Source organism: Triticum urartu, chromosome 7A (assembly GCF_056163025.1).
Source record: "Triticum urartu cultivar PI428250 chromosome 7A, HENAU_Tu73, whole genome shotgun sequence".
Classification (NCBI taxonomy): domain Eukaryota; kingdom Viridiplantae; phylum Streptophyta; class Magnoliopsida; order Poales; family Poaceae; genus Triticum; species Triticum urartu.
Genome location: NC_141879.1, coordinates 442606268 through 442678356, shown reverse-complemented (window position 1 = coordinate 442678356; position 72089 = coordinate 442606268). Strand labels below are relative to the sequence as shown.

At 43.1% G+C, this 72089-nt stretch overlaps 3 protein-coding genes across 3 annotated transcripts; 1 reads left to right on the top strand and 2 right to left on the bottom strand.

Annotated features, from left to right (window-relative positions):
• Nucleotides 1–46983: 46983 nt before the first annotated feature.
• LOC147959881 (uncharacterized) lies at nucleotides 46984–50691 on the bottom strand. The gene is made up of 4 exons (XM_087534389.1): nucleotides 50467–50691; nucleotides 47712–47810; nucleotides 47372–47492; nucleotides 46984–47096 (listed from the first exon to the last, which is right to left on the bottom strand). Exons 1-4 carry the CDS (start codon nucleotides 50539–50541, stop codon nucleotides 46984–46986), a joined length of 408 nt encoding a protein of 135 aa, XP_087390515.1. The 5' UTR covers nucleotides 50542–50691.
• A 5811-nt stretch (nucleotides 50692–56502) lies between these two features.
• Nucleotides 56503–61611, top strand: LOC125521009 (uncharacterized). Its single transcript, XM_048686055.2, has 5 exons — nucleotides 56503–56881; nucleotides 59335–59546; nucleotides 59632–59724; nucleotides 59804–59926; nucleotides 61181–61611. Exons 1-5 carry the CDS (start codon nucleotides 56518–56520, stop codon nucleotides 61484–61486), a joined length of 1098 nt encoding a protein of 365 aa, XP_048542012.1. The 5' UTR covers nucleotides 56503–56517; the 3' UTR covers nucleotides 61487–61611.
• Nucleotides 61612–68336: 6725 nt separating this feature from the next.
• Nucleotides 68337–70759, bottom strand: LOC125524987 (transcription factor MYB102). The gene is made up of 3 exons (XM_048690014.2): nucleotides 70361–70759; nucleotides 70056–70185; nucleotides 68337–69490 (listed from the first exon to the last, which is right to left on the bottom strand). Exons 1-3 carry the CDS (start codon nucleotides 70491–70493, stop codon nucleotides 68722–68724), a joined length of 1032 nt encoding a protein of 343 aa, XP_048545971.1. The 5' UTR covers nucleotides 70494–70759; the 3' UTR covers nucleotides 68337–68721.
• Between the last annotated feature and the right edge of the window lie 1330 nt (nucleotides 70760–72089).

The window sequence follows — 72089 nt, the reverse complement described above, 5'->3', positions numbered from 1 at the left end:
GAATGAGTTCATATCCGATCTAGGTGTAATACCTAGTGCATCGGGTCCAATGAAAATCTTTTGTGACAATATGGTGCAATTGCCTTGGCAAAGGAATCCAGATTTCACAAGAGAACCAAGCACATCAAGAGACGCTGCAATTCCATCCGCGATCAAGTCAAGGAGGGAGACATAGAGATTTGCAAGATACATATGGATCTGAATGTTGCAGACACGTTTACTAAGCCTCTCTCACGAACAAAACATGATCAGCACCAAGACTCCATGGGTGTTAGAATCATTACAATGTAATCCAGATTATTGACTCTAGTGCAAGTGGGAGACTGAAGGAAATATGCCCTAGAGGCGATAATAAAGTTGTTATTTATATTTCCTTATATCATGATAAATGTTTATTATTCATGCTAGAATTGTATTAACCGGAAACTTAGTACATGTGTGAATACATAGACAAACAGAGTGTCACTAGTATGCCTCTACCTGACTAGCTTGTTGAATCAATGATGGTTATGTTTCCTAACCATAGACATGAGTTGTCATTTGATTAACGGAATCACATCATTAGAGAATGATGTGATTGACTTGACCCATCCGTTAGCTTAGCACGATGATCGTTTAGTTTGTTGCTATTGCTTTCCCCATAACTTATACATGTTCCTATGACTATGAGATCATGCAACTCCTGAATACCGGAGGAACACTTAGTGTGCTATCAAACGTCACAACGTAACTGGGTGACTATAAAGATGCTCTACAGGTGTCTCCGATGGTGTTTGTTGAGTTGGCATAGATCGAGATTAGGATTTGTCACTACGAGTATCAGAGAGGTATCTCTAGGCCCTCTCGGTAATGCACATCACTATAAGCCTTGCAAGCAATGTGACTAATGAGTTAGTTACGGGATGATGCATTACAGAACGAGTAAAGAAACTTGCCGGTAACGAGATTGAACTAGGTATTGAGATACCAACGATAGAATCTCAGGCAAGTAACATACCGATGACAAAGGGAACAACGTATATCGTTATGCGGTTTGACCGATAAAGATCTTCGTAGAATATGTAGGAACCAATATGAGCATCCAGGTTCTGCTATTGGTTATTGACCGGAGATGAGTCTCGGTCATGTCTACATAGTTCTCGAACCCGTAGGGTCGCACGCTTAACGTTCGATGACGATCGATATTATGAGTTTATGTGTTTTGATGTACCGAAGGTAGTTCAGAGTCCCGTATATGATCACGGACATGACGAGGAGTCTCGAAATGGACGAGACATAAAGATTGATATATTGGACGGCTATATTCGGACACCAGAAGTGTTCCGGGTGATTTCGAAGAAAATCGGAGTGCCGGAGGGTTACCGGAACCCCCCGAGGGAACTAATGGGCCACATGGGCCTTAGTGGAAAGAGAGAGGACCGGCCGGGGTAGGCCACATGCCCTCTCCCCCTCTAGTCTGAATTGGACTAGGGAAGGGGGGCGGCACCCCCCTTTCCTTCTCCCTTCTCCTCCTTCCTTTCCCTACTCCTACTAGGACTAGGAAAGGGGAGTCCTACTCCTACTAGGAGGAGGACTCCTCTCCAGGCACGCCACACGGGCTGGCCGGCCTCCCCCTTGCTCCTTTATATACGGGGGCAGGGGGCACCCGAGAACACACAACTTGATCATTGATCCCTTAGCCGTGTGCGGTGCCCCGCTCCACCATAATCCACCTCGGTCATATCGTCATAGTGCTTAGGCGAAGCCCTGCACTGGTAGATTCATCATCATCATCATCACGCCATCGTGCTGACGAAGCTCTCCCTCGACACTCAGCTGGATCGAGAGTTCGTGGGACGTCACCGAGCCGAACGTGTGCAGATCGCGGAGGTGCCGTCTTTCGGTACTAGGATCGGTCGGATTGTGAAGACGTACGACTACATCAACCGTGTTGTCATAACGCTTCCACTTATGGTCTATGAGGGTATGTGGACAACACTCTTCCCCTCTCGTTGCTATGCATCACCATGATAGATCTTGCGTGTGCATAGGATTTTTTTTTGAAATTACCGCGTTCCCCAATAGTTGGGGCATTTTAATTAAGTCAAGTGTCAAGTTCTCTACAACCGGATACTAACAAATTCCCATCTGCCACATAACCGCGGGCACAGCTCTCGAAATTTTATACCCTGCAGGGGTGTCCCAACTTAGCCCATCACAAGCTCTCACGATCAACGAAGGATATTCCTTCTCCCGGAATAACCCGATCAGTCTCGGAATCCCGGTTACAAGACGTTTCGGCAATGGAAAAACAAGAGCAGCAAGACCGCCCAAATGTGCCAACAAATTCCGATAGGAGCTGCACATATCTCGTTCTCCAGGCACATCGGATGGGACAAGCTACTAGTAAAACCAACCCATGAGTTTCCCCGAGGTGGCCCCGCAGGCTGCCCGGTTTGGACCAACACTCAGAGGAGCACTGGCCCGGGGGGGGGTGATTAAGAAATCCTCGGGTTAATTACTCCCTAGGAAAATTTTAGTTGTTATTTGGCAAATGGTAAAACTAAGGTTGGGCCTTGCTGGATGAGTTTTATTCAAAGTGAACTGTCAAGGGGGTCCCATAACCCCAAGTATGTAAGGAACGCAAAATCAAGGAACATAACACCGGTATGACGGAAACTAGGGCGACAAGAGTGGAACAAAACACCGAGCAAAAGGCCAAGCCTTCCACCCTTTGCCAAGTATATATATGCATTAATTAAATAAGAGATATTGTGATATCCCAACATATCCATGTTCCAATGTGGAACAATCTGCACTGCACCCGCAACTAGCAACGCTATAAGAGGGGCTGAGCAAAAGCGGTAACATAGCCAAACAATGGTTTGCTAGGAAGGTGGGTTAGAGGCTTGACATGGCAATAAGGGAGGCTTGATAAACAAGTGGTAGGTAGCATGACATAGAGATAGAGCGAACAACTAGCAAGCAAAGATAGAAGTGATATCGGGGGTAATGATCATCTTGCCTGCAAAGTTCTCGGGGTTGTCGAAAGCTTGCTCATCGTAAACGTACTCGACAGGTTCCTCATTCACGAACTCATCTCCCGGCTCTACCCAAAGCAAGAACACAAGCAAGGGAACAACAATCAATCACGGTGCAATGCGCAAACAACATGATGCAAGACATGGCATGGAATGCGAGATATGATGTGCAATGCATATGGATACTCCAGAAGGGAAAAGATGATCATGGCATCAACTTGGCAAACCAAGCATGCCACTGGATAGGTTAGGAGATTTCGGTCAAAATCGATATGAAGATCACCGGAAACGGATGCACGGTTTGCTAATGATGAGCAAAACAAGAACAAGGTAAAACTGCGCTCAACAGCAACCTAGCACTTAAGATGCATCATGAAACTATGCTACATCACTCCAACATAGCAACAAAACACATGGCAGTGAAGTACAGGTGAAGCTCTACAAATCGTGAACACTGAGCTCCTGCTAGAACTCACTAGAACAAGTCTAAAACAACATGGTAAAAATGCAAATGACAAACAGTTTACAGACTTGGCAGTTTTTCACTGATCATGGCAGAAATAGCATCAGGTAGCAATGTTTAGAGCTAGTAAACTACAAGCTACAGGAACATATCATGGCAAACTTGAGCATGGCATGCTAGTACTAAAGGCAATGAACAAAACTCCCTTACTGAACTTGAGCCAAAGATGTACAGAAAAGATGGTAGCATCAATGCAAACATGGCAAGTGATATGAACAGATTCAGACTTTGTAGAAAAACATGGCATGACAGAAACAGATTCATGATAGCAACTTTCCAAGCTTGTGCAACTCACCACAAAGCATTTCATGGCATAACAAAGAAACCAACAGTAAGAAGACATATTTATGAAGCTAAACATGGCAAGATCATGGTCATAGGGTACATGGATCACTAGCAGAACACATGGAAGAATTGCACTTCCTGTTAACAGACTGCCATCAATAATATTTAGCAAAAGGAGAGCATGGTAATAACAAGCTACAGTACCCCATAATTACAACCAGAGGCATGAATGTAAAGATCATATCCCTTCATGAACTTCATCAAAATATGCAAGGATTTACTTGTGACAACAAGTCAACATAGCAACCTAATGTAACAGGAAAAGACTTGGCAGAAAAACTAAGTCACTGAAAACAACAACATCAAGTGGCCTACTTTGCATGCTTGTGCTAGTCACCACATGGCACATAAAAATACAAGGATTGCACCACTGTAAAGATGGCATGAAAATGGTCCTAAAACATGTAGACATGATGCTCAAAAGATGAACACACAAAATGCTATGAAAAAGACAAATCAACAAGTTATGATGGATTCCAGCAGACAACATCATTTAGCACTTTTGCAACGAAGATTAGGGCATCAATATGGACAGTAACATGCACGCAAATGACACTAGCATGTAGAGCATCATGAAGACGAACATTTCGGTATATCATATGCACAAAACGGAGCAATATGCATGGAGATATGACATGGCAAAGTAGCACACATGAGATTGCATAACTGGGGACTTAGAGAAAAATCACCACCTCAGATCTAGGTTTTGCATAGAAGTCAAGGCAGAGGGCGAAGTCAACGGTGACGAGGGAGAAGATGTCCGGTGAGGTCGATGGTGCGGGGCTCCGGCGAGGTTCGGTAGGGCAGATCCGGCTAGGGTTCGTCAAGGAGGCGGCGAATGGAGTCGGCGACGGCGGCGGTGCACAGATCTAGCGCGGCGCGGCGATCCAGGGCCCGATCCCGGCTCGGCGGGCCGGCGGCAGCGCAGACGGAGCGGGGGTGACGTGGCGGCTGCGGATTCGTCGAGGGCGGCGGCGCGGACGCGTCCGACCATCGGTGGACGTGTCCGGCGGCACGGAGGAGGGTGGATCTTCGGTTACGTCCGCAAATTTCGGAGAGAGATGCTGCTGCCTCTTGAGCACTGCGTTGGTTTTCCCTTGAAGAGGAAAGGGTGATGCAGCAAAGTAGCGTAAGTATTTCCCTCAGTTTTTGAGAACCAAGGTATCAATCCAGTAGGAGACCACGCGCGAGTCACCTCGTACCTACACAAACAAATAAGAACCTCGCAACCAACGCGATAAAGGGGTTGTCAATCCCTTCACGGCCACTTGCAAGAGTGAGATTTGATAGAGATAATAATAAGATAAATATTTTTGGTATTTTTATGATATAGATTGAAAGTAAAGATTACAAGATAAAATAGATTGGAAACTTGTATGATGGAAAATAGACCCGGGGGCCATAGGTTTGGACTAGTGGCTTCTCTCAAGATAGCATAAGTATTATGGTGGGTGAACAAATTACTGTCTAGCAATAGATAGAAAAGCGAATAATTATGAGAATATCTAGGTATGATCATGTATATAGGCATCACGTCCATGACAAGTAGACCGACTCCTGCCTGCATCTACTACTATTACTCCACACATCGATCGCTATCCAGCATGCATCTAGAGTATTAAGTTCTTAAGAACAGAGTAATGCCTTAAGCAAGATGACATGGTGTAGAGGGATAAACTCATGCAATATGATATAAACCCCATCTTTTTATCCTCGATGGCAACAATACAATACATGTTGTTTCCCTTTCTATCACTCGGATCGAGCACTATAAGATTGAACCCAAAGCTAAGCACTTCTCCCATTGCAAGAAAGATCAATCTAGTAGGCCAAACCAAACTGATAAGTCGAAGAGACTTGCAAATATAAACCAATCATACATAAAAGAATTCAGAGAAGATTCAAATGTTGTTCATAGATAATCTGGATCATAAACCCACAATTCATCGGATCTCGACAAACACACCGCAAAAGAAGATTACATCGAATAGATCTCCAAGAGAATCGAGGAGAACTTTGTATTGAGATCCAAAGAGAGAGAAGAAGCCATCTAGCTACTAGCTATGGACCCAAATGTCTGAGGTAAACTACTGACACATCATCGGAGGGGCCATGGAGTTGATGTAGAGGCCCTCCATGATCGATGCCCCCTCCGGCGGAGCTCCGTAAAAGGCTCCAAGATGGGATCTCTTGGGTACAGAAGGTTGCGGCGGTGGAAATAGGGTTTCATGGTGCTCCTGGATGTTTGCGGGGTATATGAATATATATAGGAGGAAGAAGTAGGTCGGTGGAGCAACGAGGGGCCCACGAGGGTGGAGGACGCGCCCAGGGGGGTGGCGCGCCCCCTGCCTCGTGGCCTCCTCGTTGATTGCTTGACGTCCGCTCCAAGTCCTCTGGATCACGTTTGTTCCAAAAATCACGCTCCCGAAGGTTTCATTCTGTTTGGACTCCGTTTGATATTCCTTTTCTACGAAACACTGAAATAGGCAAAAAAACAACAATTTGGGCTGGGCCTCCGGTTTATAGGTTAGTCCCAAAAATAATATAAAAGTGTAAAATAAAGCCCGTTATCATCCTAAACAGATAATATAATAGCATGGAACAATCAAAAATTATAGATACGTTGGAGACGTATCAAGCATCCCCAAGCTTAATTCCTCCCCGTCCTCGAGTAGGTAAATGATAAAAAACAGAATTTTTGATGTGGAATGCTTCTAACATATTTCTCAATGTAATTTTCTTTATTGTGGCATGAATGTTCAGATCCGAAAGATTCAAGATAAAAGTTTAATATTGACATAAAAATAATAATACTTCAAGCATACTAACTAAGCAATCATGTCTTCTCAAAATAACATGGCCAAAGAAAGTTCATCCCTACAAAATCATATAGTTTGGTCATGCTCCATTTTCGTCACACAAGAATGCTCTCATCATGCACAACCCCGATGACAAGCCAAGCAATTGTTTCATACTTTAGTAATCTCAAACGTATTTCAACTTTCACGCAATACATGAGCGTGAGCCATGGATATAGCACTATGGGTGGAATAGAATATAATGAATGGGGTTATGTGGAGAAGACAAAAAAAGAAGAAAGTCTCATATCGACGTGGCTAATCAATGGGCTAGGGAGATGCCCATCAATTGATGTCAATGCAAGGAGTAGGGATTGCCATGCAATGGATGCACTAGAGCTATAAATGTATGAAAGCTCAACAAAAGGAACTAAGTGGGTGTGCATCCAACTTGCTTGCTCACGAAGACCTAGGGCACTTGAGGAGGCCCATTGTTGGAATATACAAGCCAAGTTCTATAATGAAAAATTCCCACTGGTATATGAAAATGACAAAACAAGAGACTCTCTATCATAAAGATCAAGGTGCTACTTTGAAGCACAAGTGTGGAAAAAAGGATAGTAGCATTGCCCCCTTTTTTGGGCCTTTTTATTATTATTATTTGGCCTTTCTCTTTTTTATGGGACAATGCTCTATTACTGATGATCATCACACTTCTATTTATTTACAACTCAATGGTTACAACTCGATACTAGAACACGATAAGACTCTATATGAATGCCTCCGACGGTGTACCGGGATGTGCAATGACTCATGAGTGACATGTATGAAAGAATTATGAATGGTGGCTTTGCCACAAATATGATGTCAACTACATGATCATGCAAGGCAATATGACAATGATGATGCGTGTCATAATAAAAACGGTGGAAAGTTGCATGGCAATATATCTTAGAATGGCTATGGAAATGCCATAATAGGTAGGTATGATGACTGTTTTGAGGAAGATATAAGGAGGTTTATGTGTGATAGAGCATATCGTATCACAGGGTTTGGATGCACCGACGAAGTTTGCACCAACTCTCAAGGTGAGAAAGGGCAATGCACGGTACCGAAGAGGGTAGCAATGGTAGAAGGGTGAGAGTGCGTATAATCCATGGACTCAACATTAGTCATAAAGAACTCACATACTTATTGCAAAAATCTACAAGTCATCAAAAACCAAGTATTACGTGCATACTCCTAGGGGAATAGATTGGTAGGAAAACACCATCGCTCGTCCCCGACCGCCACTCATAAGGAAGACAATCAAATAACACCTCATGTTTCAAATTTGTTACACAACGTTTGTCATACGTGCATGCTACGGGACTTGCAAACTTCAACACAAGTATTCCTCAAATTCACAACTACTCAACTAGCACAACTTTGATATCACTATCTCCATATCTCAAAATAATCATCAAGTATCAAACTTCTCTCAGTATTCAATGCACTTATATAAAAGTTTTTATTATGACTAAAAGCAATTTGCCATGTTGTTCTAAAGGACTCTCAAAATAATATAAGTGAAGCATGATAGATAAATTATTTCTATAAAATAAAACCACCACCGTGCTCTAAAAGATATAAGTGAAGCACTAGAGGAAAAACTATATAGCTCAAGAGATATAAGTGAAGCACATAGAGTATTCTAACAAATTCCAATTCATGTGTGTCTCTCTCAAAACGTGTGTACAGCAAGGATGATTGTGGTAAAATAAAAAGCAAAGACTCAAATCATACAAGATGCTCCAAGCAAAACACATATCATGTGGCGACTAAACATATAGCTCCAAGTAAAGTTACCGATAGACGAAGACGAAAGAGGGGATGCCTTCCGGGACATCCCCAAGCTTAGGATTTTTGGTGTCCTTGGATTTTACCTTGGGGTGCCTTGGGCATCCCCAAACTTAGGCTCTTGCCACTCCTTGTTCCATAATCCATCAAATCCTTACCCAAAACTTGAAAACTTCACAACACAAAACTTAAAAGAAAATCTTTGTGAGCTCCGTTAGTAAAAGAAAACAAACCACCACTTCAAGGTACTGTAATGAAATCATTCTTTATTTATACTGGTGTTAAACCTACTGTATTCCAACTTCTCTATGGTTTATAAACTCTATTACTAGCCATAGGTTCATCAAAATAAGCAAACAACACACGAAAAATAGAATCTGTCAAAAACAGAACAATCTGTAGTAATCTGTAGGTTTCGAATACTTGTGGAACCCCAAAAATTCTAAAATAAATTGCTGGACGTGAGGAATTTATATATTAATCATCTGAAAAAATAATTAACTAAATATCGCTCTCCAGTAAAAAATGGCAGCAATTCTCGCAAGCGCTAAAGTTTCTGTTTTTACAGCAAGATCAAAAAGACTTTCCCCAAGTCTTCCAACAGTTCTACTTGGCACAAACACTAATTAAACACAAAAACACAATAAAAACAGAGGCTAGATAAATTATTTATTACTAAATAGGATAAAAAATCAAGGAATAAAAATAAAATTGGGTTGCCTCCCAACAAGAGCTATCGTTTAACGCCCTTAGCTGGGCATAACAGCAAGGATAGACCTAGGTATTGCCATCTTTGGTAGGCAATCCATAAGTCGCTCTCATAATAGATTCATATGGTAATTTAAATTTATTTCTATGGAAGTGTTCCATGCCTTTCCTTAATGGAAATTGGAATTTAATATTCCCTTCCTTCATATCAATAATTGCACCAATCGTTCTAAGGAAAGGTCTACCAAGAATAATAGGACATGAAGGATTGCAATCTATATCAAGAACAATGAAATCTACGGGCACATAATTCCTATTTGCAACAATAAGAACATCATTAATCTTTCCCATAGGTTTCTTAATAGTGGAATCCGCAAGGTGCGAGTTTAGAGAACAATCATCAAATTCATGGAAACCTAGCAAATCACACAAAGTTTTTGGGATTGTGGAAACACTAGCACCCAAATCACACAAAGCATAGCATTCATGATCTTTAATTTTAACTTTAATTGTAGGTTCCCACTCATCATAAAGTTTTCTAGGGATAGAAACTTCCAACTCAAGTTTTTCTTCATAAGACTGCATCAAAGCATCAACGATATGTTTAGTAAAAGCTTTATTTTGACTATAAGCATGAGGAGAATTTAGCACGGATGGCAACAAGTAAATACAATATATCAAAGAGCAATTATCATAATTAAATTCCTTGAAATCCAAGATATTGGGTTCGTTGCTATTTAAAGTTTTAACCTCTTCAATCCCACTTTTAACAATTTTTGCATCAAGATCTAAAAACTCCGAATTTTTGGGACGCCTTCTAACTAAATTTGACTCATCTCCAGTCCCATCATTAGCAAGATTCATATTGCAAAACAATGATTTAATAGGGGACACATCAATAACTTTTAGATCTTCATCTTTATTATCTAACTCTTCTGGTTTAGCGGCCAACTCATTAACTAAAGCGGCTTGCTTATCAGAAATTTGGGCAATTAATTTTTCAAGATGAGCAAACTGAGATTTCAAACCATGAAATTCCTTAGACATATCATCGAGCTCTTTATTCATGAAACCGATAAAACCTTTTGTTCTTTAAGCTCGTTTCTAAAGAAATTATTATGCTCAAACTGCAAGGGCGTAAAACTTCTGACGTTGTTTTCGATTTCTTCCAACCTTCTAAGGTGAGGATCAACACCTTTTGGTAAAGCCATAAGGGCAACAAGCAACAAGAGGCAAGCGAAAAAGAGGCGAACGGAAAAGAGGGGGCGCATAAAACGGCAAGGGTGAAGTGGGGGAGAGAAAAACGAGAGGCAAATGGAAAATAATATAATGCGAAGGATAAGAGTTGTGATGGGTACTTGGTATGTCTTGACTTGGCGTAGATCTCCCTGGCAATGGCGCCAGAAATCCTTCTCGCTACCTCTTTGAGTACTGCGTTGGTTTTCCCTTGAAGAGGAAAGGGTGATGCAAGAAACTAGCGTAAGTATTTCCCTCAGTTTTTGAGAACCAAGGTATCAATCTAGTAGGAGACCATGTGCGAGTCACCTCGTACCTACACAAACAAATAAGAACCTCGCAACCAACGCGATAAAGGGGTTGTCAATCCCTTCACGGCCACTTGCAAAAGTGAGATCTGATAGAGATAATAATAAAAAATAAATGTTTTTGGTATTTTTATGATATAGATTGAAAGTAAAGATTGCAAAATAAAATAGATTGGAAACTTGTATGATGGAAAATAGACCCGGGGGCCATAGGTTTCACTAGTGGCTTCTCTCAAGATAGCATAAGTATTATGGTGGGTGAACAAATTTCTGTCGAGCAATTGATAGAAAAGCGAATAATTATGAGAATCTCTAGGTATGATCATGTATATAGGCATCACGTCCGTGACAACTAGACCGACTCTTGCCTGCATCTACTACTATTACTCCACACATCGACCGCTATCCAGCATGCATCTAGAGTATTAAGTTCATAAGAACAGAGTAACGCCTTAAGCAAGATGACATGATGTAGAGGGATAAACTCATGCAATATGATATAAACCCCATCTTTTTATCCTCGATGGCAACAATACAATACGTGTCATTTCCCTTTCTGTCACTGGGATCGAGCACCGCAAGATTGAACCCAAAACTAAGCACTTCTCCCATTGCAAGAAAGATCAATCTAGTAGGCCAAACCAAACTGATAATTCGAAGAGACTTGCAAAGATAAACCAATCATACATAAAAGAATTCAGAGAAGATTCAAATGTTGTTCATAGATAATCTGGATCATAAACCCACAATTCATCGGATCTCGACAAACACACCGCAAAAGAAGATTACATCGAATAGATCTCCAAAAGAATCAAGGAGAACTTTGTATTGAGATCCAAAGAGAGAGAAGAAGCCATATAGCTACTAGCTATGGACCCAAAGGTCTGAGGTAAACTACTCACACATCATCGGAGGGGCCATGGAGTTGATGTAGAGGCCCTCCGTGACCGATGCCCCCTCCGGCAGAGCTCCGGAAAAGGCCCCAAGATGGGATCTGTTGGATACAGAAGGTTGCGGCGGTGGAAATAGAGTTTCATGGTGCTCCTGGATGTTTGCGGGGTATATGAATATATATAGGAGGAAGAAGTAGGTTGGTGGAGCAACGAGGGGCCCATGAGGGTGGAGGGCGCGCCCAGGGGGGGTAGGCGCACCCCCTGCCTCGTGGCCTCCTCGTTGATTGCTTGACGTCCACTCCAAGTCCTCTGGATTACGTTTGTTTCAAAAATCACGCTCCCGAAGGTTTCATTCTGTTTGGACTCCATTTGATATTCCTTTTCTGCGAAACACTGAAATAGGCAAAAAAAACATCAATTTGGGCTGGGCCTCCGGTTTATAGGTTAGTCCCAAAAATAATATAAAAGTGTAAAATAAAGCCCGTTATCATCCAAAACAGATAATATAATAGCATGGAACAATCAAAAATTATAGATACATTGAAGGTGTATCAAGCATCCCCAAGCTTAATTCCTGCTCGTCCTCGAGGAGGTAAATGATAAAAATAGAATTTTTGATGTGGAATGCTTCCTAACATATTTCCCAATGTAATTTTCTTTATTGTGGCATGAATATTCAGATCCGAAAGATTCAAGATAAAAGTTTAATATTGACATAAAAATAATAATACTTCAAGCATACTAACTAAGCAATCATGTCTTCTCAAAATAACATGGCCAAAGAAAGTTCATCCCTACAAAATCATATAGTTTGGTCATGCTCCATTTTCGTCACACAAGAATGCTCTCATCATGCACAACCCCGATGACAAGCCAAGCAATTGTTTCATACTTTAGTAATCTCAAATTTTTTTCAACTTTCACGCAATACATGAGCGTGAGCCATGGATATAGCACTATGGGTGGAATAGAATATAATGAAGGGGGTTATGTGGAGAAGACAAAAAAGGAGAAAGTCTCACATCGACGTGGCTAATCAATGGGCTAGGGAGATGCCCATCAATTGATGTCAATGCAAGGAGTAGGGATTGCCATGCAATGGATGCACTAGAGCTATAAATGTATGAAAGCTCAACAAAAGGAACTAAGTGGGTGTGCATCCAACTTGCTTGCTCACGAAGACCTAGGGCACTTGAGGAGGCCCATTGTTGGAATATACAAGCCAAGTTCTATAATGAAAAATTCCCACTGGTATATGAAAATGACAAAACAAGAGACTCTCTATCATAAAGATCAAGGTGCTACTTTGAAGCACAAGTGTGGAAAAAAGGATAGTAGCATTGCCCCCTTTTTTGGGCCTTATTATTCGTAACATCCCAAATTTTCAATTTGGAATGTTATACATTAGATGATCATTGCATATCATATTTTATTTGCTTTTGGCTTTGATCCTAGAAATTCTACGCAACTCAAGGACCCACGAAGAGAGTTGGGGATTTCGTTATTTTCATATTTGAGTTTTCTCAAATTTTGAGAATAGGATCATTTGATTTTAATTATTTTATCATCAATTATTTCTATTACAAAAATATGAGAGAGGGAATAAAATGACTTTCCCAAAATAAAGAAATATTGAGGATTTAATAATAAAATCAAATAAGTTTTTATTTCGGAGTTTTTCGTTATTTTATTTGAATTTAGGAAAAATGTGCGTTTTTCAAAATTGCATTTAGGCCCCAATTAAATGTTCACCTTGTGCGGCTTGATTTTAGAAGCCTGGGAAATTTCATTTCGGGATTTTTGGAGTCCGTTTAGTATTTCTTTTATCTGTTTTTCTGCGCGAAATAATTAAAAAAAAACGAAATCGACCTACGGGCCGTGTTAGGCCCGGACTCCTCTGGGGCCGGCCTTTAAAGCCGGGGCGCCCGACCCCGCAGCCCACCGAGCTGCCCCGCCGCCCCGAACCCTAGGGCCGCCCGCGCCGCCCCGCCGCCTCGCCGTCGCCCGCGCCGCGCCGCCTCGCCACCTCGCCGCCGGATTCCGCCGCCGCCGCCTCCCGCCAGCGCCGCGCCGCGCCGCCGCCGACCACCGTCGCCGGAGCCCCGCCGCCGCCGCTGGAACCTCGTCGGAATTGCCGGGTAGTTTTTTTTAGACGCCGGTTTTTTCCGAAAAACCATTTGGTTTTTCCGACGGTTTTGTTCGTTTTTTTAGTTTCGGTTTTTTAAAATAGAGCGGTTTTTCCAATTTATTTAAATAGCGAGCGAGCGTTCGTTCGTCCGTTCTAGCGAACGTTCGTCGTTTTTCTTTTCTTGGAATTAAATCCGTGATTTTTCTGATCGTGATTTTTGATCCAATTTTCATTAGTGTACAACTTTTCGTTCGTTTATGGGAATCTGGCGATTCAAGCGCCTGGAGTTTCTTCTCGAAACCCTCTATTCGTTTAACCAACTTAAACAAGTTTTTGCCACTGTAAAAATTGCCCTAGATCCAGAATAGTAAATGAAGCCTGTTTCTTTTGCCGTTTGACTTTCGTTGCTTCGTTTGATTTGATTCTTTTTGCAAACCGGAGTTCTTAAGTTGAACTTTCTGGTTAGATCTCTTATTTGAGTTTTACCTGTGCATTAGATGAATACTTATTTTATGCTTGTTTGTTTGTCTTCGATAGAATACCCGGAGTGTGCCGCCTGTTACTTCGAATCTCTAGGTTTCGCGGATCATCAGCAAGGCAAGTAACACTTTGATCATACCTCCTACTACCCAGTTTTATTGCATTAGATCAATCCTCAAACATTGCATGATTAGGATCTAATTAAATTGTGGGAAGGGAAGTAGTTGAGGTAGTACCTATTACCTGTTGTATTATCAAACCTTTGGGAGTTACTTCTACGTTTGCTTACTATTGCTATGCTATGCTAGTAGACGTGGATTGGGTGAGTGATATCCATGACAGATGTGAGTTTGTTAAATTAATGGTTTATCTAAGGTGGCAACTTAAACACACATCTGGGTGGATTGAGGTACCTGGGTATTCCAGGATTGCCTGTTTTTCTTTATGGACCGCCACCCAGGCCCAAAGGGATCATGAGATTTTTCATACTAGAAACTTACGTGCGCAGCCACAAGCTATTATGGGCTCTAGCATAGTTGATTAAGTCGTGCGAACTCTTACAGGGTAGACTAGCAAATGTAGGGGAAAGGAGGTGTAACGGTCTATCCATCGTAAGGTGCTAGCGCTTCTGAAAGACTATGTCTCGGTCATCCGTCTTCTCAAACACCATGTAGTGCGAGAAACCAAACGGAGGCGATCGAGTCTTGTGGGAAAAGTGCGCAAACCTCTGCAGAGTGTATAAACTAATCATGGTTAGCCGTGTCTCCAGTTATGGACAACTTGAGTATCTAGTACCTGGATTATCATGTGAATCTCAACATGTTACCCTAAGATTTAATTTTGTTGGGTTTTGTTTAATGATGATGCTTAATTGGGATTGAGGATGCTGTCAACCATTCTCAATGTTTAACAACTACCATGATAGTTAAATAAAATTTATTCCTTTGCAGTAGGGAAAAATTAGCTTTACGCAAAACTGTAACCATATAGCTTTCCACCAGCCAAATATGCATATAGAATAGTTGTTTCATTCCATTACTCTCTATGTGTTACCTTGCCAGCATATTCCATGTGCTGACCCGTTTCGGGCTGCAACGTTAATGTTGCAGACTTTTCAGACGATGATTAAGGAGTTTTTAGGTCGTGGTTCTATACTCAGTGATGCCGTTGGAGTTGATGGACTCACTTATCTTCCAAGCCTTCCGCTGTTATCGTTATTAGATGGCCTTAAGCCATATTTATTGTATTAAGTTCTCCATTGAGACACTCGATGTAATTAGTGTGTGATTGCTACTCTGTTATAAATCCTTCAAGTATTGTGTGGTGTCAGCATTACTGATCCAGGGATGACACCTGAGCACAGAGATCGGACTGTTTGAGGCCTGGTCGCTACAAAGATGGTATCGGAGCACACGCTGACTGTAGGACACGACCACTAAGCTAAAGACCTAGATCACTATTCACTCTCTTCTCTTCTGACCTCTCATCTTTTCTACTCTTTAGGATGGCGGATGCAAGGAACAAGTTCATGCAACCGGATGAAGATACACCCTTTGAACGTCACTTGAAGGAAGTCACTAGAGAGCTGAACATAGGGGTACCAAGCTTCACCGGAATCTACAACGCCACTTTACCTGAAGAGGAGCGCTGGATGATTCAAGTTCAAGTTCTAGGAAGGACGTTCATGCCAGTCACTGAGCCCATAGAGTTTTCTATTGATGCACCAACTTGGAGTCTAGGAAAGAGGATGGCAGCTCACATCGCCATGGGACGCATTGGAGAAGTCTACCGCAATGATCTCAAGGATACTATCTACCAGATTTGTGGGTGCTGAGATGAGCACTGGGAGATGATCAGCACCAGGAGGGATAGATCAATTGCAGCTTTTATCTAGGAATTAAACAAGCACATTCGACGACAGGAGAATCAGATGTGCGCCGACATGATAGACCTGAAGAAGGCTAGGACAGGAATCAAAGAACTGGAGGAAGAACTCAAGGCTACGCATGAAGATTACGAAGAGGAAATCAAAGTATTGGTGGAGAATAATGACGATCTGATCAAGAAGATCGGGATATTTATGGGAGGCCCTACACCAGTAGATGAAGAGGAAGAACCCAAGGAGATTCGCCTGAAAGACTACATCATCATCGACGACACCGACTCGGACCCAGATGATAGCGATGATGACTATATTGATGAAGCCGGAGCAGATATCATGGAGTCTGCAACCGAAGAATATTTCTAGTAGACCACCTCATCAGTAGTAGTAGTCCACCATGTAAATACAGTAGTCCGAAGCACTTTTGCGATAGTTAGATCGATTGTATGCCCTTGTTTGATTGAATGAAGTGAATTGTTTGCTTTTGCCTCATGTGCATATGGGTAGTGTTTTCTCTTTAGACCCCCTCTATTCTTAAATCTCATCTTTTCTAAACCCTCAGATGCCTCCGAGACGTGACCCCAGATTTACCTTTCCACCGGAGCTCACCCAGTTGATCCAGCAGCAGAACACATTGATGCAGTTGCTAGTCCAGAGTCAGAATCAGGGGAACAATAACAACAACCCACCACCACCACCTATTGATCACTTAGCCCGTTTTCTTAGGCTGAATCCGCCGGTGTTTTCCAGTAGCATCGAGCCGATAGTAGCAGATGATTGGCTCCGCAAGATAGCTAGAGAGTTGACCACAGCAGGATACACAGATGCGGAGAAGGTGAAGTTTGCCACACATCAGCTTGAAGGACCCGCAGCATCATGGTGGGAGAATTTCACAGCCACTTTCCCTGTCGACACTGTCACATGGGACCAGTTTCAGCAGGCTTTTCGAACTGCCCATGTTTCAGCAGGAGCTATGGCCATGAAGAAGCGTGAGTTTCGCAACTTGCGCCAAGGAGGACGGACGGTTGGCCAGTATGTGGAGGATGTTAGTAAATTAGCACGTTATGCCCAAGATGACGTTGCTACGGATGCAGCTAAGCAGGAGAAGTTTTTGGAAGGACTGAATGATGAGTTGAGCATGCAGTTGATGGTAGCAACCTTCAACAACTACCAGGAGTTGGTAGACCGTGCTCTTATGATTGAGGGCAAGCAGCAGCAAATTGAGAACCGCAAGAGGAAGTATGGACAAGGGAAGTATAATTCTAGATCTCAGCAGAAGCCATGTTTTACTCCAAGATCGTGAGGACATTTTCAGCATACCCATGGAGGAGGTACCTCGCACAATCACAATGGCACCAAGAATGGTAATGGTAATGGAGGAAGCAACGGCCAGACCCGTACCAACCCATCAACCCCAGCCAAGAAAGACCTGAGCCAAGTCACTTGCTTTAAGTGTCAGAAGACCGGACATTATGTCAATGAATGTCCTGAAGGCCAGAATGGCAATGGAAGCTCTAGGAAGAAGCCGAACCCTTTCAACAGGGGACAGGTGAACCACGTTAACGTGGAGGAGGTTGAAGAGCAGTCGGATGCAGTAATCAGTAAGTTTTTGGTTAAGTCATTTACTGCACTCGTTCTTTTTGATACTGGTGCATCGCATTCATACATATCAAGGGGATTTGTGGATAAGTATAACCTGCCCACTAAGGTTCTTAGAACACCTATGCTAGTAAGCTCACCAGGAGCGGAGTATATGGCCAGTCAAGGATGTTTTCAAGTGCCATTGAGTATAGGTAGGCATGTGTTTCCCTCGGATTTAATCATTTTGGAATCACAAGGATTGGATGTAATTCTGGGTATGGATTGGCTGTTGATGTATGGAGGAAAGATCGATTGCGCCAGTAAGTCGATCTTGCTTACCACCCCAGAAGGGAGAAGGATCAAGTATGTATCCCGACATGTGCCAAAAGGGACTCAAGTAAATGGTTTAACATGAGTTGTGCAGGAGGAAGTACCAGTGGTAAGGGATTTCCCTGAAGTATTTCCAGAGGAGTTGCCAGGCATGCCACCGGATAGAGATATTGAGTTTTTGATTGAGCTATTGCCAGGCACAGGGCCAATATCAAAGAGACCATACAGGATGCCCACAAAGGATTTGGTGGAGATTAAGAAGCAGATTAAGGAGTTACTAGATAAAGGTTACATTCACCCAAGTTCGTCACCTTGGGGATCACCGGTACTTCTAGTGGAGAAAAAGGATGCATCATTAAGGATGGTTGTTGATTATCGTGGGTTGAATGAAGTAACGATCAAGAACAAGTACCCACTACCAATGATCAATGATCTGTTTGATCGATTGCAAGGAGCTAAAGTGTTTTCCAAGATCGATCTGCGATTAGGGTACCACCAGTTGAAGATTTGAGAACAGGATATACCTAAGACGGCTTTTACCACCAGGTATGGGCTGTACGAGTATACCGTTATGTCATTTGGTCTGACTAACGCACCTGCTTATTTTATGAACATGATGAACAAAGTGTTTATGGAGTTCTTGGATAAGTTCGTCGTGGTGTTCATTGATGATATCCTGGTTTACTCGAAGAATGAAGAGGAGCATAAGGAACATTTGCGTTTGGTACTTGAGAAGCTTAGAGAACATCAGTTGTATGCCAAGTTCAGCAAATGTGAGTTTTGGTTGAAGGAAGTAGGATTCCTCGGACACGTTATATCCGGAGAAGGTATATCAGTAGATCCCACTAAAGTTGATACCATGACCAAGTGGGAAGCACCAACCACCGTTGGAGAGATCCGGAGTTTCCTTGGACTCGCAGGATACTACCGGAGATTTATTGAGAATTTCTCCAAGATTGCAAAACCTATGACGGAGTTATTAAAGAAGGATACCAAGTTCATATGGACCGAGGAGTGTGAGGCTAGTTTCCAGGAGTTGAAGAAATGCTTGGTTACTTCACCAGTGTTGATTTTGCTAGACCAGACCAAGGATTATGAGGTGTATTGCGACGCTTCACGACGAGGACTCGGAGGAGTGCTTATGCAGGAAGGGAGAGTTGTTTCATATGCCTCATGACAACTGAAAACCCACGAATTGAATTATGCCACGCATGATTTGGAGTTAGCAGCCGTAGTGCATGCATTGAAAACATGGAGACATTTCCTCATTGGAAATCATTGTGAGGTGTATACGGACCACAAGAGTTTGAAATACATTTTTCACGCAGAAGGAGTTAAACCTCATACAAAGGAGATGGTTGGAGCTCATCAAGGATTATGATATGAGATTGCATTACCATCCCAGAAAGGCTAATGTAGTAGCTGACGCATTGAGCTGTAAGAGCCATGTCAATACACTAATGACGGGCGAAATACCAAAGGAGTTAGCTGAGAATCTTCGTGAGCTATGTTTGGAAATAGTTCCGAGAGGCTATGTAGCAGCATTGGAGATTCAGTCAACTTTGACGGATAGAATCAGAGAAGCTCAGAAGACTGACAAAGAGATTGCCTCTATAAAGGAGAAAATGAGCGAAGGAAAGGCTAAAGGATTTCGTGAGGATGAGCACGACACCCTATGGTTTGAAGACCGTGTTTATGTGCCCAATGACCCGGAGATCAGGAAGTTGATTCTGCAAGAGGCACATGACTCACCATATTCGATTCACCCAGGAAATACCAAGATGTATTTGGATTTGAACGATACTTTCTGGTGGATCGGAATGAAGAAAGATATTGCGGAGTATGTAGCTGTTTGTGATGTATGTCAGAGAGTAAACGCAGAGCATCAGAAGCCAGCAGGATTGCTACAGCCATTGTCGATACCCGAATGGAAGTGGGATATGTTAGGCATGGATTTTATCACAGGATTACCCAGGACTCGTCCAGGTTATGACTCGATTTGGGTTGTAGTCGATCGGTTGACGAAGGTAGCTCATTTCATCCCGGTAAAGACCACTTACACCAGTGCTAAGTTGGCAAAGATATACATGACCAGGATTGTATGCTTACATGGAGTTCCGAGGAGTATAGTATCAGATAGAGGAACCCAATTTACCTCAAAGTTCTGGAATCAGTTGCACGAAACTTTGGGTACCAGGCTAGAGTTCAGCACAGCTTTTCATCCACAGACAGATGGACAGACCGAGAGAGTCAATCAGATTTTGGAGGACATGCTGAGAGCTTGTGCGCTAGATTATGGATCTAGTTGGGACGACAATTTGCCATATGCAGAATTCTCTTACAACAACAGCTATCAATCTAGTTTAAAGATGGCCCCTTTCGAAGCCTTGTACGGAAGGAGGTGCAGGACACCGTTGTCATGGGATGAAGTTGGAGACCGCCAGTTGTTTGGACCGGATCTGATTAAGGAGTCTAAACAGAAAGTGAAATTGATTCGCGATAGGCTCAAGGTAGCCTAGTCCAGGCATAAGAGCTACGCAGATTCTAAACGCAAGGAGACAGTTTACGAAGTCGGAGACAGAGTTTATCTTCGAGTATCCCACTACGAGGAACAAAGCGCTTTGGTGTTAAGGGAAAGTTAGCGCCACGGTTTGTAGGACCATACCGAGTATTGGAACGTATGGGAGAAGTGGCCTACAAGTTGGAATTGCCCGAAGGATTGGCAGGAGTTCATGATGTGTTCCACGTTTCTCAGTTGAAGAAGTGCCACGCGGAGATGGCTGACATACCGCTGAGAGATACGGTACCACTGGAAGCAATTCAGTTGGACAGTGATTTGACCTATGAGGAGAAACCAGTTTAGATTCTCGAGTTTGCCAGCCGAGTCACCCGCAGCAAGGTTATCAAGTTTTGTAAGGTTCAGTGGAGCCACCACACGGAGGATGAAGCCACCTGGGAGCGAGAGGAAGATTTGCTCAAGGACCACCCTCACCTATTTTATAGCCAACCCGAATCTCGAGGGCGAGATTCATCTTAAGGGGGTAGGTTTGTAACATCCCAAATTTTCAAATTGGAATGTTATACATTAGATCATCATTGCATATCATATTTTATTTGCTTTTGGCTTTGATCCTAGAAATTCTACGCAACTCAAGGACCCACGGAGAGAGTTGGGGATTTCGTTATTTTCATATTTGAGTTTTCTCAAATTTTGAGAATAGGATCATTTCATTTTAATTATTTTATCATCAATTATTTCTATTACAAAAATATGAGAGAGGGAATAAAATGACTTTCCCAAAATAAAGAAATATTGAGGATTTAATAATAAAATCAAATAAGTTTTTATTTCGAAGTTTTTCGTTATTTTATTGAATTTAGGAAAAATGTGTGTTTTTCAAAATTTCATTTAGGCCCCAAATAAATGTTCACCTTGTGCGGCTTGATTTTAGAAGCCCGGGAAATTTTATTTCGGGATTTTTAGAGTCCGTTTAGTATTTCTTTTATCTGTTTTTCTGCGCGAAATAATTTAAAAAAAAACGAAACCGACCTACGGGTCGTGTTAGGCCCGGACTCCTCCGGGGCCGGCCTTTAAAGCCGGGGCGCCCGACCCCGCAGCCCACCGAGCCTCCCCGTCGCCCCGAACCCTAGCGCCGCCCGTGCCGCGCCGCCCCGCCGCCTCGCTGCCGGATCCCGCCGCCGCCCGCGCCGCGCCGCCCCGCCACCTCGCCGCAGGATTCCGCCGCCGCCGCCTCCCGCCAGCGTCGCGCCGCCCCGCCGCCGACCACCGTCGCCGGAGCCCCGCCGCCGCCACCGGAACCTCGCCGGAATTGCCGGGTAGTTTTTTTAGACGCCAGGTTTTTTTCCGAAAAACCGTTCGGTTTTTCCGACGGTTTTGTTCATTTTTTTAGTTTTGGTTTTTTTAAATAGATAGGTTTTTCCGATTTATTTAAATAGCGAACGTTCGTCGTTTTTCTTTTCTCGCAATTAAATCCGCGTTTTTTCTGATCCGATTTTCGTTAGTGTATAACTTTTCGCTCGTTTATCAGAATGAGGCGATTCAAGCGCCTGGAGTTTCGTATCAAAACCCTCTATTCGTTTAACCAAATTAAACAAGTTTTTGCCACTATAAAAAAAATTCCCTAGATCCAGAATAGTAAATGAAGCCTGTTTCTTTTGTCGTTTGACTTTCGTTGCTTCGTTTGATTTGATTCTTTTTGCAAACCGGAGTTCTTAAGTTGAACTTTCTGGTTAGATCTCTTATTTGAGTTTTACATGTGCATTAGATGAATATTTATTGTATGCTTGTTTGTTTTTCTGCAATAGAATACCCGGAGTGTTCCGCCTGTTACTTCGAATCTCTAGGTTTTGCAGATCATCAGCAAGGCAAGTAACACTTTGATCATACCTCCTACTACCCAGTTTTATTGCATTAGATCAATCCTCAAACATTGCATGATTAGGATCTAATTAAATTGTGGGATGGGAAGTAGTTGAGGTAGTACCTATTACCTGTTGTATTATCAAACCTTTGGGAGTTACTTCTACGTTTGCTTACTATTGCTATGCTATGCTAGTAGACGTGGATTGGGTGAGTGATATCCATGACAGATGTGAGTTTGTTAAATTAATGGTTTATCTAAGGTGGCAACTTAAACACACATCTGGGTGGATTGAGGTACCTGGGTATTCCAGGATTGCCTGTTTTTTTTATGGACCGCCACCCAGGCCCAAAGGGATCATGAGAATTTTTTATACTAGAAACTTCCGTGTGCAGCCACAAGCTATTATGGGCTCTAGCATAGTTGATTAAGTCGTGCGAACTCTTACAGGGTAGACTAGCAGGTGTAGGGGAAAGTAGGTGTAACGGTCTATCCATCGTAAGGTGCTAGCGCTTCTGAAAGACTATGTCTCGGTCATCCGTCTTCTCAAACACCGTGTAGTGCGAGAAACCAAACGGAGGCGATCGAGTCTTGTGGGGAAAAGTGCGCAAACCTCTGCAGAGTGTATAAACTAATCATGGTTAGCCGTGTCCCCGGTTATGAACAACTTGAGTATCTAGTACCTGGATTATCATGTGAATCTCAACATGTTACCCTAAGATTTAATTTTGTTGGGTTTTGTTTAATGATGATGCTTAATTGGGATTGAGGATGCTGTCAACCATTCTCAATGTTTAACAACTACCATGATAGTTAAATAAAATTTATTCCTTTGCAGTAGGGAAAAATTGGCTTTACGCAAAACTGTAACCATAGAGCTTTCCACCAACCAAATATGCATATAGAATAGCTGTTTCATTCCATTACTCTCTATGTGTTACCTTGCCAGCATATTCCATGTGCTGACCCGTTTCGGGCTGCAACATTAATGTTGCAAACTTTTTAGACGATGATTAAGGAGTTTTTAGGTCGTGGTTCTATACTCAGTGATGCCGTTGGAGTTGATGGACTCACTTATCTTCCAAGCCTTCCGCTGTTATCGTTATTAGATGGCCTTAAGCCATATTTATTGTATTAAGTTCTCTATTGAGACACTCGATGTAATTAGTGTGTGATTGCTACTCTGTTATAAATCCTTCAAGTATTGTGTGGTGTCAGCATTACTGATCCAGGGATGACACCTGAGCACAGAGATCGGACTGTTTGAGGCCTGGTCGCTACAAAGATGGTATCGGAGCACACGCTGACTGTAGGACACGACCACTAAGCTAAAGACCTAGATCACTATTCACTCTCTTCTCTTCTGACCTCTCATCTTTTCTACTCTTTAGGATGGCGGATGCAAGGAACAAGTTCATGCAACCGTATGAAGATACACCCTTTGAACGTCACTTGAAGGAAGTCACTAGAGAGCTGAACATAGGGGTACCAAGCTTCACTGGAATCTACAACGCCACTTTACCTGAAGAGGAGCGCTGGATGATTCAAGTTCAAGTTCTAGGAAGGACGTTCATGCCAGTCACTAAGTGTGTGATTGCTACTCTGTTATAAATCCTGCAAGTAATGTGTGGTGTCAGCATTACTGATCCAGGGATGACACCTGAGCACAGAGATCAGACTGTTTGAGGTCTGGTCGCTACATTATTATTATTTGGCCTTTCTCTTTTTTTATGGGACAATGCTCTATTACTGATGATCATCACACTTATATTTATTTACAACTCAATGATTACAACTCGATACTAGAACAAGATATGACTCTATATGAATGCCTCCGACGGTGTACGGGGATGTGCAATGACTCATGAGTGACATGTATGAAATAATTATGAATGGTGGCTTTGCCACAAATACGATGTCAACTATATGATCATGCAAGGCAATATGACAATGATGATGTGTGTCATAATAAAAACGGTGGAAAGATGCATGGCAATATATCTCAGAATGGCTATGGAAATGCCATAATAGGTAGGTATGATGGCTGTTTTGAGGAAGATATAAGGAGGTTTATGTGTGATAGAGCATATCGTATCACAGGGTTTGGATGCACGGACGAAGTTTGCACCAACTCTCAAGGTGAGAAAGGGCAATGCACGGTACCGAAGAGGCTAGCAATGGTAGAAGGGTGAGAGTGCGTATAATTCATGGACTCAACATTAGTCATAAAGAGCTCACATACTTATTACAAAAATCTACAAGTCATCAGCTCGTCAGGACCGCCACTCATAAGGAAGACAATCAAATAACACCTCATGTTTCAAATTTGTTACACAACGTTTGTCATACGTGCATGCTACAGGACTTGAAAACTTCAACACAAGTATTCCTCAAATTCACAACTACTCAACTAGCACAACTTTGATATCACTATCTCCCTATCTCAAAATAATCATCAAGTATCAAACTTCTCTTAGTATTCAATGCACTTATATAAAAGTTTTTATTATGACTAAAAGCAATTTGCCATGTTGTTCTAAAGGACTCTCAAAATAATATAAGTGAAGCATAATAGACAAATTATTTATATAAAATAAAACCACCACCGTGCTCTAAAAGATATAAGTGAAGCACTAGAGCAAAAGCTATATAGCTCAAGAGATATAAGTGAAGCACATAGAGTATTCTAATAAATTCCAATTCATGTGTGTCTCTCTCAAAAGGTGTGTACAGCAAGGATGATTGTGTTAAACTAAAAAAGCAAAGACTCAAATCATACAAGATGCTCTGTTGGGGATATTACTACTGGGCATAAACCGGCCTACCTGGGCCGGATTAACTCCATCAGTAGTTCAAAGATGTTAAAGCCCAAAGAGGCAGATAAAGGCCCAGGGCCCGTAGTCGGTTTACAACTTGTAGCCGTACATCAGCTTTGTGCATATACTTGTAATATAAGTTAGGAACAAGGAGAGACCAACCCGGATACGAGTATGAACCGGTGTTGGGACTCTCTGAACCGGCAGGCGTCACCCATGTATATAAGGGGACGACCCGGCGGCGGTTCAGGGACGGACAACAACTCGAGACACAGGCAAAGCTTATTTGCTCCCTAGTCATCGAAACATCCATCAATTCCATCACAACTAGAGGTAGGCTTTTACCTTCATTGAAGGGGCCGAACTAGTATAAACTCTCTTGCGTCCTTGTGTCCGCTTTAACCCCTTCAAGCTAACCCGTAGAGATGGCTCCACGACTAAGTCCTTTCTCTAGGACAACTGCCGTGACAAAACCACGACAGTTGGCGCCCACCGTGGGGCCATCATGTGGCGATTAAAAATATAGCTCCAAGTAAAGTTATCGATAGACGAAGACGAAAGAGGGGATGCCTTCCGGGGCATCCCCAAGCTTAGGCTTTTTGGTGTCCTTGGATTTTACCTTGGGGTGCCTTGGGCATCCCCAATCTTAGGCTCTTGCCACTCCTTGTTCCATAATCCATCAAATCCTTACCCAAAACTTGAGAACTTCACAGCACAAAACTTAAAAGAAAATCTTCGTGAGCTCCGTTAGTAAAAGAAAACAAACCACCAATTCAAGGTACTGTAATGAATTAATTATTTATTTATATTGGTGTTAAACCTACTGTATTCCAACTTATCTATGGTTTATAAACTCTATTAATAGCCAAAGATTCATCAAAATAAGCAAACAACACACGAAAAACAGAATCTGTCAAAAATAGAACAGTCTGTAGTAATCTGTAGGTTTCAAATACTTATGGAACCCCAAAAATTCTAAAATAAATTGCTGGACGTGAGGAATTTATCTATTAATCATCTGCAAAAATAATTAACTAAATATCACTCTCCAATAAAAAATGGAAGCAATTCTCGTGAGCGCTAAAGTTCTGTTTTTACAGCAAGATCAAAAAGACTTTCCCCAAGTCTTCCCAACGGTTCTACTTGGCACAAACACTAATTAAACACAAAAAACACAACCAAAACAGAGGCTATATGAATTATTTATTACTAAACAGGAGCAAAAAGCAAGGAATAAAAATAAAACTGGGTTGCCTCCCAACAAGAGCTATCGTTTAACGCCCTTAGCTGGGCATCAAAGCAAGGATAGACCTAGGTATTGCCATCTTTGGTAGGCAATCCATAAGTCGCTCTCATAATAGATTCATATGGTAATTTAACTTTCTTTCTAGGTAAGTGTTCCATGCCTTTACTTAATGGAAATTGGAATTTAATATTCCCTTCCTTCATATCAATAATTGCACCTATTGTTCTAAGGAAAGGTCTACCAAGAATAATAGGACATGAAGGATTGCAATCTATATCAAGAACAATGAAATCTATGGGCACATAATTCCTATTTTCAAAAATAAGAACATCATTAATCTTTCCCATAGGTTTCTTAATAGTGGAATCCGCAAGGTGCAAGTTTAGAGAACAATCATCAAATTCACGGAAACCTAGCAAATCACACAAAGTTTTTGGGATTGTGGAAACACTAGCACCCAAATCACACAAAGCATAGCATTCATGATCTTTAATTTTAATTCTAATTGTATGTTCCCACTCATCATAAAGTTTTCTAGGGATTGAAACTTCCAACTCAAGTTTTTTTCATAAGATTGCATCAAAGCATCAACGATATGTTTAGTAAAAGCTTTATTTTGACTATAAGCATGAGGAGAATTTAGCATAGATTGCAACAAGGAAATACAATCTATCAAAGAGAAATTATCATAATTAAATTCCTTGAAATACAAGATAGTGGGTTCGTTGCTATTTAAAGTTTTAACCTCTTCAATCCCACTTTTAATAATTTTTGCATCAAGATCTAAAAACTCCGAATTTTTGGGACGCGTTCTAACTAAAGTTGACTCATCTCCTGTCCCATCATTATCAACATATTGCAAAACAAAGATTTAATAGGGGACACATCAATAACTTTTAGATCTTCATCTTTACTATCTAACTCTTCTGGTTTAGCGGCCATCTTATTAACTAAAGCGGCCTGCTTATCAGAAATTTGGGCAATTAATTTTTCAAGACGAGCAAACTGAGATTTCAAACCATAAAATTCCTTAGACATATCATCGAGCTCTTTATTCATGAAACCGATAAAATCTTTTTGTTCTTTAAGATCGTTTCTAAAGAAATTATTATGCTCAAACTGCAAGGACATAAAACTTTTGACGTTGTTTTCGATTTCTTCCAACCCTCTAAGGTGAGGATCAACACCTTTTGGTAAAGCCATAAGGGCAACAAGCAACAAGAGGCAAGCGAAAAAGAGGCGAACGGAAAAGAGGGGGCGCATAAAACGGCAAGGGTGAAGTGGGAGAGAGGAAAATGAGAGGCAAATGGCAAATAATGTAATGCGAAGGATAAGAGTTGTGATGGGTACTTGATATGTCTTGACTTGGCGTAGATCTCCCCGGCAACAGCGCCAGAAATCCTTCTTCCTACCTCTTGAGCATTGCGTTGGTTTTCCCTTGTAGAGGAAAGGGTGATGCAGCAAAGTAGCGTAAGTATTTTCCTCAGTTTTTGAGAACCAAGGTATCAATCCAGTAGGAGACCATGCACGAGTCACCTCGTACCTACACAAACAAATAAGAACCTCGCAACCAACGCGATAAAGGGGTTGTCAATCCCTTCACGACCACTTGCAAGAGTGAGATCTGATAGAGATAATAATAATAATAAGATAAATATTTTTGGTATTTTTATGATATAGATTGAAAGTAAAGATTTCAAAATAAAATAGATTGGAAACTTGTATGATGGAGGGGCCATAGGTTTCACTAGTGGCTTCTCTCAAGATAGCATAAGTATTATGGTGGGTGAACAAATTACTGCCGAGCAATTGATAGAAAAGCGAATAATTATGAGAATATCTAGGTATGATCATGTATAAAGGCATCACGTCCGTGACAAGTAGACCGACTCCTGCCTACATCTACTACTATTACTCCACACATCGACCGCTATCCAGCATGCATCTAGAGTATTAAGTTCATAAGAACAGAGTAACGCCTTAAGCAAGATGACATGATGTAGAGGGATAAACTCATGCAATATGATATAAACCCCATCTTTTTATCCTCGATGGCAACAATACAATACGTGTCGTTTCCCTTTCTGTCACTAGGATCGAGCACCCCAAAATTGAACCCAAAACTAAGCACTTATCCCATTGCAAGAAAGATCAATATAGTAGGCCAAACCAAACTGATAATTCGAAGAGACTTGCAAAGATAAACCAATCATACATAAAAGAATTCAGTGAAGATTCAAATGTTGTTCATAGATAATCTGGATCATAAACCCACAATTCATCGGATCTCGACAAACACACCGCAAAAGAAGATTACTGAAAGTGCAACTATCCCTAGGTGGTTTTGGTAATTCATAACAACATATAGCTCATTGAGCTAATGCTATTCCAAGATGACTATTTCAGGAAAGCTCAATGATTGGCATGGCATGGATGTGAAAGTGGAACCCTCAAAATGCTAAGGACAAAGGATTGGCTCAAGCTCAAAAGCTCAAGACTCTTCATTTTATATTTTAGTGATCCAAGATCACATTGAGTCTTTAGGAAAAGGCCAATACTATCAAGGAGGGATGAGGTGTTGCTTAATGAGCCTCTTGCTTCATGTGCTTAATGATATGCTCCAAAATCCTCAGCTACTTTCCCATATCCACATATGACCTAAACCCTAAGCCAAACTCGGTCCTGTCGATTCTTTCTATCCGGTGCCACCGAGTTTCACTTGTCATAAGCCACTGCCAAACCCTAGCAAATCGGTTCTACCGATAGGGATCTCGGTCTCACTGAGATGGGATTGCAAACTCTCTGTTTCCCTTTCGTAACTTTTCGGTCTCACCGAAAGAGCGAATCGGTCCCACCGAGATTGCAATGTAAATTCAGTGTTTCCTTTTTGTAACTTCTCGGTATCACCGAAAGAGCAAATCGGTCCCACCGAGTTTGCCTAACCAACTCTCTGGTTAGCTTATTACCAAAATCGGTCCCACCGAGTTTGTGTAATCGGTCTCACCGAGATTAGTTATGCCCAAACCCTAACCATATCGGTCCTACCGAGTTACATGTCAGTCCCACCGAAAATCTCTAATGGTCACTAGGTTTACCTTTTCGGTCCGACCGAGTTTGTTGATTCGGTCCCACCGAGATTGGAAAACTGTGTGTAACGGTTGGATTTTGTGTGGAGGCTATATATACCCCTCCACCTCCTCTTCATTCGTGAAGAGAGCCATCAGAACACATACACAATTCCAACTCATATGTTCTGAGAGAGAACCACCTACTCATGTGTTGAGACCAAGATATTCCATTCCTACCATATGAATCTTGATCTCTAGCCTTCCCCAAGTTGCTTTCCACTCAAATCTTCTTTCCACAAAATCCAAATCCTATGGAGTTGAGTGTTGGGGAGACTATCATTTGAAGCACAAGAGCAAGGAGTTCATTACCTACACACCATTTGTTACTTCTTGGAGAGTGGTGTCTCCTAGATTGGCTAGGTGTCACTTGGGAGCCTCCGACAAGATTGTGGAGTTGAACCAAGGAGTTTGTAAGGGCAAGGAGATCGCCTACTTCGTGAAGATCTACCGCTAGTGAGGCAAGTCCTTCGTGGGCGATGGCCATGGTGGGATAGACAAGGTTGCTACTTCGTGGACCCTTTGTGGGTGGTTGCTTCTTCGTGGACCCTTCGTGGGTGGAGCCCTTCGTGGACTCGCGCAACCGTTACCCTTCGTGGGTGGAGCCCTCCGTGGACTCGCGCAACCGTTACCCTTCGTGGCTTGAAGTCTCCATCAACGTGGATGTAGGATAGCACCACCTATCCGAACCACGGGAAAAACATCTGTGTCTCCAATTGCGTTTGAATTCTCCAAACCCTTCCCTTTACATTCTTGCAAGTTGCATGCTTTACTTTCCGCTGCCAATATACTCTTTGCATGCTTGCTTGAATTGTGTGATGATTGCTTGACTTGTCCTACAATAGCTAAAATCTGCCAAGAACTAAAATTGGGAAAAGGTTAAGTTTTTATTTGGTCAAGTAGTCTAATCACCCCCCCCTCTAGACATACTTTCGATCCTACAAAACTCGGTCCTACCGATTCTTTCTATCCGGCGCCACCGAGTTTCACTTGTCATAAGCCACTGCCAAACCCGAGCAAATCGGTTCTACCGATAGGGATCTCGGTCTCACTGAGATGGGATTGCAAACTCTCTGTTTCCCTTTCGTAACTTTTCGGTCTCACCGAAAGAGCGAATCGGTCCCACCGAGATTGCAATGTAAATTCAGTGTTTCCTTTTTGTAACTTTTCGGTCTCACCGAAAGAGCAAATCGGTCCCACCGAGTTTGCCTGACCAACTCTCTGGTTAGCTTATTACCAAAATCGGTCCCACCGAGTTTGTGTAATCGGTCTCACCGAGATTAGTTATGCCCAAACCCTAACCATATCGGTCCTACCGAGTTGCATGTCAGTCCCACCGAAAATCTCTAACGGTCACTAGGTTTACCTTTTCGGTCCGACCGAGTTTGTTGATTCGGTCCCACCGAGATTGGAAAACTGTGTGTAACGGTTGGATTTTGTGTGGAGGCTATATATACCCCTCCACCTCCTCTTCATTCGTGGAGAGAGCCATCAGAACACATACACAATTCCAACTCATATGTTCTGAGAGAGAACCACCTACTCATGTGTTGAGACCAAGATATTCCATTCCTACCATATGAATCTTGATCTCTAGCCTTCCCCAAGTTGCTTTCCACTCAAATCTTCTTTCCACAAAAACCAAATCCTATGAGAGAGAGTTAAGTGTTGGGGAGACTATCATTTGAAGCACAAGAGCAAGGAGTTCATTACCTACACACCATTTGTTACTTCTTGGAGAGTGGTGTCTCCTAGATTGGCTAGGTGTCACTTGGGAGCCTCCGACAAGATTGTGGAGTTGAACCAAGGAGTTTGTAAGGGCAAGAAGATCGCCTACTTCGTGAAGATCTACCGCTAGTGAGGCAAGTCCTTCGTGGGCGATGGCCATCGTGGGATAGACAAGGTTGCTACTTCGTGGACCCTTTGTGGGTGGTTGCTTCTTCGTGGACCCTTCATGGGTGGAGCCCTTCATGGACTCGCGCAACCGTTACCCTTCGTGGGTGGAGCCCTCCGTGGACTCGCGCAACCGTTACCCTTCGTGGGTTGAAGTCTCCATCAACGTGGATGTAGGATAGCACCACCTATCCGAACCACGGGAAAAACATCCGTGTCTCCAATTGCGTTTGAATTCTCCAAACCCTTCCCTTTACATTCTTGCAAGTTGCATGCTTTACTTTCCGCTGCCAATATACTCTTTGCATGCTTGCTTGAATTGTGTGATGATTGCTTGACTTGTCCTACAATAGCTAAAATCTGCCAAGAACTAAAATTGGGAAAAGGTTAAGTTTCTATTTGGTCAAGTAGTCTAATCACCCCCCCCCCCTCTAGACATACTTTCGATCCTACAAGTGGTATCAGAGCTATGGTCTCCATTTGCTTTGATCTTCATAGCTTTTGGTGGTCATAGCCTTGGTTTCACAACCTATGAGAGTATGGCGTCTAGCGAGGGAAATTATCACCGTAGAGGTCCTTACTTTGATGGTACTAATTTTTCTAGTTGGAAGCATAAAATGAAAATGCATATTCTTGGACATAACCCCGCCGTTTGGGCTATTGTGTGTGTTGGTTTGCAAGGTGACTTCTTTGATGGGAAAGAACCAAACCGTGAAGCTACCGCGGATGAGTTGAAGATGTTGCAATACAATGCTCAAGCTTGTGATATTCTCTTCAACGGATTGATCAACAAAATCAGCCGTCTTGAGAATGCAAAGGAAATTTGGGACACTTCGATTGATATGCACGAAGGTACCGACTCCGTCAAGGAATCCAAGTTGGATGTGCTTCAAAGTCAACTTGACAAGTTCAAAGTGAAGGATGGTGAAGGTGTCGCTGAAATGAACTCTAGGCTTGCTCTCATCACAAATGAGATTACCGGCTTAGGAAGTGAAGAGATGACTGATAGATTCATCATCAAGAAGATTCTAAGAGCCTTGGATGGAAAATATGATACCATGTGCACATTGATCCAAATGATGTCCAATTACAAAGATCTCAAGCCAACGGAGGTGATTGGAAAAATTGTTGCTCATGAGATGTCACTTAAGGATAAAGAGGAACTTCACAACAAATCAAGTGGTGCCTACAAAGCCTCATGTGAAGCCCCTACATCATCAAGTGAGAAACAAAACTTCAATGAAGAATTGAGATTAATGGTGAAGAACTTCAACAAGTTCTACAAGAGTAGAAGCAAAGATAGAAGCTTCAAGTCAAGGTCCTACAATGACAAAAGATCTTCTAGTCGAGAGCGAAACTGCTACAGTTGTGGAAGACCCGGACACTATTCCAATGAGTGTACGGCTCCCTACAAGAGAAGAGAAGATTCTCCAAAAAGAAGAAGCAAAGAATCACCACCAAGAGAGAGAAGGAGTAGAGATGATCGTTATGAACGAAGATACTCACGGAGAAGCAAGGATTTGGAAAGGAAGGAAAAATCATCAAGGAGCTACACAAAACGAAGACATCAAGCTCATGTTGGTGAATGGGTATCCGGCTCCGACTCCGACAGCCACTCCGAGAGAAGTTATCACTCCGACTCCGAAGATACTCAAGATGAAGGTGTTGCCGGTCTAGCACTTGTGTCAACCAACTCCTACGACATATTTGACTCACCAAATGAAGGAATTGGAAGATGCTTCATGACCAAAGGTCCTAAGGTAACACACCCCGAGTATGTTGATTTCAATAGTGATGAAGATGACTTGTTAGGTGATGATTTACTTGTTGACAACTCTAGTGATGAATACTATGATGAAACGTCAATTAATCATGCTAATCAAGATAAAACGAATGACAATGATAAGGAGAATATTGAGGCTCTAACTAAAGAACTAAACACTCTTAAGTTAGCTCATGAAACTATCTTCGAAGATCATCGAGAACTTTTAAGAGCTCATGAGAAATTACGCTTTGAAAAGCTCAATCTTGAGCAAGAGCATGAGTTCTTAAAAGCAATCAATGATGATCTCCGCAAGAAAAGTTCTCCTTACATTGCCAAGCGTTTACTCTTATCCACTTACATGCCTCAAGTCAAGTCTAGTAACAAGAACAAGAAAGATTCTTCCTCTAGCAGTAACAATGATCATGCTAAATCCAATATTGTTGCTTCTAGTAGTTCTCTTGATTCCACTAATGATTCTCTTAGCCAAGTTACACTTGAGCAAGAAAATAGCTTATTGAAGGGAATTATAGAGAAAGGAGTGTACAAAAGCCTTGCCGTGAGTAAGCAATTCGAGGAAATTGTGCGCAAGCAAGGAATGCACCGGAAGAATCAAGGTGTTGGTTTTGAACGAAAGTTCAATGCCAATGGAGTTGAGTGGGAAGAAGATCAATACCCCAAGACAAAGTTTGTTCCTCAACAAGAGAAGTATGATACTTCTTTCAAGGGGACACAAGCTCAAGATGATCTTCCACCACAAGACTACAAGCAAAAAGGCAAGGACAAGCTTCAAGAGGAAATTTATGCATTTGAAGAAGCTCCTAAGACCTTAGTCAAGTGGATTCCCAAGACTACTTCAAGTTCCACTTCATCAAGTACGACTACAACTCCAAGGATTCCCATCAAGATGGTGTGGATCCAAAAGAAGAAGAACTAGAGAGTTCTTGAGGGTGACTCCGCCAACATACTTCACTCTTATCATTTTGGCAAGAACAAGTGCAATCAACTTCCACATCTTGCACTAGTTCAAGGAGTCACAAACCCTCTTGTTGGTAAGACAAGGGACAAGGTAACCTAAAAGTTTTCATGGACATCATCTTGTGTGTGCATCACTCTATGTCTATGGATATCCGTGTTTGTTCCTTGCGGGACTAACCCATGTAGGTATTGAAAGTGCAATTCACTCAAAGGGATAGCTCCAAGTGATCTACATCAACATTGAGCATCCACATCTTCAACATCTACATGAAGTCATCATCGATAAAACCCGAGGTTAGTTCATCCCTCTTAGGGGGGATATCACATCTAGGGGGAGCTTTACTCTAAGACTTGAGCTAAAGCAACTCTAAAGATGTGAACACAACAATGCTTTATGTAAAAGTGGTAACCCCACTTGAGCTTAAATGATGAGTATGACCTATGATCAAGTGTTCTCACTTGACTCCTAAGTCAATATACTCATATATAGATGACCTTGTCATCGCAAATTGCTTGGTAGATGCTAGAATTGGTTGTGCATGCCTTGTCACATATTTCATTTGCCATCTTATTGTGTGAGCATGCTGGTTGCATATTTTACTCATTCGAGGACATCCACTTGTTTCTTTGATTGTTCGGTTTTATTTCCTTTTGCTAAGTGGATGGACAAGAATGCCTAAGAACCTCCTCTAGCTATCTATGCTTTTCTCGTCTCAAACTCTATTCATGCTACATCACAAAATTTGATCAAGTCGGATTCGAACCACTCTGTGTGAGGAGCGCTCGGAGTCCCCGATTCGTCATAGACTTAAACTTCCAAAACCTCTTTATGATTCTCGGTCTGACCGATACCCTACTTTCGGTCCTACCGAGATCATCAAGTTGATCTATGTTTTCGATCTCGGTGCAACCGATTTGAACCATTCGGTCACACCGAGTTGCAATAACTGTATACAGTTTTGCATCTCGGTGCCACCGAGTCGTTCCACTCGGTCACACCGACAGGGTCGGGCTATATATAGTCACGGGCAAAAATTTGGAAATTTCTCCGAACCCCTTCGCCCGTGCGATAGCCTGCTCTGCCAACGTGGTCTCCGGATCGTCTCCTCGCCGCCAGCCGCCTCCAGTCGCTGGTCTCCGTCGCCGTCAACGGGAATTCTACCCCGCCGTTGCCGCCGTAGCGAGTCTCCGCTGAACTAGGGTATGGACTCGATCTTTGTGCTATTCCCCAATCTGATTCTTAGCACATTGTGATCATCATGATTCTTGCCATGATTGAAACACTCCTGTCCAGTCAATGCGTTCGTAGATTAGTTTTGATTCGAAAATTTTAGGATTAGGTTTCCGCCGAAACCATCTCGGACCCACCGAGTTGAAAAACTCGGTCCCACCGATTTGGCTTATGCCATTGCACAAGTGAGACTCGGTCTGACCGAGAATTACTTATCGGTGTGACTGATTTTGGAACTTTGTGAAACCCTAGCAGTCTCGGTGCCACCGAACTGTGACTCGGTTTGACCGAGTTCACTAGTTTAGGTTCCAAAACTGCTTCGGTATCACCGAGTTTAAAAATTGGTAGATCCGAGATGATTTCTGTGGGAAACTAAAACTAAGTTTTTGGGTCATTCTTTTGCAAAAATCTCTGCATTTTGTGATGCTCATCCACTCTATCTCATCTATAACCTATTCACAGGGTCAGCAGTCAGAGTTTGCAACATGTCTGATCAGAGTGACAGCCAGAACATGTCAGAACAGCAAGTTAGATGAGTGAGGGCACTAGTCCCTCAAGTTCTTCAGATGATGGCAGCAGAAGTACTCCTAGCAATTTGCCAAAAGCTGCCACCAGACAGAGGAAGAAGAGAACTTCAGATTCTGAGGATGAAGATTATGTGGCAGAAGAGGAAGCAACTTCAAAGAGAGTAGTGCTTGAGAAGGAACATGGCTCAGCTCAAGGCACAAAGCCAGGGATGAAAGTCAAAAGGCCAGCAGGTAGGCAGCCTATGTCAAAGGCCAGAGCTTCAACTAAGAAACCCACTCCCATAGAGCCAGTTGCTGCTGAGGGAAAGAAGAGGAAGGAAAGGGTCAAGAAGACCATAGCCAAAGTGCTTGGAAAGGCTTCCATCATGGAAGAAGAGGAAGAAGAAGAGGTTGCTGCACCAGCACCTAAGGCACCTAAGCTTATGGGTGATGCTATAAGATCAGGGGCTGCTGCATCCAAGCCCAAAGAAGCACCCAAAGCTGCCTCCAAGCCCAAGTCTGCCCCAAAGAGAAATACGAGGAGCATACCTGCAACTGAGAAGAACAAGGCCCCAGTGCCTGAAGCTGCTGAAGAAGATGATGAAGAGCACGTTCTGAGAAAGCTCAAGCCCAAGATCCCAGACCACAATGATGCTCATCCTGTGGCTGAGGACATGAAGCTCAGAAGAGACTCAGGGCTGAGGAAGTGGAGAGAAGCAGATCCATATGCTTCAAGGAGGAGGACTGTTGTTGACTACAGATTTCACACCAAGGAATAGCAGGACTTCTATGAGACAGTGCTGCTTGATAAGAAGCCAATAGTCTGTGATATGAGATGGGTTGACTGGCAGTACATCAAGGACAATGAAGAGCACTATCCTGGAGTGTAAGACAGCTTCAATGCTTGTGGAGTAGCAGACTTTGTTGGGCAGAAGCTCACAAAGTGGAACGAGGAACTCAATATGCAATTCTACTCCACAGCACATTTCTACCCAGATGGAAAGATCACATGGATGTCTGAAGGTACGAAGTACCAATCTACAGTTGCTGAATGGGCTCAGCTGATCAATGCCCCAGAAGAGCAGGAGGATGACTTGGATATCTATACCAAGAAGAAGATGGACCACAACTCTATGTCCAACATGTACAAGGAGATTCCAAATGAAGCACTTGACACTTTCAAGTTTGGCTCAGTACACTATCTTCTGTCAGGGCTGCCAACCATAAATTGGATACTGAGGCACACCTTATTGCCCAAGTCTGGAGATCACAAGATGATCAGAGGCCATGCAATCAATTTGCTTCATGTATTTGATGTGCCACAGAAATTCAAGGTCATGAGCCTCATAGTAGAGACTATCAAGAGGACTGCAGCAGATCAGAAGAGGAGCTTTGTATATGCCCCACAAATTCAGGAGCTCATTAACTTCAAGATGGGCACAGGCATATACTTATTGGACAAGGAACACCTGCCCATTTGTCCAGATTTTGAAGATAATCAAGTTGTTATGACTGAGAATGAACCATCGTCTGCACAAGCACAAGCAAAAAAGGAGAAGGCAAGGAAGGAGAAAGCTGCCAAGATGCCAACTCAAGAGGAGGCATCTGAGTATTTCTTGAAAACCAAACAAGAGCAGCTTGGTTACCTAATTGCATCCACCCTGCGGATTGAGAAAGGACTAGCCACCCTAACTCAGAACCAGGCAAGCCTAGAGAGAATCATGGAACAAAAGTTCTGTGACTTGGATGTCAAGGTGACAGAGATTCAGACTGTAGTGGAGCAGCTCCAAGATGACATGCAGGAGAGGAGAGGCAGGACTACAACTGATGCCTTTGCCAGAGTGCCACGAGGTCCGAGGTCGTCTGCAGTGCCAGTTGCTGACCCCAGAGCCACCACGTCTGCACCAGCTACAGCTTCAGTTCCACCAGCTCCAGCATCTACTTCAGCCTCGACTCCGACCACGTCTACAGAAGGCTTCGTCCTTGGAGTGCTCCGGACTCCACCACCATCAGAAGATCAAGCCTGAGTGTCGATCTAGCACTATGCATTTTCTAGGAACTTTTTGGTAACTTGTTGCCAAAGGGGGAGAAAAATGTATAGATCATAGGCTTCGAGAGAGAGTGTTGCTTTTATTCTCTCTTGCTTTATTTGGTGGTTTTTCGAACTTTGTTTGCTTTTGAGTGCTTGAGATACTATGTCATTGCTCGTGAGACATTGATGATCATGTGTTTGATCATAAGCTACACTTAATGTTTGCTTAATGCTATTATCTTATCTATCTTATGTGATCATTCACTATTCTTGGTGATGAGTGCATGTATTTCATTCTTATCATTTTAAGCGCTCCACCAAGATGTATGTGACATGGAAGAGTAACCCATGACTCTAACTCTTTGTGCATTTGCAGTCCAAAGCAAATCTTAAATATGCACAAATTTAGGGGGAGCTCTTACTTGTCACATACTTCTCAAAGCGACGATATATTTCATGCTTATTATCATTTGTCGAAGCTTTGATCTATATGTTGTCATCAATTACCAAAAAGGGGGAGATTGAAAGTGCAACTATCCCTAGGTGGTTTTGGTAATTCATAGCAACATATAGCTCATTGAGCTAATGCTATTCCAAGATGATTATTTCAGGAAAGCTCAATGATTGGCATGGCATGGATGTGAAAGTGGAACCCTCAAAATGCTAAGGACAAAGGATTGGCTCAAGCTCAAAAGCTCAAGACTCTTCATTTTATATTTTAGTGATCCAAGATCACATTGAGTCTTTAGGAAAAGCCAATACTATCAAGGAGGGATGAGGTGTTGCTTAATGAGCCTCTTGCTTCATGTGCGTAGTGATATGCTCCAAAACCCTCAACTACTTTCCCACTTCCACATATGACCTAAACCAAAAGCCAAACTCGGTCCTACCGATTCTTTCTATCCGGCGCCACCGAGTTTCACTTGTCATAAGCCACTGCCAAACCCTAGCAATTCGGTTCTACCGATAGGGATCTCGGTCTCACCGAGATGGGATTGCAAACTCTCTGTTTCCCTTTCGTAACTTTTTGGTCTCACCGAAAGAGCGAATCGGTCCCACCGAGATTGCAATGTAAATTCAGTGTTTCCTTTTTGTAACTTTTCGGTCTCACCGAAAGAGCAAATCGGTCCCACCGAGTTTGCCTGACCAACTCTCTGGTTAGCTTATTACCAAAATCGGTCCCACCGAGTTTGTGTAATCGGTCTCACCGAGATTAGTTATGCCCAAACCCTAACCATATCGGTCCTACCGAGTTGCATGTCAGTCCCACCGAAAATCTCTAACGGTCACTAGGTTTACCTTTTTGGTCCGACCGAGTTTGTTGATTCGGTCCCACCGAGATTGGAAAACTGTGTGTAACGGTTGGATTTTGTATGGAGGCTATATATACCCCTCCACCTCCTCTTCATTCGTGAAGAGAGCCATCAGAACACATACACAATTCCAACTCATATGTTCTGAGAGAGAACCACCTACTCATGTGTTGAGACCAAGATATTCCATTCCTACCATATGAATCTTGATCTCTAGCCTTCCCCAAGTTGCTTTCCACTCAAATCTTCTTTCCACAAAATCCAAATCCTATGAGAGAGAGTTGAGTGTTGGGGAGACTATCATTTGAAGCACAAGAGCAAGGAGTTCATTACCTACACACCATTTGTTACTTCTTGGAGAGTGGTGTCTCCTAGATTGGCTAGGTGTCACTTGGGAGACTCCGACAAGATTGTGGAGTTGAACCAAGGAGTTTGTAAGGGCAAGGAGATCGCCTACTTCGTGAAGATCTATCGCTAGTGAGGCAAGTCCTTCGTGGGCGATGGCCATGGTGGGATAGACAAGGTTGCTACTTCGTGGACCCTTTGTGGGTGGTTGCTTCTTCGTGGACCCTTCGTGGGTGGAGCCCTCCGTGGACTCGCGCAACCGTTACCCTTCGTGGGTGGAGCCCTCCGTGGACTCGCGCAACCGTTACCCTTCGTGGGTTGAAGTCTCCATCAACGTGGATGTAGGATAGCACCACCTATCCGAACCATGGGAAAAACATCCGTGTCTCCAATTGCGTTTGAATTCTCCAAACCCTTCCCTTTACATTCTTGCAAGTTGCATGCTTTACTTTCCGCTGCCAATATACTCTTTGCATGCTTGCTTGAATTGTGTGATGATTGCTTGACTTGTCCTACAATAGCTAAAATCTGCCATGAACTAAAATTGGGAAAAGGTTAAGTTTTTATTTGGTCAAGTAGTCTAATCACCCCCCCCCTCTAGACATACTTTCGATCCTACAAAACTCGGTCCTACCGATTCTTTCTATCCGGCGCCACCGAGTTTCACTTGTCATAAGCCACTGCCAAACCCTAGCAAATCGGTTCTACCGATAGGGATCTCGGTCTCACTGAGATGGGATTGCAAACTCTCTGTTTCCCTTTCGTAACTTTTCGGTCTCACCGAAAGAGCGAATCGGTCCCACCGAGATTGCAATGTAAATTCAGTGTTTCCTTTTTGTAACTTTTCGGTCTCACCGAAAGAGCAAATCGGTCTCACCGAAAGAGCAAATCGGTCCCACCGAGTTTGCCTGACCAACTCTCTGGTTAGCTTATTACCAAAATCGGTCCCACCGAGTTTGTGTAATCGGTCTCACCGAGATTAGTTATGCCCAAACCCTAACCATATCGGTCCTACCGAGTTGCATGTCAGTCCCACCGAAAATCTCTAACGGTCACTAGGTTTACCTTTTCGGTCCGACCGAGTTTGTTGATTCGGTCCCACCGAGATTGGAAAACTGTGTGTAACGGTTGGATTTTGTGTGGAGGCTATATATACCCCTCCACCTCCTCTTCATTCGTGAAGAGAGCCATCAGAACACATACACAATTCCAACTCATATGTTCTGAGAGAGAACCACCTACTCATGTGTTGAGACCAAGATATTCCATTCCTACCATATGAATCTTGATCTCTAGCCTTCCCCAAGTTGCTTTCCACTCAAATCTTCTTTCCACAAAATCCAAATCCTATGGAGTTGAGTGTTGGGGAGACTATCATTTGAAGCACAAGAGCAAGGAGTTCATTACCTACACACCATTTGTTACTTCTTGGAGAGTGGTGTCTCCTAGATTGGCTAGGTGTCACTTGGGAGCCTCCGACAAGATTGTGGAGTTGAACCAAGGAGTTTGTAAGGGCAAGGAGATCGCCTACTTCGTGAAGATCTACCGCTAGTGAGGCAAGTCCTTCGTGGGCGATGGCCATGGTGGGATAGACAAGGTTGCTACTTCGTGGACCCTTTGTGGGTGGTTGCTTCTTCGTGGACCCTTCGTGGGTGGAGCCCTTCGTGGACTCGCGCAACCGTTACCCTTCGTGGGTGGAGCCCTCCGTGGACTCGCGCAACCGTTACCCTTCGTGGGTTGAAGTCTCCATCAACGTGGATGTAGGATAGCACCACCTATCCGAACCACGGGAAAAACATCTGTGTCTCCAATTGCGTTTGAATTCTCCAAACCCTTCCCTTTACATTCTTGCAAGTTGCATGCTTTACTTTCCGCTGCCAATATACTCTTTGCATGCTTGCTTGAATTGTGTGATGATTGCTTGACTTGTCCTACAATAGCTAAAATCTGCCAAGAACTAAAATTGGGAAAAGGTTAAGTTTTTATTTGGTCAAGTAGTCTAATCACCCCCCCTCTAGACATACTTTCGATCCTACAATTACATCGAATAGATCTCCAAGAGAATCGAGGAGAACTTTGTATTGAGATCCAAATAAAGAGAAGAAGCCATCTAGCTACTAGCTATGGACCCGAAGGTATGAGGTAAACTACTCACACATCATCGGAGGGGCCATGGAGTTGATGTAGAGGCCCTCCGTGATCGATGCCCCCTCCGGCGGAGCTCCGGAAAAGGCCCCAAGATGGGATCTCTTAGGTACAGAAGGTTGCGGCGGTGGAAATAGGGTTTCGTGGTGCTCCTGGATGTTTGCGGGGTATATGAATATATATAGGAGGAAGAAGTAGGTCGGTGGAGCAACGAGGGGCCCACGAGGGTGGAGGGCGCGCCCAGGGGGGTAGGCGCGCCCCCTTGCCTCGTGGCCTCCTCGTTGATTGCTTGACGTCCACTCCAAGTCCTCTGGATCACGTTTGTTCCAAAAATCACGCTCCCGAAGGTTTCATTCTGTTTGGACTCCGTTTGATATTCCTTTTCTGCGAAACACTGAAATAGGCAAAAAAAAACAGCAATTTGGGTTGGGCCTCTGGTTAATAGGTTAGTCCCAAAAATAATATAAAAGTGTAAAATAAATCCCGTTATCATCCAAAACAGATAATATAATAGGATGGAACAATCAAAAATTATAGATACGTTGGAGACGTATCAGATGCCTATTTATAGGTAGAGGGGGCTAGGAGTGTCCAAATGAGGTGTGATTTTCGCCCACACGATCGTGATCCAACGACGGAGAGCATGGAGGGAGTTTATATGGGCTAGTGGGCTGTTGTGGAGGGGTGTTGGGCTGCAGAGAGAGAGGGGTTTCGTCGATTACATGGTTAACCGTTGGGGCATCAAACGACCTCCAAATGGAACTAAATTTGACAAGCGGCCTACCGGTGATGTACCAAGGTCACTCAACAAATCTCGGCCCATTCTGAGAACGTCCCCCCCCCCCCCCCCCCCGCTGATGAAACGAGATCTGAGAGGTGCAACGGGTGCATGTGTGAGTGTCGGATTCCGAAACGGACAACAGGGAAAATGACCGGATGCATGAGATGAACATGATGACATGAGATGAAATGCATGACATGAACAAAATGCAAAACGAGGACAAAACCCAACCACGGAGGATATAACATCTCACATAGCCGGAAATGGCAAGATTGGAGTTACAATTATGGAATGTTACATCCGGGACGTTACATGCTTCCAACGAATCGATGGTGGAAGCTTGCACATGAGAGGGACTTCCGTTGGTGGCATCGATGGGATATCATCAAATTATTGCGGAACCTGACTCTACTGAATTGGTAGAAGCTGGTATAGGATCGTCTACATGGTGGTGGACTGAAGATGCGTAGTTTATGCTGACTATGCGGACTTGGTTACAAAGATATGAGATGTCCAATTCAAGCACTGTGTACAGGAATCAAATATTTGTAGCTCATGAGGTGGAAAAACATTATTACGAGAATGGTATTTCATGTCATTGGGTAGATAATCCTCCATCTTTTATTTTTATCCTCTCGTGAATGATGTAAGCATTTTACATTAATCAATAAATTGACTTAATGATGGCATTCCCTAAAAAAATGTTTCAAAAAATAGGACATACAACACAAGTTGACAAGAACATATGGAGCAGGAGCAACGTCAACATGCATGATTCATATCCACAAATGCATCACAAGTTCACCAACCTACCATGTTGTCATCCTACCACCACATCAAAAGGAGGGTATGATCCTACCACCGCAAGTTCACCATCTGATGGGTTAGTATATAGTACCTCATCAAAATATACATGCCATCAATAGTTTTCAAGCCTAAGTACCAAAAAAATATACATCATCATCATCATGCATGCCACCATCTCAAATACTCTTGCACTACAAGTAGTAATGTTTACTCAGCCAGATCCTAAGCCAGAGCTTCCTGTGTTGTACTTCTATACCAACAACTCCAAGACCCAGCTAAGAGTGACCATAAGAGTCTCCTCATTGAACCCAATGCTATCCATGACAATAGTGTAGAGGGAAGGGTGCATGTTGATAGGCTTGTTGTCCTTAATGGTGGATGCCACCTCCTTTGATGGTGTCGGTCATGCTGCTAAAGACGCTCACCTCCTCGTCCATCAAGGTGCCCCTCTTCCGCTTTCTCTCAGCAACAAGATCATGATCAACAATCTTGCCAAGGCCATCAAGGATGATGGTCTCTGACTCCTGAGTGTCTGGATACTTAGGGGAAGGTATACCGAGAAGCTCACTAGTGCCCATGGCATGCTTGCCAGTAGCCAGATCCCACTAGAAGATGGTCTGCATCTGATAGTAGTGCTAGATGGGCGTGTTGAGGTACTTAGCGTCCTTGGGGTGATGCTTAGAATGAAGAAAATGTTATTAGTTGTGATTGGCCAAACCCTAGGAGAAGATGGTCTACATCTAAAAAGATGGGCTTGTTGAGGTACTCAGCGTCCTTGGGGTGATCCTAGGAATGAAAGACAACACTGTTAGTTATGATTGGCATGTTAGGTCAAGCGAGACAAGTCATAGGTTAGCTAACCACAATGTGGCCTTGGTAGTGTTCAACCTCCAACAGAATAGTGAAGGTGACCTCACCGCATTGTGCACCGCTATAGTCTCCAAGCTTTGAAGCTCAGATTCACTCCACTGTTCACTTCCTAAGATGGTTTTATCCTTGTATTGAGGTCACCTCTGTGCCATATAACTCAAGCACCATCTTGGCAACAACATTCAGGTGCACCTCCTTGAAGCCCTTATCATCCTCACCTAGCTAGCGTCGATATCACACATCTTGTTGGCGACGAAGGTGGACAGGGAAGGAAGCCATTTCATTGTACTCCCCTTCATTGACCACCTCATATGTGCCTTCCCAGCCTTAATGGCCACCTTATTAGCTACCACATGCATTGCCACCACTAAAGAACACACGTGAGGACCTCAAACGCTTTTGCATCCTGAGTTAACGTTGGCTAGGAGTCCTCAACACACGAGGGAAAGGTCTGTTGGGTATCCAAAAAGACAAGGTCCTGACTAAAGTCTTTGTTGGTCATAGCCTACAATGGTAGCATCAGGACTAGTTGAAAAAAGAACCATGCATCTACCATGCTAGCATGAACTGATCATGAAGCTGAACACGCTACCACATCTACCATACTAGCATGGACAGGTCATGAAGCTCAACACACTATCAAATCTATCATACTAGCATGGAGTGATCGTGAAACTCCACACTACCAATCCTACCATACTAGAATGGAAACCCGCCATCACTTGACGCCTTCCTCTTCTTTAGTTTACATTTCCCAGGTTGTGTGGCGTCCAATGCCAGCACCTTCGTATTGACAGAGGGCTTTTGAATGAGATCCATTTTGACAAATTTATAAAAATTTAGTAAGTTTCCATCGCTGAAACTTAGTACGACCGACACACAAAGTCGTAAGTTTTAGAAACCGCAACCGACAAAATCATAAGTTTCATAAACTAAAACTTAAAACTTGTTGCGCAATCGTGCGGGATCCAACGACTTTACGAATCGTGAGGCAATCGGGTGGCCGACATGACTCGGCAGGTGCGTACCCCTATGATTTTTTGTATATTTAGGCATATATTAAAACCCTTTTTTCCTACCATGCAGGAATTGAACACATACGTCCAAAATTCTTATGTCCCCATCTCAATGTTGATAGATGTACCCAAAAAATACATCATCATTACTATAAAAGAATGGGCAGTTGATTGTCCTTGTCAGCAATATCAAGTTGAGACCCGTTGTTGACTTGTTATTTTATAAAATACTAGGAGACTGCCCGTGCGTTGCCACGGGCCAACAAATGTTCAACCACAACACAAACTCAAGTATCTTCCCCCCTATTCCAATATAAATTATCCTCTCAATCTATTGCCCCTTCTCAGCATGTGGCTTCTATGTCGGTGTTTTGTTGTCTCACTCTACTACATGCGCAACATGGAACACCACCAACAAATGATGAGATATATATAATGCACCTCACCTTAGTACAAATACTAAGAAAAGGGGGCATATGGACATGAAAACGTTCTTCCCACCAGATGTTCATTCACAAACCAACTACGAATAATGCTCTATTTGTCTCCGAGTTCTTTCATCTCCATCTAATATGTGTCTCCGTCACTTTACCTCACTGGGACTTCTTTTCCTAAGGACCTTAAATATACATACAACAATCACACAACAAAATCGCATCGTTGTCATTTCATATCTTCTTCCACAAGCCCTTCCACTCAAACTCTTTTGGCCATTTCTGCTCCGTCGTCACCCTATTCCAAATATGCCTATGTTACCATCCAGGTCCAAATACACCCATTTTTTCTCCAAGTATATCAATTTGTCTTATCAAGTTTGTACTTTCAGCCTCGGAATTTTCATTGATCGGAATGAGGAGGGTTCTCAAAGTTCACTTCTCTGAAAGAGAACACAACACATATTGATATAGATTCATGATGAACAAGACTCAGTGTTATTTATAACGATGAATACCAACACAAGGTAAGTTATTCAATGGAGTAGCTACATTGTTGTGTTTGTCAAAAAAAGGGTCTAAGAGCATCTCAAAAGTGTACTACTGATGTTTCAAACTCCAGAAAACAAGAACTTCTTCCTACAATGTTGATGCAGTCACTAAACCCTGCAATATGAGCATCGAAACATATGTCAAACAAGCCTCCTTTCAGATATGTTTTCAGAAAGAAAGCAAGTCACTGATTACTGTTTTTATTGATCCTTCCAACTCCGGACCACAACAACTTCTTCCTAGTATGTTGAAGCACTTGCTAATTGCTGAAATATGGGCATCGAAACATAAACAAAGGACAAATAAAAATGCAGAGTAAAGGCAAAGTATATACATCATACATGCGTGCCATCTAATGATCTGGTACATGGATTGAGAGACCATTCGAGGAAACTGGAAGCAAGATGAGTATGCCGTCTAAACTATGATAAATGATTTGGGCAATAATAAATGGAATAAGAATGCAATCTTACTTTGCATTGATCCCATTCATGTGACTGAAATAAGAAGTAGATGGGAAATTGATTTTGTGGCAGTAGCATATGCGCACCAATGGTTCCTTGCATCCAAATGCACCCAGAAATAATTATAGGAAATTAGCATGAATATATCAGAACCAAATTTATCATATAGTTATAGTGCTGCCACAAGCAAGGTCCATCTACGTACAGTAGTCCATTATGATTCTCCCCAACCTTGAAATTTGATATCATGTTGACTAATCATTGGGTGGAAGCATGCCACGAAGTTTTGAACTTGATGTTTTTGACACGTACATGTACCATGGTGCCCTGCAACATCAAAAAGTGATACTCCCTCTTATCCATATTACTTTTCACTCAAACGGGTGTATCTAGGCGCATTTCAATGCTAGATACATCTATTCGCGATATTTTTCACTATGGTCCATGGTGCATCTTCAAAAAGACAAAAAAAGTGTTGCAGTTTTTCCTATTTCCTCGAGAAAGACTTGCTGCAGAATTATTAGAATTTTATATACAAATAAAAAGTAACATCAGAACATGTTCTTAAACCAAATAAAGGAGATATTTTAACTGCAAATTACCTCTTAGTGTAAGTAATTTTTCTGCAAATTCCAAAGCTTCATGCCTTATGCTGACGTGAGTTAACTCTACCAGAGTTTGTTGCTGCAGATGGAAGTATTGTTGGAGTTTTGCACCCAGCATCTGCAATGTCATAACTCGAGTTAGGGTAAGAAGTCAAAATCTCATGAAGGTACTACAAGGGAAAATCACTTTCTAGACACAGGTCTGGCCAAACCACATTGTAAAAAATGCACACCCTGACCCTACACTGGCTTTATAATTGAAATACAAAACTTCCCCCAAAAATGTACAAACAATTTTTTCAATCAAACAAAGATGTAATTTCTCATAAGAACATACTTGTAATCTACAGTAGCTCAGGTTGGAGGAGGGGCGGGATGCGGCTGCCCACCAAACACCAAAGCAAGAGCCAACTTTTCTAGTGGCCATCGCGGCTGCCTGCCTCAGGTGAAAAAAGGGTGAACCCATAAGTGTGATTTCAGAGGTGGATACCTGATGTCCAGCTCAAGGATAAAACTTAAAACTGAGAAATCTGCCGAAGTATAGATTTCCCAATAGACCTAAGGGATCAGGGATCAATGAATGTAACCAAACATGGTAGGAAACACAAATGCAAGTAATGTTCCACATATCTACTGGTAAAAACTACAGACGGATGCATCAGATCCTCTCATGATTTTTAGTCTGGCATTTAGTGCTAAACAAACTGCATTAAAATTTTATGGTCATGAATTGTTGGAACTTTTTAAACTTGACTTGTTAAGTTCACGGCCTATATGTGTATGAAAGGTTACAGTAATATAACACGAAGGGCACATGCATGATTTTTCACTGAAAGAAGGAAAAGGTCAGCATATATAAGATGAAAATAAGTAGTTCATGAATCCTAATGCAATTTAATTTTTGTTATTAGCAGCATAGTAGTCCTTTTTTTAAAGCTCCATGGAAGATCGTCAAGGAGGAGGTTATTAGATATCGTTTTTTGCAGGGATTGGGAAACCACGTGTCCTCCAATTCCATAGATCAATTCGGATGAAGAAAAACTTTATAGCCTCTAGAAATAAACGTGTTCAATCTTTCTGGCTAGAAAGGCGATGTGCACGTGCACACAGTGTCTGAGAGAGAAGAGGCCCAGAAGTATCTGCCTCCACGGCGGCAACAACTCACATATACAACCAATATTGATGGACGTCGACAGCAGCATGACAAGGAAACATGAAGAATAGGTGTCAGAGGGAGACCCACAACCAAAGAAAATCTAACGGTGGATTGAAGTGTAAACCAGCAAGAAAACGAACCTGATCCTGATGAGGATTGATCTGATAATCTCCTTAAGCACAAGGAATCAATTTCCAAACCTACCTTGTTCAGCTTCAGAGAGGCTATGCATTCGTTTTTCATTGGCGGAGACAGAAAGAGAGATCATGGAGAAGAGGAAGAAGTCGTGGATGGAATTATTTTCCACGTGGGGAAAGTCCGATGGAGAATAGGAAGAGTCCATGAAGTATGAAGGAAGATATCATGGAGTACTAATGAGGAAGAGATCGTGGAGTAGATTTAGTTTTTTTCCCAAAAGAGATAGAAATTGCTTTAATTAAAGGAGGAAAAAAATTATGCATTAGGATCATGTGGTGGATTTTCTTTTCCAAATTGTTTAAGTGTGGTTGTGGGAGAGATGCGTACGTGAGACTTCCTTTACACGTGCGGAGAGATATACGTGAAAGTTTTTCCCTATTTGGAGAGAGATAAGTGAGAGATTGTTTATATTGTTTTCTGAGATTGAATGGGATTGTGGGAAAGAGATAAGTGAGACTTTTTCTACGCATGAGACATTGAGAAATTTCAGTCGTGAGAGAAATATCTATAAGATCTTTTTTCTTTTGGGGAGAGATTCATGAGAGATCTACACAGTAATAATTTGGTCCCACCTGATCAACGGCTCCTAATTACTGATTAACCTAAGGATTTCTAGGGAGTCTGTAATTAGTATAGGTATAGATAGATATAGATTAGATAGATAGATAGATATAGATAGATAGATGAGTTCAAAGGAAAGATAAAAATTGCTTGCTAAATGAATTCCAATTTGTTGAACATTATTTATGAGAACCTAGGCTTTCGCCTGGAGACAATCACCAAACACCAATGTGAGGGGAAAGATGCCGACACACCTCGACGATGCCTCCAAGGAGTGGAACGGCACCCACAGGCGGCGTCGCCACCGGCACAGACCTAAGCTGCACATGACTTTCATCCATAGCACTACGATCACCAAACACTAATGTGAGGGGAAAGATGCCGACACACCTCGACGATGCCTCCAAGGAGTGGAACGGCACCCACAGGCGGCGTCGCCACCGGCACAGACCTAAGCTGCACATGACTTTCATCCATAGCACTACACATCTCTAGCTCCGTACACCAGAATGAGGGCAACGCCGTCCAAGTTGGAACACATTACCACCGCCACAACACCTCTTCATAATGGCCGGAGTACCGTGGTAACCGCACAAGAGAGAGCACAAGCCATCCTCCATCTCCATTCGCACAAACACACTCAATATAAATTTTCAAATAAAGCATGCCTCATCTTTAGTCGCACAAACACATTCGATATATAATCCTTTTATCAAGTTAAGACATCTATATCTTGCAAATAAAGCATGTCCCATTAATATAATTTCTCATAAGTTGATAAAAGGAGAAGCATACACATAGAAAATAATTTGACTATTTGCGTGAAACAATTCTGACACAAACACACCCACATGGTAGAAAGGATTTTGTGGATGCCATCATATGAACAGGCAGATCTAAAAGTATTAAATATTCCATGGCAATGCTATGTACTTTTCCATCTAATCTATTTTGCAATATCATAACACAAGTCATTACAAACAACACTTGCCTTGTCCCCTCATGTATTCTCGAGGTTTTAGCGTAATGTCAATTGAGCTTTGTTCAACAAAAGTACTATTGAACTGGCTAAGAACTTATATTTTACCTAAGTGCTACTGCGATCTATACATCAAAGCATAATCAGCCTACAGATATTCCTACATCAAAAAAATTATTTCTTCTTTGAGGTACTCACTCGGTCCCATAATATAGGATTTGGTGCTGCTTGCAAGATGCCCTCTTGGCCGATTTCACTCGCTGCATCTTGCATACGTGCAGTACCACGTCATTGTCAAGGAAAGCACGCTGCCATTGGTAGAGCTCCTGCAGGTTAAAAGGAACCTCCTTCTCTTGGTACCAGCAAAACCCACAGGTCAAAGGGTCCACCCCGTTGTTCGGGGTGCTCAAACCTGTAAGCTTGTCAACTGCAAAACCTTCTGATCTGCGAAAAAGGAATGGATAATTTGTCAAGGGTTTTACATCGATAAAACAATATTGTGCATTAGAAATATTGTGCATTATATAGATAGATGCGGCGCAGCCTGAACCAAGCTTACAAATATCATGCCTTAAATAGATGAATGCAGTGGAACGCACACATAGTTTAATATTAATATATCCTGCAAGAGATGTGTAATATACATGTTCAGGACTTTAAATTTATGGGTAGAAGTAAACAAATATAGTCTGTCCAACGACGACCATCATGTATGTCTTTTATGGGCAAATTATCGCATGATAAATGGATTGGAAGGAGAAAATGAAAAACCCTAGCTCGAATCTGTACCTAAGTGATATATTCTTCTCAGGCTTCTCAACTACGACACTTCTGTGCACATAAAAATAATTGCAGATCCATCAACAACAAAATTAATTTCACATTGGTCAGAATCAGTTCAGATCTCACCTAATACAAACACATGCCCTCTTCATGAGACCCTGAACCTGCCCTTAGAGTTCAAATAAATGTACCACTTGATAGCAGACCAATATTTTGTTTTTGCTTTATACATGACTTGCTCACTGCTCATAGTATAAAGCTAACTCGGTTGTAAAGGGAACTGGAAAAACCACTCAAAAAAGTTAGAGAGCCCCAAAAAACTTCTGGACTGAAGTATAACTACTGAAATGGAGCGCGCACCTGCTGTCTAGATGCAACCGCTCGGGCGCTCGATCGCAGAAAACGAATCCGGGGAATATGAGGACGGAAAGGTCTGCTGGTCTGCAATTGAGATGCAAAGAATCATGATTTATATTCAGGAGACCAAACATGGTAATAATCTAAATTTTCAGCTCGAGAACACAAACACTCGCAGCAATCTCGAAGGCACAAATTTGCCAATAATAGAACCAGATATAGACAGAAAGAACATCTTCACTCCCACTTAATCCAAGCAATTGACACCAAAAAAGTCTCCAACTTTCCTTTGGTTCCAGTCAATCACAACTTCAGAAACAACCTTCAATAATCTGCATTCAAGAGGTCAACTAAATTAAAAATATTGTAAGTAACAAGCATTTAGGCTGGTGATATTGTTATAAACGTGTTGTCGAAGATTTGTAGAAACAAACTAAACGAGCTCTATCTTCTTTTCACTGTTTTTTTCTTCTGAGGATAGAAAAATAGAAATACCTCTGTTGGACCGCTCAAGTAGTAAATGGGATCATTGCCCTTGCCTACACATGGGCCATGGCTCCAAATTCATAAGTCATGATCATTTGCATTCAGAGACTACCTTCAGAAGGATCTTGTTTGTGTTAGTGCTTCAGTATTGTCTGCGGCAAAGGATTAATAAGTTTGTTTTCGCACATGTGCGCATAGCAGATAGCTGCGGTTGATATGTTTGTTGTGTATCTTGGCTGATTTTCCTGAATTCAGGCGTGAGAAACAAAACATTAGAATCAGGAGTACAAAACCTTATCTAGCATATATATATTACACAACTACTATCTAACATCACAAACTGGCCTGCACCGGGGTAATAGGAAATGATCATATGACGAAGAATTAAACATAAAAGAAAATATTTTTGGAGAAGGAAGAACATGTTAGGAGGATCTGGTGAACCTGCTACGCATACTCATGTGGACTTACAGTTCCGGTGAAGTGGAGCTGATGGAAGAGGGGATCACGAGCAGCGGCGGGATGGTCGGCGCTGGAGCTCATGGCGAAGTGGACCCGTGGCGCGGCGGCGGGGGAAGGGGTCGTTGGCGCGGGGAGCGACCGCGGTGGGACGTGGGGGCGGCGGCCGCGGCTGGAGGTGGGGCGGCAACCATGGCTGGAGCTGGGGCGGCGGCTGCGGCGGGAGGTGGCGGGGGCGGCCGCGACGGGCGGTGGCGCACCGCGAGACGGGTTAGCGTTTGATAGGCTGAAACACCAACACCATGATTTTCAGACCCTGCCAACTCTATAATTCTATAAGATCCAATACCCGCTAGGTTGTTCCACAGCACCAATGTCCAAGTCAATACCATATATTATCCACTGAAATGTCTGATTTAATATCATATGCAAAAACATTAGAGCAATGTGCTCTCCTTTACCCATATTGTGTACCACATAACATTATGAACATTAGCGGAGGATTAGCCTGCAGCTATTTTAGATCGTGCACCAAATAGTTGTAGTTTTCCTAAATCATGGAGAAGAACAAGGTTGAAATTCGCAAGAGTCGTATAGAAATTTCTGCAATCAATATCATACCAAATCCATGTACGGTAGCCTCTAAATAAGCAACATAAGTCCACAGTCCATCAGTATGTAGGCTACGCTCCAATTTGATGTATCATGCAATTTTGCAATACTCGGATAATTTTGTAAAGCATACATATACTGCATTGGAGGGCTATAAACTTCAGTAATCTGAAAATATGTAGACCACAGCTGAGATCGTAACTTAGTGACACAACACATGGTATGATAGCTAAAGAAGAGGCTATCAATTGTCATTTTTTTTGCACAGATGTGCCAGTAGAAAATCACCATTGATTCAATCTGATGTGTGAAGTCACCTGTCGACTCGGCTTGCCATTGATTCTGCGCCTGCTCCCTGGTTTCCTGAAATAAAATTTCCCAGCGTCGGATCAGTTCAAAGAAAAGGCAGATAGAAAAACTGACAGAGAGAAGAGCCCATCTGAATGTGATCACTTACCTTGCCGAGAGCATTGAGCTTCCCTGGCACCAGCACGGGAGAGGCCGACAAGGAGGGCCTCCTCTTGGGGGAGGCGGCTGTGCTGCCGACGCCGGCTAGAGACCAGCAAGGAGGGCTCCTTCTCCCTGGGCCTCCTGCTCATCGTGCGTGAGCCGTGCAGCTCATCGAGCTCTTCTCCTGCACATACACTTTAAGCTTCAGTTCAAATCAGCTTCAGAAGCTGCAAGACAGAACATGTTCAGTTCAGGTGTGCAGAGTACATACAGGTGGAACCGGCCCTTTGGGATCTTGTTCTGTGGAGGAGGAGGTGGGTCGCCCTGTCGGCAACGAAGCTCCAGCCGCGTGTCACCAGCCTGGGCATGATGGTGGTGCTCTTCTTGACCGACGCCGAGCTCCGCGCTGGCGAGGGCCGCTCCTTGACGGGCGTCCTCTCCTCGAAGTTGAGCGCGATGGGCCTGACAACCTTGGGTGATAAGAGCACCCCGGCATCACCGGCGCCGCTATGCTTCTCGGCCCCAGGAGCCCCTCCGCGGCACGGCGAACTTCTTGGCAAGCTCGGGCGTGCCGACAACGAGCGGGTGGTGCCTCGGGATGGGCGTGGCGCCGACCACGGCGGGGACGGGGGGACCCCGGGTCGAGGCGGCGACTCCGCTTCTGGACGGTTGGTGTCGTCGTGGAGGAGCGGTCGTGCATGGCCGGCGGTGGAGATGTGTGGACGCAACGTCCTGTCCCTCATCTCTTCCCTCGTGCGGCGGCTAGGGTTTGCGGAGGGAGGGTGTGCGTTGCCTCGGTCGTGGGTTTTTTTCGTTGGTTTTCTTTCGTAGGCTTTTTTTCGACCTCGCTCGCAGGCATCGCTAGACGTTAAAAGCGGGAGGTGCGGGGAAGGACGAAAAAAAACCATCTCTCTAAGGGGGAGGTGGGAGGAAGTATCAAAGAAGTACTAAAAAAGACCAGGTGAGGTGGGACGAAAATAAAATCCGGAACACGACCTACCAACTAAGACATTAGGAGTAGAGATACTCCGTACATTGTATGTACATACGTGCTAAACACAAGCTTGCGATTGGAATCATCTCACGATCGGTATCAAGTTAGAGAATAAAGAATGGTTGAGAGATCCAAACCCAAAGCATAATAAAATAGGACATAACAAATAAGTTTAAGCTGGCTATTACAACTTAATCACATGAGGAAGATGCTCTGACGCATGCATCGTGCCTAGTTTGACGGTTTTAAGATTTCCAGCTTAGGATAGCCAGTGTGTGCCAAAATGAAAATCAACATCAAGTAAATATCAATTTTTTCCCTTGGTGTAGTTTATCCAAAAGTATAACTTATAACCTCCGTTCCTCGACCAATGCCTCAAAATTGGAAACACAGTTCTCAATAAACAATTGGTTCGACAGGGTGAACAAATATTAAGAGTCCAATTATTGAACAGTATGAAATTCTATCATTCAAGAATTTCAGTATGGATATAATTTTTTTATTTGCGGGTAATACTCATATGGAATTAATTAGAAGCAACATGTTTCCTATCCAACACGCCAATCAAAGCTTACAACTGCTTAGCTCCAGTGACCGTTGATCACAAAAACATTCGACAAAATTGACCACTGGAACAAATATGTTACCAATAATGCAAGAGGGGCTAAATGAAATACACCGATCGGGTTTCACGGTCCAAATATAGAATGCTATTGTAGTTTTCTTAGCGGGTAATATTGTAGATTTTATTAATAATCTTTATAGGATATAAAAACGGAAATGTTAACGCCCACACGTGTGGGCGTCTGGCAACTCGCCCACACGCATGGATCCTCGTTCAATCAATTATGCATGAATCTTGGCGCGTTCTAGCAGTTTTTGTGTGCCACGTAGGATTAAGCTGGTGTGTGGGCATTCATTCGATCGTCCACACGTCCTTTTTTCATCACACGGGTGACTGGTGTGTGGGCGTTTAGCAATTCGCCCACACACTAGTTTCACTCACGCAGAGGGGGCTGGTGTGTGGGCGTTTATCACTTCGCTCACACGCCCGTCTCCTAGCCCACACCCAAAGCTGACAGTTGCCATGTGTTTCTGCAGGTATATGGCAACTGCCCTAACTTTGCTTGTAAGCAGATGGCAACGCTTTTTACCCGAGTTGCCATGTGTTTTTGCATGGTACATGGCAACTGCCGTAGCGTGCACGTAAGCAGATGGCAACTCTTTTTTTTACATGGCAACTGCCCTAGCATGCTTGTGAGCACATGGCAACTCTCTCTTTTACCCAAACATGTTTTTTTGCCATGCCTTCTTGTAGTGCTACATGGCAACTGCCTAGTGTTTAATGGGTGGCAACTCCTAAAGTTTTGAAAATCATGGCAACTGCAGTAGATCAAACCATACATGGCAACTTCAGTTGAGCAACCATGGCAACTGTAATTGTACGACATGGCAACCGAAGTTCAGCGACATAACAACTGCAGTTAAACGAATATGGACGAGGGTCTGAACCATGGCAACTGCGGGATGCGCGGTGACTGTCACGCGGGCGTGGCGGACCACGAGGTACGAGGCCTGACGTACGGGGCGTGTGGGCGTTATCTATTTTGCTCACACACGCATGTGAGAGGGATCGGGAGAGAAAAAAAAAAGGTGTGTGCATTACTTTTTTTGCCCACACGTGGGTGTGTGGGTTGTTTCTCTTATACACCACACAAAATGTGTGGGCAGCCTCCCTAACGTTCACACGTGTGGCAATTATCGGGACCCTATAAAAAATTCAAAAGCTAATCTGAATTTTGTCATTGTTTTTCTAAATACCAAGTGCTCATTTTAAGATTATAACTCGAGACAATTCTTGTAAAGCATTGCTGGGACTCAACAATTCTAGCCATCTGACTGTACAAAGACATAAAAAATACTCCTACAAACCACTCAAAACAAACTAGTTACAAAAGCATACAGTAGAGAAGTTAAAATGCTAAAAGAAAAACTCAGGAGGAAGAGAGGTGCTAGCACTAGTATAGAACAAATCAGGAAACAACAGCAATATGTATATATTAAAAAAAAACACTCTCCATTTCTTTTGTTTGTCCGAAAAATTGCCAATGTGTCTCCATTCGTCCCCTCCGACATCTCCCAATAAAACGCCACCGCCCCACTCGTCGGAGCCGGCCGCCGGGATGCCTCAAGATTCGCGCCCGCCAGGGATGCGCCTCTTCGGCGTCACCATTGCGCCGGCGCCGGCGCCGCAGTTGGATCCCCCGGACGGTGACCGGGATCCGAGCCCCAACCCACCGGTGGCGGCGAGGGAGGACGTGATGCGCAAGTGCAAGAGCATGGGCAACCTGGCCGCCCTCGCCTCAGCCTGCCCCTCCGGGGACGCTGGAGGCGCGGGCGACGGTTACCTCTCCGACGGCGGCCTTCTGCAGTCGTCCGGCAAGCGGCGGAGGGCGCAGGAGAGAAAGAAAGGTGCCGCCTCTCCCTTTTTGCTTAAACAAATTCTCTCCTTTGATGCATCCAAATACGCAAAGATCTGGCCATGGATCGTCTCGTTCCCCTCGTACAAATGTTTAGTTTGATCATCATAGCCTGTTCGGATGTATAGAGCTCTGACCTTTCTTACTTTTCTTATATATGCTTCCTGGATTGGCCGAAATGGTGTTCCTTTGTGTTTGCGCGTGCATAGCAAAAGACTGACCTTATATGCAGCAGAGTCTAGTGATTCAGGTCTATTGAGGCGGTAGATTTTCGATTGGGGCGGGTGTTTGCGGGTCAACAAAAGAGGGAAGTTTGTTCTCTTGTTTTGTGCTCGTATTGTACCAACCATTTAATTCCTCTTTGCTTATTGATCCATTGAATGTGTAAGATGTTGGGTGCTAGAGTATATTGATTTAATGCTAATGAGGATTTGGAGGTGGTAGATGTGCAATGGTTTGTTTGCGAATCCATCAAGCTTCTTAGCTTGGCTGAAAGCTCCTTTATTACTCTACAGCTTCTTTGCATAGTAGAATTATTTAAAACTGATCCAAGGATGTGGAGGGGGGGGGGGGGGGGTGTTATTTTCTTTGGTAACAGGGTATGGATTGGAGGTAACGTCCAATGGATGATTGGGAAATGTATAACTGGTTAGAGAATCCTTGGTTTTTATTTGTATTGAATTTCTTTTATGTATAGTATATTCAATCATACAAGGGCTGGGTGTAAGCTTGCCTTTTTAGTCGTTCAAGCAAGAGGTTGAGCGACACTGTCACCAGACCTGTACCTGATTTACACCATGTTCTGTGGCCATGTTAAGGTAGTGTAGTGCTTGCGTACTTATATTTACCTCGTTACAAGCTTAAGAGAGAACAGTTTTTATCTCGCGTCTGGTGAATTTTGTGAAATTACATATTTGATGGATCATAGCTCTATTGTGCTTAGAAAAGACGAGGTCCGTGTCTTTTGTCGAGGGAAGTTATGACCTGTTGCCAAATGCCCGCGTCTGAAAGTCTCATAAACTTGTAGCCATGCAAAAAATATCCATGGTCGTCATTCCACCGCTCATCCGGGTCGCCACTTGTCATCCATTTTCTGCATCACACTGACCTATGAAGCCTTACTTCGTGCCATCCATTGTTTTTAAGGCGTCCTGCCTTGGACGCTTAGGCGATAAGGCGCCCTGGCAGCGCCTTACAAATATGCCCGCCTTAGACGCTTAGGCGTCGCCTAGGCGCTAGAGCGGGTGGTGCTCGCCTTAGGTCTCCTTACCGCCTTAAAAACAATGGTGCCATCTAGTGCAATGGTGCTTTCTCATAATGCATTATTTACTACCAGGTTTGGTTAGGAAATTTACCAGGACCTCATTTTTCTAGTGATGTGCCTGCAGTTATTGTGATATTGGATCAGTTATTAAAACTGTTTTCCTGGTTTGTTAGTTCCAGACTCCAGTTTTTCTCTAGTTCACTATTATAGTTTGTTCCGTAAGGATTAGAGCCTTCCAAAATAGAACACCAGTTGATACTTTGGAATAGTACCCTGCAATTTTGCTAACTTGAAGATGGGGCCTTCTTGGGAGGTGTCTCAGGCCTTTGCCCGCTAGAACTGAATGAATGATGATGTCACTTATATGGATCTGCGTTTACTCCCGGTATAAATCTTCTAGTAATAAAGTGGTGTGCATTTTCTATCTGGATGCTAATGCAACCGCAATGGCCTAGATTATTGGACAAGTGTAAACTGACTAAAGACATGAGAGTATTAGTAATAGCGCATTGCATAAATGATCCCATACATTATTTGCACAAGCAGGCAAGGCGGATGTAAAGTTGTTTGGTGAGGTTTCAGGTTCTCGTGAAAGCTAGATTTAGGAGTTGCTACAAAAGAAGCTATTAATGAAGTTAAGAAATGATGACGTCTGACATTGCCTGAGTCTAGCGGAGTGGTGGTGATAGTTCTTGGGATTAGTGAAATACTTCAAAACATACCATACTAAGTGTTGGGCTATACAAGGATTATCTCATATATTGATATATTTGATGAAAATAGAAGTAACATGACAAGAATGCCCCCACTCCACCTATGTTTAGTTGGTTGCTTAAATTTATTTGTCGAATGTGCTACCCCCCATTGCATTGGTTTCTCTTGATGTTTTTGCTACTTATTATTTTGTTGTGCAAATTCTTGTCTTCTGATTATTTTTTAGATAACCGGGATTCAGTTCTCGACTTGTATTGGGAGCAGCAGAATCAGATGACGTCATGTCAATCTTTCGGGACAGCTTTTATAGCAAAGTGTTCTCATAGCCAACTCAACAAGAGCTTTTACCATATTAATTTAAAGAAGAGAAATATGAATATGTGGATTTTTTTTTTCCAACTACAGCTCTTTGATGCATATATGTATCTGCTGCCATTCGGTTAATAGTATTTATTGCAACTATGCAGCTGTCCCTTGGACTGAAGAAGAGCATAGGACATTTCTTGCTGGTCTCGAAAAGCTGGGGAAGGGAGACTGGAGGGGTATAGCAAAAAATTTCGTTACTACCAGGACACCAACTCAAGTGGCCAGTCATGCTCAGAAATATTTTCTCAGACAAACTAATCCAAACAAGAAGAAGCGCAGGTCTAGCCTTTTCGATATGATGGCAAGCGATTTGGTAATTTTGCTTCCTGCCCAGCATGTGGAGTACTTACCTGACGTCTAATATTTCTTAACAATGCTCTGCACACTTGTGAATGCAGTCACCAGCACCAAATTGCCCCATCTTACCACCAACAATGGCAAAATTTCATGATATGGTAACTATGACTAATCAACTCCAGAACAGCAGCTTGGTAAGTTCATGATTTACACGCTGTTTAATTTTAGCATGCTAGGTCAGCACTGAACTAGATATGGCAATCTCATTTTCAGGAAGGAGTATCATCTTCGAATGCAGCTAATCTAGCAAAACAAGTTACAAGAGATCTTCCTCCCCCAGTTCCATCTTTTACGGCAACAAATGTGGATGGAAGTCTCAGCAAAATGAACCACATGGTAATGCAAGTACCATGCTGTAGTATTTGATATTGTCAAAATACAGTTAGCAGATCACTGCTAATTTTCTGTACATACCCCCTCCCCCCTCCGTTCCAAAATAATTGAAGTTCTAGGTTTGCCTTAAGTCTAACTTGTTGACCAAGTTTATGGAAAAATATATTAACATCTAGAACATCAAACTAGTCTCATGAGATTCTTTATAAAATATATTTTCGTACTACGTGTATTTGGTATTGTAGATCTTAACACTTAGGACAAACCCAGAACTCAAATTATTTTGGAACGGAGGGAGTACTCTATTATTTACTAGATATCTTACAAACTAGTCACAATCATATTCTAGTTGAAGAAAGAATTTAGAGAAAATTTATTTGCAGTTTGGGGTTCACTAGTAGATTTGGGGATTCGAGTTATAGTGCGTATGTGCTAGTTGTTTGGTGCTCCTATTTACTCTCTATTAAGGTAGTACTATGCAAATCATCATAGTTTTATTTCAGTTTCACATTAAAAGTATACATTAGGAAGAAAATTAAGTTAACCGGTCAAATCATCATTAGTTTTCTGTCATTTGTGTGTAGCCTGCATTTTCGTTGGACATTAGACCACCCTAATCCTTAACTTGTTAAATTTTGTAGAGTCTTTTGCGATGATTTGGATGGTCTCTTGTTGGAGAGTCTTGGAGCATCATATAGGTAGGCTGCGCTGTATACCCCACCGTTAGGGCTATCATACCCTTCACACTTTTAGCATAGTTCTGCTGTCTTAGTCCAACAAACAAGTAACGATAAGATGATAAAAAATGATGTTTTTGAATCCTGTACTGTATTGGTACCATCACTGTTGCAGAAGGTCTAGCACAATTGTTCCAGAACAGTGGTTTCAAATGCCAACACAACAATCGGGTGCCTTATTTCGTAGAGTTACTTTAAAATTCAAGCTTACACACATAAATATGAGAATTGTGATAAAAACTGCAACTTCCAACTTCAAGATTATTTATCACTAAGTACCATGCTTACTACGTAGATAGTGGGTAAAGTAATATTGGTCTTATAGGAAACTGCATTGCATGTGCCATTTGTGCTTTTGGTTGGTATACTGGGTGCGTATTACCTGCACTATGGTCTAGGTGTCAACAGCTCGTACCATGATGTGCATATTTGTTGTTTGTTGCTATGCGTATGCGTATTGTGCACCATCACTATGCTTATTTAGTAACTGACCTTTGATGCTTGTACGCCATGTTGTCAGGATTGCTTCTCGCGGGTACCCTCGCTGTTCAGACCAATTCCAATAGTCCCTGAAGGGACACCTCCATCAGCTCCCGCGACTGCCAACACAAGTGCCCTGACATTTGAAGCTAACCTGACTTCATGTACTAGCGCATTCCTGATCCCGAAAAGCGGTCCTTCACCATTGCCTCCTGCGACGGCTGCGAAGACAGATCATGCAGCAGAGAACAAGGATCTGGAGCTGACGGTTGGCCTGCCCTCCCAACAAAACATGACCAACAACATTTCTTCCCGGAATGCAGTAGGCGTGATCCAAGTTGTTTAAGCTAATAATTATTCTTTTGGGAGTCGCATTGTTGTTATAGACAGTTGACAGAATAAACACTAGCATTTTATTAGTGATATTACATGAATAAAAGCAGGAATCTGTAACTCGGTCTGTACGCTTTCTGACGTGTTGTGCTCCGTCCTAGCCATCTGAGTTGTTGACAGCATGTTTGATGTGCACAGTGTTTTAGCAACTGGCATGATCATTCTTTGTGCCCTGTTGGAACTTAGTTGAGTGCAGTTCAGGTCAGTTGGCGCATGCATGTCCATGTTTCTCTGCACCTAGGTCCAGAGCATGTTATCACTAGAGAAAGAAAGGATGTGACTGGAATGGAGGCAAGATATAATACTCCCTCCGTCTTGAAATACTTTTCGAAGAATTCCTCCGACAAGTATTTCCAGGTGGAGTAGGTACGGACTATCGTGAATAGAATGTTTGTAATGGTGCACTGTGCTAGCATAATTAGCTCCGCATCTGATGAGTTGGTAGCTAAGTAGCAAGCTGATATGATCTTTGTACGGTGCAAGCGCTGGTCTAGAATTTTTGTCGGCTAGAGAAGTACTCCCTCCGTTCCAAAATATAGTGCGTCCGCGCTTTTCGAGGTGCAACTTTGACCATAAATTTATCCAACGAGACCAACTGCGGCAGAAAAAAAATTATATAATTTTGCTCCCGCTGCAATCGGTCTTGATAGTTAAATTTACGGTCAAAGTTGAAGCACGGAGATAGATGAAGCACTACATTGTGGAATGAAAGGAGTACACTACTTGGGAGTGGGAAGGAAGGATGCCATCTAGATGGACACGTCCTGCACAAACAAAAACCTACGGAATAAATGAAATGAACAAAAGCAAAAGCAAACAATCAGTGGTCCCATCAAGCCTCTAAGGCTGGTCATGGTGGGGAGTAACTCAGACTAGTGTCATGTATATGACACTAGCTTAAGTTACTACCTTCATAATGCAAAGTAATATAATAGTAGTATCTTAGATAACTTCATTTATTAGTTTATAGACTCATCTTGTCTTGAAAATCGCTATGTTACAGCAACATATTATGTTACCACCTCTCATTAATTACTTGCCACATAAGCAATTTTTTTTGAAATGCGCTATGTTACTAGCTAAGTTACTCCCACTATGACTAGCCTAATATTTTGAAAACCCCGTTGTGTCATTGTCACTCCTAGTCCTAGTAAAAAAATAATACTCCCTTCATTCCTAAATATAAGTCTTTGGAGAGATTTTATTATGAACTACATAGAAAGCAAAATAAATAAATTTATACTCTAAAATGCATCTATATACATCCTGTATATGATTTATAGTGGAATCTTTATAAAGACATATATTTAGAAACAAAGGGAGTAACACGTACGTTTTGTCATCGTCACTGCTAGAAGAAAAAGAAAACATACCTGCTCTGTCATTGTCACCGCTAAAAGGAAATACAGTAAAGAAAATAGTAGCATATGAAAGAGTGCCATTGACACCACCACGCTCCTCAAGACTGTCGGTTCTGAATTTTCCAAACAATATTATTAGTACGTAGTATATAATAATAAGTCTTGTACCAGTAGTAGGAGTAAGACTTAGCAAGTGAGCGTGGCACCGTCGGTTTGCTTTGCTAGATTTCAAAGCCTAACAAACTGTGATGTTGGAAGGGGGGAAAAGGAAGGACCCTTCCTTCATGCGTGTCACGTGATGTATCAACTTGGTCAGATAGACGCCTCATCCCATTCGTGCCTGCATTCTTACGAAAGCCACCACAGGATCATGAGTGACAGCACACACTGCAATGCAACAGAGACAGAATTAAAACCGCGCATGTTTAGTTCCGTGAACAACCGTTGTGCTCCGTTGCTTCCCCCTGCCTGCCTCCGTGCTTTAATTTGGATGTCGATGTGGCGGCAGGAGACGGGAGAAACCCCGGGGTTGGGTCCATGCTTGAAATGCACTGTAGCGCTTGTTTATGCTAATAATGCGCGGCGTCGTGCACATAAAATCTCCTGGCTCCATCTGAATTAAGAAGAACACTTACCATGAAATAAGAAAAGATACACTTACCATGGAAGCAAGCAAGGGCTAGCTAGGTCTAGGTGCGTACTGCGTGCTTTGATTCGTCGGTGTTGCGCAGCGACGTGTGAAGCGAATCGACGGGTCGAGGTCCGCTGCATGCGACCCATCAGCTAACTAATCCTTTCCGTCGTTAAAAGTCCAACCCCACCTAATCCATGCATCATACTCCTACACCCCAGAAATTACTTACCGCATCTGAAAGTTACGTCACCACTAGCACTAATAATAAATTACTCCAACTCATTTTCTTGCTAGGACAACACGTACGTACGAACGTTGCCGCTCAACTGGGTGCGTGCGTGCGTGCATGCATGTTCGATCGTCATGCTGCTTACGTGGAATTATATCGTGCTTTAGTTTCTCTACCACATACGTGGTTGGTTAATGGTTACATTAATTGCAAGTGCTTGTACGGACCCCAAATGATCCTTGCGATGTGTTTCCTTGCCCCCCTTGCTTGAATTCCGCATCTTTGGGCTAGTTTCGGCTACATGATATTTCTTTTTAAAAAGGATATGGCACATATATTAAAGTAGACTAACCCTTATAGCATCTTCAATACGTGTGCAATCCACGCGACACGCTAAATTATTTTACAGCGTCGAAATAGTCTTTTTTAGCGCGCAGGAGGGCGCTTGCTTCAGCAGGCGCTGCAAAATAAAGCGCAACGTTATAGCTTCAGCAAACACTGCAAAATCCAGCGCGTGCACGAAGCAACACATACAAAAAAATTGAAACAACACATAGATTCTTATTCATAGCATAGTTCAAGGCTAACACCACAAGCTAGTTCATTCGATATAAATAAACCTAGATAAAAACGATACTAGGATGCAAATATAGTAGATAAAACGTGTCCTCCTACTGAGGATCATTGTCGTCCCAGGTCGACGCAGTTCCCAGTTCACACTGGGCTTCCGCCAATACCTTCCGCTCACGCTTGTCCGCCTGATCCGCGGCTCGCTCCACCCTCCTCTGTGCCCAGCATTCGTTCTCGGCGGCGACATCCTTTTGGAAGCGCTCACGCCACACCGCCATGGCGTGCTCATCTGCCTCGATGATGAGGAGGCGGCGCTCCCGCCTCCACTGGATGCGGCGGTCCTCTGCGGTGACTAGCCGCGGGGGAGGCGTGAGGTCCTGCGCCTGCTCGCGCATCCAAAAAAATTCATCTACGCCCGTGGCCTCCCGAGGTGCCACGTCGCCGCGCCATACGCGCGGGCGGCCTCATGGGCGGTCTCGAACGTACTGAGCCCGAGGTATGTATCACTGGAGCGGATCTCCGTGTAATACACACCAGAGGGGTGGACGCGGACGCCGCGGTAGTCGGAGCTGCTCCGGGGGCGCGGCAGCATGGCAGTGGCGGAGGAGAAGGCGCTGAAGGCGAGGAAGAAGGGCGCGACGACGGTGGGGCACCGACAGAGGCGAGGAAGAAGGAAGAGAGAGGCAATGGAGATGGCTGTTGGCGGGCGCTCGCGCGCGGGTTATAGAGCGCGCTGGATGCCGCATGCCAAAACTGCCATGCACGTTGCCGCTTTTTCACACGCGCAATTTTTTTGGCGCGCTAAACTTTCCCGCGCCTGCTGGAGCGCGCCAACCGGGCTCGCGCGCGCAAAAGCCACGTTTTTCCGTGCGCACCATACCTAGCGTGCCGGTTGAAGATGCTCTTACTGCGGTAAAAAAAAGTCTAGACCAACCTTACAAAGCCATCCTTATAAAAATTGAAAACAAACATATAGGTCTATGGGAAATGGACACCACCTTCCTAGTATTTTTAAAAGGACATAAGGTACCTCTTGTCTCTCTGCTCTGGATACCATGTTCACGTCTGCACGCGTTTGTGTTATCTGTTGCACCTTTTCGGTACTTATTTTACTCTTCTATCCATGCCAATGATATGCAAGCTTTGCGTATCCGAGGAAAAAAATATTTGTTTGATTTTTGCAAGGTCCAGTTGTTGTGATTAACTGTGATAATGACACAATAAATTGATCGAACCATATATTAATTTGATTTTCCACCATACGCTGATCTGTTTTGCGAAAATGCTAAAGATCAAATATTAAAGCCGATCAACCCTTACAAGATCATCTTTACAATTTTTTTTTTGAGAAAAAACGAGATTAGACATGACTAGCCCTTGGCGACATTTTTAGACAGGAGGAACAACCACAAGCGCACTGTGCAAGTCCCGGACTCCAGGGCACCAGCAATGCTAGCCAACCAAGCGGCTCTCAGTTCTCACAAAATTAGTCATTGGGGAAAATCGACGCCATCTTCCTCATGCACTCGCCCGTGGACTATGAGAGTACACGAATCATTCCCATTCATGTCATTTTCTCTTTTGCATGAACATAGTTCGACAAATTATTTTTTAATTAATATATTTGTTTATTCTTTTCTTTTTCTTTGAAAAGAGGTTTGGGCTCTGTATTTTCCATCGATAGTCCTTTCGTCCTTGATGTTGGCAGTTGGCATTCACGGCCAATAATTTCTCCCTTGGGCGAGTCTTGTACTCCCTCCGTCTCAAAATATGTACTAAGTCAGCGATACTTATTTCGATACAAAGGGAGTACGTTATTCTTCACTAATTTATCATTCTCAATAGTTAGCTAGCTATATATGAAGTGTGCCAAAATAAAAATGAAAAAAATGAAATGAGCCAGAAAATGATGATCGAGCAGCTCATGCATGCGCCCCGCTGGCTTAACGTAGCACCTAACATATATATGCCGGCAGTGATGTGACATGTAGGGAACATTCTTGGATAGATATGATGATGCAACAAGTCACCAATTATTATCAACGATTAATTAAACCATGCTTGTTTTTTGAGGAACCAACATGCACATATTTGTTTGAGTGTGTATAACTACAATACGTACTGAGCAAAAATAGTAGTAATGTACTCTTTGGTCCATAATAATCAATGTCATCGATCATCATATAGTGGTACTCTAGCTTGACTGATTAGGTAACACGTCAACTCACAAAAAAAATTAAACATTTTCTTGAGTATTGATACAAATTATGCTCGGTGCGATGATTTTTTTTTGAAACGAATATGCTAGAAGCGTCCGGCTTTAAATTAATAAAGCCACTCGGCAGCATTCGAACCAGGTTCAAATTATGCTCGGTGCGATGATTGGTTAATGAAATATTTCTAGCTTTTGGTTGGTGCCGACGTACGTCGTCTCTGGCACATCCATTTCTCTACTCTTATTACGTGTACCTATAGCTACATCGTGCATGGGACGACGTTGTAAGTAGCTTGTAGTTTTTCTTGAAAATAAAGTAGCTTGTAGTTAACATAGCACTGTTGAGCTAGACGATATTGACAGCGAAGTAATTAAGTATATAATAATCAAATAACTATAGGCCCATGGGTGCAATACAATGGCACGCACCGATCGATCTTTCACCCGCCGGCACACACAAATGTCAAAGCTAGCACTCACGGTCTTCTGCCGACAAAGACTATTTGCAGAGATGACTTGTACAGTCTGTCATGGGTGCACGACGTACCGACAAGTCAAGGGCATCGTTGACTAATACAGTCTGTCATACGTGCATAATGTTATTCCGGATATGGAAAAAATATGGCACTATAGCAAACCCGGATATATATATATATATATATATATATATATATATATATATATATATATATATATATATATATAGCTAGTGTGCACGCATGACCTTGGACACTGGCAGAAAAGCCAATATACTGGATCGTCTCTATTTTTTCCAAGGAAAACAACAGTGTTTCCACCGGATGAATCTATATTATGTTTGCACGTACGAATAAGTGATTACACAAAGTTATCTGTCAACCTAGCTCTTGATTTTTATCTATCCATAACTATTTTTTTGGACTTTGACCTTTTCTTTGAGAAATGATGCATGTATCCACTGTTCGCCATTGCTTTAAGATTGTTTTATTTCATAGTGTTGCATACATTTTCTTGTTTCAAAGTGTATCATAACATTTCTCTGTGTACCAATAAATAAGAGTGCACTTGTTTCAGAGTGGATTTGCCGAGAAACAATCAAACGCGGTGATACACTTTGAAATAAGGGTGAAAATGTAGTACTTTGAGGCAAGATTTGTTTTCCTAAAAATGAGAAAACGTAACACGAATCTCAAAACAGTGACGGATGGTGAATGCACGCATGGTATATCACGTGCATCATAGAAAAAACAATCTCTCTTATCTTTGCTCTATAGAGCAACATGCAAATTTCCTTCTTGGAGATTCTTATGGGTCTAGAGAGATGGGGATGATCTCCTTTTGAAGATGAAGTTTTATTTTTTGAAACAAGTAGATGAAGTTATTAGTGCATATGCAAAATGCCGAAGTAACCAGGACAATAATTTCCATCAAGAAAGGCCTGCCAATCTCTCAAGGACTGTAAAACGTCTCTATTACCACCCCGCAAAGAAAAACATCTCTATTACCAGGTCTAGCTTCCACCTGTCCATACATATTGATTTTCAAAGACGGTTTAAACACATTATATAACCTCATATTATCAGTGACTCGTTTATAAAGTGAAATTGTTAATGTATGGTGACAGGGCCGTGTGTGGTAGATTTTGCCTTAGTAGCTAGTGTAAATCGTTTTTTCTTTACCTTGTCCTTAGAGAACAGAACAACATAGGAATAAAAACAAGAAGTCAGTTAGTCACTGAAAAGGTACACAATGATCCCTCCGTAGACATGCATGCATGCACAACATGAAGAAACAAACGAACACAAGAATCCAAAAGAGCAAAAGGAGGAGTTCCCTTTCATTCCTTCCTGTTTATTATAAATTCACTCAGCATACATCAATCAATTACACACCAGTTGCCATGCAATGCAAACATGCATGCATGCAAGTTATCTCTTTACAAAGCCCAATTAACAAACATTCTTCACTCCAAAACCAAAAAATTAGGAAAATTTGAGAAAAAAAATCAAACACAATAAATTAAGCGCACCTTTGGAAAACCTCATTATTTCGTCTATGGACAGATCGGATCAGCAGAATGAGCTAGAGAGAGAAATATCAGATGTGAGAGGGGGAGAGATACTCTCCTTGATCATGGATGCATGCATGCATGGAGCAAGCAAAGCATATGTGCACATGGATTTAGCAGCTTTCTGGTCGATCATGCGTTTGGTCCCATAAAAAGGAGGGAGTGTTCACCACTTTGCATGGCCTCCATGTTGGACGGTGTTAGTACTTCTTGATCATCCCACATCAGCAGCTGCTCCTCGTCCCACTGCTCATGCTGCCCTAGCTGCTCCCCCTCCTCCTCCTCCAGCCCCGGCCGCCGCCGCTGCCTCTGCTCGTCCCCGAAGCACCCATTGCCCATGCCGGCGCCGGCGCCGCAGTGATCGTCCATGGCTTCCATGCACATTCCCATGGCACCCATGCCGTCCACCAAGGGAGGTAGGTGGTAGCAACTGGGCGTGTCCGCTTCCGCCATCGCTGCCGTGAAGCTGGCGATGAACGGGTGCTGCTGCGCCGCGGCTGATGCGAACGGCGTGCTGACGACGCCGGTGTCGAACATGAAGAGCGGGCAGTGATGCGACATCCCTGGCGGCGAGTCCTGCCCGGCCCCGGCGGCAACCGGCAGGGCTAGGCTGGTGCTCTGGTGGTGGCCGATGATGGCGTCGAGCTGCAGGTGGTCCCCCGCTGGCGCGCAGCTGAACGTCGGATGCTGCAGACGGCGGTGGTGGACGTCCGACGTGGCCGTGCTGCCGCTGCACGGTGCCAGGCCGTTGTTAGGTGGGCTCGTCGACGTCGTGGACGAGGTGGTGGTTACGTTCGGCGCCGCCGGAGCCTTGCGTATCTTCTTCTTGATCCACGAGTTCCAGTAGTTCTTGATCTCGTTGTCGGTCCGGCCAGGCAAGTGGCTGGCAATGTGGGCCCACCTGCAATACGGCCGTGTTTACGTCAGTAAAGTCATTCTGTGAAATTTTCCTTTTGTCATCACTAAGCTAGCTAATCTTGGAACCTTTGCCTTGAAGAAACCCTAGCTCTATAGCTAGCTTTGTGTAGTACGTACCACTTCATTGATTTGTTGTTAGGGTAGTCGTGTTCAAGTTTAACTAGTAGAAAATGACGGCTAGTATGGCGCCATTTGGCACGTATACATGGCGTCATGCTGATGTTGCATATACATAGACTAGACACTAGACCCTCTTAATTAGCTATAGCGCGCTCCAGAGAAAACAAGCTTGTGGCCATGCATGATCGAGTAACACTTCAAATCACCTTTTCTTTTTAGGAGATTTCAAATCACTTGCGACATTAGTTACAAGATTGCTGGTAGTCAAGTAATTAAATGCTGTATGTCACCAAGATTTGGCAGAGGTCAGATTAGTGATTGATAAGCAGCGCCCAAGTTGCGGCATTGTCAAATTAAGATAGAACAAAATAATTGCCCCCAAATTGGAAGGAATCAGGCTAATTTTCCACTGTGTCCTTGCTAGCTACCTGTTGCCAACAATGGCGTGGAGGCTGATGATGAGCTTCTCCTCCTCCGGCGAGAACCGCCCTCGCCGGATGTCGGGCCTCAGGTAGTTGATCCACCGCAGCCGGCAGCTCTTCCCACACCGCTGCAATCCTACATAGAAAAAACATGGCATTGCACCAAAATTAAGCAAAGCAAATGAATTCCAAGCCAGAGAGTCCCATCTTCAACTGGTCATCAAGGAGCGAAGCTAATACTCATATGTTAATCTAATGAGAGAGGCCGGATCGGGGCAGCCGGTCGAGATAGACGGATCAAGGTTACGCACCGGCTTTCTCGGGGACCTCGCTCCAGCAGCCATAGCCATGGGTGGTGATGTACCGGACGAGCTTCTCATCCTCCTCAGGAGACCACAGGCCCCTCTTCACCTTCTGCTGGTTGCAGCAAGAGTGATGCCCCATGCACACACCTCAGCTTAGAGATCAGATCGACCAGTGACTGATCTCAACACTGCAATGCACACTCCCTCTCAACCAATTTGGTAGCTGCTTATAGCTAGGGAGGCTAGCTAGCTATGTAGATCGTAAACAGAAATAATATATATTGAGGTGTCATGCATGCATGGATGAACTATCTTCTTCTGCTAGCTAGCTTAGTAGAACATGACATAGCATGCATGGAAGGAAGGAAGGAGGACGGATGGAGCATGCAAATGGTTGGTTGGTGTTTAGCCCCCCTTTTTAATATGAGCTCTTTGCCTTGGCCCTTTCCATCCATCTCTGGCTTCTGCCTCCTTCACTCTTCTGTTAATTAATTAATCAGAATTAAGATACAATATCTTGGTTAGTCTCTTCTTGTTTGCTTCCAGAGGGATCCTCCTAATTATAGCATGCGATATGTGCAAGAGGCATCATCTTGACACTTCATGTGCATTTTTTTCCTCCCTTGAGAGGGTCCACCCTTTGTTGCTACTTTTCTATCTAACCCTATAGCGACAGGGCATCGAACCTGCTAGCTAGAGAATTATTTAATCGCGCATTCTAATCACCATTGTAATACTAGCTCGATACTAGAGACCGGATGCATGACAGTGATCTTGAGGAGTGCATATATACTAGAGTATAGTCAATTTTACATATACGTGCAACATAACTAACTGGACAAATCAACATGATCATGCTAGTTGTGTAAACCAAGATTGTCAAGTAGTGGTATTTATACTAGTATATATGAAGCACGCGCGACATGCATGCACATGTATATATGCAGTACACACATGCATGCAACGCATGCATGTCTCTTGAGCTGCATGTTGATGTTGTTGTCAAGAGAAAAGCATATAAACATGTGGGTGCTGTCCCTTGTTGGTAGTTAGCAAGCAACCGTGAAGTTTGGTAGTCGGCGATCAATGTAGGCGTGATCTTGATGTTGAATTCGATGGAATCTATCAAGCCCACGTCCTGTCGGGATTCAGATTTGTATGTATGTACGCGTTATCTCAGTAGTCATACTTGCTGCATTTGACTAAGGGAAAGGAAAGTGCGCCATATCTCGAAACAACCTCTCACCCTGCTTTATAAATAAATCCACACAACTGAACTATACAATGTGTTGAGAATCCCTCAAACAAATCTCATCAAAACAAAAACAAGGCAAACACAAGCCGGGCACTAATAGAAGCCGCTAGCAAGCTACCGAGCAGAGTACCAATCGCTGTTTAAGACGGTGTGTATGTGATTGGAGCGGGTGGCTATGGAGGTTTTTTTCCAACATGGGTGGCAGCATAACCTCCGGATTGACCCACCATCGCTTTCGACATAGGCATATATAGTGTCGGTCTATATGACTCTACCGTTGTCGTTTTGTCGATTTTGTTTCTTTTCTTTCTGTCAAACTTTTTAGAATTGGCTGTGTGCATCTTAGTTATGCAGAGGCCGGATGCCACTCATAATGCTTTGTATCCGCTTGATTCTACATTTTTGAGATAATAAAATGCCTTTTATCGAAAAAAGCAAGCTACCGAGTAGGAGCGCGTGAGCTGCCGAACTAAGACACAA

Excerpts from the sequence above, each read along its gene's own strand:
- LOC125521009 (XM_048686055.2), top strand. The coding sequence starts at position 56,518 with ATGTGTCTCCATTCGTCCCCTCCGACATCTCCCAATAAAACGCCACCG. Across the intron at positions 59,547-59,631 it reads ATATGATGGCAAGCGATTTG|TCACCAGCACCAAATTGCCC; the intron begins GTAATTTTGCTT and ends TTGTGAATGCAG. Across the intron at positions 59,725-59,803 it reads AACTCCAGAACAGCAGCTTG|GAAGGAGTATCATCTTCGAA; the intron begins GTAAGTTCATGA and ends TCTCATTTTCAG.
- LOC147959881 (XM_087534389.1), bottom strand. The coding sequence starts at position 50,541 with ATGCAAGATGCAGCGAGTGAAATCGGCCAAGAGGGCATCTTGCAAGCA. Across the intron at positions 47,493-47,711 it reads TGAGCTACTGTAGATTACAA|ATGCTGGGTGCAAAACTCCA; the intron begins GTATGTTCTTAT and ends ATGACATTGCAG. Across the intron at positions 47,097-47,371 it reads AAAATTACTTACACTAAGAG|GGCACCATGGTACATGTACG; the intron begins GTAATTTGCAGT and ends TTGATGTTGCAG.
- LOC125524987 (XM_048690014.2), bottom strand. The coding sequence starts at position 70,493 with ATGGGGCATCACTCTTGCTGCAACCAGCAGAAGGTGAAGAGGGGCCTG. Across the intron at positions 70,186-70,360 it reads CGAGGTCCCCGAGAAAGCCG|GATTGCAGCGGTGTGGGAAG; the intron begins GTGCGTAACCTT and ends TTTTCTATGTAG. Across the intron at positions 69,491-70,055 it reads CACGCCATTGTTGGCAACAG|GTGGGCCCACATTGCCAGCC; the intron begins GTAGCTAGCAAG and ends GCCGTATTGCAG.